This window comes from Falco rusticolus, chromosome 2 (assembly GCF_015220075.1).
Source record: "Falco rusticolus isolate bFalRus1 chromosome 2, bFalRus1.pri, whole genome shotgun sequence".
NCBI classification, from domain to species: Eukaryota; Metazoa; Chordata; class Aves; order Falconiformes; family Falconidae; genus Falco; species Falco rusticolus.
The window spans coordinates 46088783-46160871 of NC_051188.1; the positions used below are offsets into that span (position 1 = coordinate 46088783).

General features: G+C 40.3%; 1 protein-coding gene across 1 annotated transcript; it reads right to left on the minus strand.

Annotated features, from left to right (window-relative positions):
- Positions 1 to 22702: 22702 nt before the first annotated feature.
- EDNRB (endothelin receptor type B) lies at positions 22703 to 39869 on the minus strand. Its single transcript, XM_037376490.1, has 8 exons — positions 39645 to 39869; positions 38867 to 39394; positions 30330 to 30442; positions 29957 to 30161; positions 29462 to 29611; positions 28369 to 28502; positions 27701 to 27809; positions 22703 to 26166 (listed from the first exon to the last, which is right to left on the minus strand). The coding sequence occupies exons 2-8, from the start codon at positions 39338 to 39340 to the stop codon at positions 26035 to 26037; spliced, it is 1317 nt and encodes a 438-aa protein (XP_037232387.1). The 5' UTR covers positions 39341 to 39394; positions 39645 to 39869; the 3' UTR covers positions 22703 to 26034.
- Between the last annotated feature and the right edge of the window lie 32220 nt (positions 39870 to 72089).

Below are 72089 nucleotides of genomic sequence, written 5' to 3' on the forward strand. Positions count from 1 at the left end.
AGTATGTTTAATAGTAAGAATTATTAATCACAGCAATAATCTAACAGGCGGTGCAATGCTATTTCTGTAATTCAAAATATGTATATAAGAACAGCTGTTTTTACCTAAAAATATGTATTCCAGTTAAAAAAAAAAATTCCTTCCCATGCAAGCCAAGCCAGCATGTTATGCTCCTTGCATCTAGACTTAGAAATGGAGTTGAACATCAGCACAGCGGAGGTGAACTACCTAATTTCCGGGCATAAAGAGTACCTCCTACAGTTTTCAAATATTCCAGTAAGGGCTGAAATATACCTGTCTTAATTATAGATGGCAAAAAATTGGTTATCTGAGTTATCCAGTCAAGCTTCAGTATGATCAATGGCAAGAAATAAGCATCAGAAGAAGGCTGTTCGTCTCAACTGAATATATACATTTAAGACAGACCAGATGAATTGCCTTCTGGAGGTGACTCTTACTATGAAGGGAACCTGAAGGATTTGCTTCCAATTTTGAGGTGAGTTGAAGATTGCAGATGAATCCCTTAAGAGGTGTACGTTTGGCAGAGTGAAAAGCTTCAATATTTTACATCTTAAATACTTACTTTGCTTCAGCTTTTCTTAAAGGATATGAGATCTTATGATCTCATCAATAAGGAAGACATACAAAGATAGATTTTTTCATAGTGACTTGCACTGATTGCTACCATTCAGCTCCCATTACAGCAGCATCTACATCACAAACCCACATTCATAATTTTCTCTCTCAGTGACACAGACATGGAGGATTAAAGGCTTGATTTAAATCCCATTAAAATGGGAGAGACTTGCATTGACTTTAATGGGATTTAGATTGAGTGCAGAGGAGGCCGAATACTAAACTCCTGTCAGGTTTGAAGTACAGGGGGTATTAAAGGGCAAACTAATAAAGCTTCTGTTAAATGTTAAGTACCGGTTCTTCAGAGAGACTTGCCAAACTGGTCATTCAGTCTTATTCAGGATGACTGCAGTAACTTAGTAAGCAATATAAACAAAATTATTAATGTAATTGCTAGTTGTCTTCATGTCTTCTAATCTTTGTTATATTCCAGTAAAGTAAGACAGTGTTTAAGACATGATGTGTTTACTAGGTACTATTAACTATTTATTTTATAAGGTCCTTTTTGCTGTCTGATGCTGTCAAGGAATGTCTGTCTTCTATTGATGCATTCTTTGACCAACGAAAACATGTAGGGCTATATAAAGCATGTCAGTTGTGGTACCTAAGTGACTCCTGTAGACTGTAGTAAGCACCAATATATATGGAAAGTTCTTAAATATCCGCACAAAATGAAGAGAAACACGGTTGGAGTTGATAGGTGGTGCTCCACTGAGCATATATACAACATAGGGTTCAGTTCAATATGTGGCTGGAGGCAGAACATGAAATAGTTGGGAAGTGGAAGCTTGGGTTTTCAAGTCCTTTTTTTTATAAAAAGCTTTGAATCCATAGTTGCTATTTGATATAATCACTGCTGAAGTAAAGATGCAGGTACAGTCTTCATTTGCTGTTAAAGCTGAATCACTGCGCAGGGATGAGGGTAAGGGGCAATGGCACAGACTGAAACATCAGGAAACACTTTTTTACTGTGAGGGTGGCTGAACACCGGAACAGGTTGCCCAACAGGCTGTTGGGTCTCCCTTATCAGAAATATTTAAAAGCTGTCTGGACATGGTCCTGGGCTACCAGCTGTAGGTGGCCTTGCTTAAGCAGGGGAATTGGACCAGATGACCTTCAAAGTCCCTTCCAACAATACCCATTCTGTGATTCTCTGATTCTGTGATGAAAGACAAAGTCTCTGAGGTAGTGGGATGTCTAACAGGTCCCTGATTCTGAATCCTCATGAGAAGAGAAATTTGTGGAAGGAGGGCATCCTGACTTCAGCTGTTCTGGTGTGACTACTCAACCGCTTTTTATTAATAAGCTATTCAATTACACCAGTGCTTGATACATGGACAACACCACAAAGTCCCCTGGGCAGCCCTTGTGTCCCTGATCTACTGAACAAGGTGTTTTCTTTCCTGTATATCTCTGGCTGCATTAATCTTGGCGTACTTTCTGCACAGTGGTCCAGCTTCAACATGGAGAACAGAAGGCATGATCTTCTCTAGCTGTGTTATGGTCTCTTGGGAAGTGGAGGATCAGTCATCTTGCCTCTGTTCTCTCAGGCTAAGATACTTCACATTCTCTTCCTGTGTTATACTGCATGTGAAAAGTATCTCACTGACTTTACCAGGATTGATTTTTGGTGTGCCATCTGATATTATCAGTACGCCCATCATACCTATAGGATGCTGATGTCCCTGATAAATTAAGGTTATACCTTCGTTAGTTAAATTGGACCATGGGCTATTTCCTAGTTCTCTAGTGGCAGAGATGGTCCAGCATCCAAATTGCTGAGGGTTAACTCATCTTTAGAGATTTGTCTTGAAGAGAGCTAGTATGAGCAACCCAAAACATGTCCAGTAAAGTTAAGAAATAGGCAGTAATAAAAGGTTGTCATGAAGGGGTCTAGTGTTTGACTCCACTCTGTTTCTTCTCTCTACTTAATAGTATAGATGTACCCATAGGCTACATTTAGGCACATCAACTAAATGTGCTTGTAAGCATCTGCTAGAATAGGGTGGCCTACATCCATAGAGCTGAATTCCCTTAGGCCTCAACTAGTGTGGCTGCACTATGTCTGCATGGAGTAGTCCCTGCTCCATGCTAAAATATAGTATGTGTTTGGAAGAATCTTGATTTGCGTGGGCCAAAACTTTAACATCATATCATATAATGTAATGTAATGTAATGTAATATAATGTAATGTAATGTAATGTAATATAATATAATATAATATAATATAATATAATATAATATAAATGTTATTTGTATAATATATAATGTATATAATGTTATTCATATATTAACATTAATGAATATAATAATTTACATATTTGCACCTATTAAATGTTATATGGGTTTTAGTCCTGTGCTTAGAGAAAACAATTAACACTTCCTATTCTTTTTGTGCTATTCCATTAATGTGAAAGTAAACATGGAATGTGCTGGGTACAGAACACATTCTCAATGAACCTCCTGTGCAGTTGATCCCTAGTCATGCTGCAATCAAATCCAGTTTGTGTAGACAGAAGAGCAGGATAGAATTCAGGATTTCCACACTGAATCTTGTATAAATATTCAAAATTCTCTTAAATCTCCCATAATTAAGTTTCCAGGCAGAAAATGAAGCCATGTGGAAGCAACATGGCCAGTGACAACTGTGCGTTCTCAGGAATTCTGAGGAACAGTAAAAATCTAGCACACTTCTCTGTTGGCTGTATGGGCCAGGAAAAAGCTGTGTGTAATGTATAACCTGGGAAGCAATGGTCCCCTGCCTTGGAGAGGAATGCTGACTTCTGGCCTCTGGACAGCCCTGTGACCTTATTGAGAGACCAAATGCCAGCATAGAGAGGTATCACTGGCTTTACCAATGTGCTGATAAGAGTGTAGTTTCCCTTGGTTGTAGGGCTAGGTTTTCCCAGAGGTTTCACATGGTGTTCTGGAAAGATGTGCATACAATATATGTATTGAATGCATTTGGGATTTGGGACTGAAAATACCCATTATATCATACTGTCTAATTAAGTTAATTGTTCTATTTAGGAGAACCCGAAGAACCTGTATACCAAGAAGGCATAATGCTCTCCACAGTTCTTGTTAAAGTTTAAAATGTTAAATAGGTTTACTTAAAGAAAAAGAACACACGTGCAATTCTAGGTTTGAAATTTAAGGCATGCTTTTTATTTTTTTTTTTTGGTTTGGAGTTGGAAAAAGAGAATATATGGTACTGGAAGTTAAACTGAATTTAAATATTTTTGTAGAGACCTAAGGTATTAAAACCCTCAGAAAAATTTTAGAAAATCTTCAAAGTGCAGAAGAACAAATAGACATGAGTACAATGACAGAAGTCCCAGAGTTGCAAGGCAATCTTTCATATGACATTCAGGTGGACTCAGTCTTATTTACACTTTGTCTAAAGAAAATCAAAAGACTTTGTCCATCAACTATCTTAGAGCATCTGTGCCGATGTTGACACTGATGTGTCTTTGCTATCTACACCACACTAAAAATCTGAATTTAGAACTAATTCCTAGCCTGCCTTACAAGTTGCAGTTCAGTGGATTTCTGCTCTTTTTCACATACAAGGAATACAAATAGCAATCAAAAATAATTTGATTTCTGAATTACATATTTTTAACGACTGACTTGCAGTGACCTTACCCCTCCTCATTCTAAATAGACTTGAATAGATACTATTTAGTCACAGAAAGCGAACCCAGCTTTTTTGTGATGACTTTTGAAATGTGTTGATGAGGCATTCTCTTTCTGGTGAAGAAAGATTTCATTTCTGTTTTGTTTTGTTTTTTCTTTACATTCAGGGCTTTGCATAATTAGCAAGAAAAGGAAATCATGAATGTACTTGGTGCTCATGCTAACTGGTGCCTGCTTCATCTCAAATGCAGACTTCGGAGCAGGAACGAGAATCCCACATTTGTCAGTGAGTGTCCTAATTGCTAGAAGAGAGTAATCAGTTTTCTGCTTGTTCTCCAGGATAATCGATCTTGGCTGCGCTTTTTATTTTTGGTACAGATGAACAGCAGGGACGGATAATCTTTGCTGCTTGACACCAGTAGCCTGCAGCCTGATTTCTGGTACACTGTTTAGAGGTGAGAAAAGGCAAAATGACATTTGAAAACAGCTCCCCCTCTCCCCACTCCCCTCTTTTTAGAGGGTGCTATGTCAATTGAGTTACTCTATAAAAGGCTGGGAGGGAATAAGATGGTGAATAACCTCTTTTGAATAGTAAATACCCTTTTTTGCATAGCAAATATCCTGATTTTGAATTTTAGAAGGAAGGTGGCCATGACTGCTGTATTCTTTATGGTGTTTATGCCTTAGAACTGTGTCATGTGTGCACAGTCTGCCTGCCGGACTGGGTTTCTTGGAAAACAGGCATAATTTAAGATCCTGCTTATGTATAAACATGAGCTATATGCTGAGCTGCTCAGCTGTGCCAAAATGGTTACCATAATGTGTGTGTGCTTAGAAGCAGACTGTCACAGGAGATTCACTGGCACAGATGTGGGACTGTATCCAAAATGTCACTATGAATGTAGTCATTAAGTCAATAAGTGGCGGGGGGGAGATCTATGGGAGATGACCCAGAGCCCTCAGAGAGGTTTTTCACCACCTATCACACTGAGCACACCAAGTATGGCACACAAAAAGAGACACTGGGGAGAGCGAGCAGAGTGTAGGACATCTCAAATTATTCTAGTCACCTGTGTTTACATAACTGAAAACCATCACCTGGGCTTTAGCGTGGCTGATACCTGATTAAAGTACCCATTAATGTATCTATTTTGTTCCTTGTTTCTAGCATAGCTTAAAGTACCAAATTATGCTATGTATACAAAACCATGGATCGAGAATTGGCACTTAGTCATTGGTCCTGTAAGGTATTTTCACAGCTTCTTAAGATAAATGGTTTAAAAACCCCTGATTTTAATCCAATCATTCCCATGTCTAAAATGATTCATGTTCTCAAGGCTTCCTACAACAAAACATAGGCCTAGTCTGACTTGTTCTTCCTCTTTCAATTTTTCTTTTAAGTATCCTAGATGATGGTTGACACTAGAACCAGGAATCCAGACACATTGACATCAAAAGCAATTGTAGTATGTATGTGGCAACAAGGGTGGGGGGCAGAGTGGAAGGAAGAGGAGCACTTTGAAGATATCATGATAACTCGGACATGTTTAGATTCAGTAAGTAGGTGTGCCTTTTTCTATATCCTGCTCATCTGCAGACTAGGATGTTTGAAGAGAAAGAAAAATGTAATGTTATTTCCAGTAAAGGGGAGGAGACTTAACAATAGCAAAATCATTATGAAAAAATAAACAATGGAGAGAGCATTAGAATTTTTAGCCAGGGAATAACTGACAAAAAGTGTACATATGTGAAATACAGAGGACAATTGCTGCATTTAACTGTTTTCCAAAGTACTGATGTTTATAATTTATTTGTGGCTGAATTTTATAAAAGCTGTTACAATAAATATAAGGCTGGAACTGAATAATATTTTCCCCTATCGGTTTGGTTATTTGCCAGAAATGTGATTGAAATTAACTGTAAATTTAAATTATATTTGCAAATACAAAATTTGGTTGGATGTTTTTTAGTTGATAACAAATAAATCAGGACCCTGGCTACCTCATGAAAGGTTTCTCACAGCGCCCATGTGCTGGGGTGGCCCCTGGTGTATCACAGAACCAAACCCAGCAGGACCAGTGAGTAAGTCTCCCCCACCCTTTGCCTACCATGACAGCCCTCATAGTCCTAATAAACTGAGACCCAGAGTACTCATGGAGAAGGTGCACCAACAAGGTGTTGATAAAGACACCACACCGTGTCTGGTAAGGGTATAGGAGAAGCCATTTCCCAAGTAGATCTCAACCACAAAACTGGCAGTGATGGTCAGTAGGGCACACCACTTAGTAACACATTTTTAGTGATAGGCAATGGCACGTTAAAGGCCAGGAACTCTGATATTGCATAATGACAAGGCCCACTTGTAACTGCAGAGAGTTTCTTCCAGCTTTACTATTCTCCAAGCCTTCCAGGCCCACTGGCAGGGTGAGCTTAACCAAAAGTCGCCACAATCACTACTGGAGCAGTTGTGCACTTTGCTACAGAACTATGGATATCCAGTAGGACCATGCGGAGAGGACACAATTAGTTCAAGAGTAGTTAGTAACTATAAAAGTAATTTTTAGTTTGCAGATATTTTCAGGGCTTTATCCACACAAAAAGTAAGGTAAAAGCAGCTCTGCTTTTTTTTTTTTTTTTTCTGAAAGTTGAGGGCTTATTCCATAATCGAGATCATGAAGCTGTAACTTCAGTGTATTACCTTTGTCTGAGATGATCTCAACTCCTGCCACTCATCTGGCCTAAAATCTATGTTTGGAATTATTCTTATAATCCTTTGCTCTCCCAGGTGAATTAATATTGAAGTATATAATAGAAAATGAGACAGTGTCAAGAAGAGACATTGAGAGAAAGTATCAGAATACCCCAGGTATCTAGAGGTACATAAGGTATTTTAAATATCAAAATGGATGTAAAAGTATTTGTTCAACTATTGCACATATTTGTATGTATATAAATTTGTGCATTGGGGGTGATGGTTCTGAGACAGAACTTGAAAAACGTTCACTTTGTTCAGTGCTAGATCAACCTTTACTGATTTTGCTCTAAGTATTGCCAAATTGAGCTTGGGCTAAAGACATACATTCACTGAATTTCAGTGGTCTGTTTCCCTCCAGCTGTTTGTTACCACTTTTATGCCATTTACTGCCCTATATCCAACCAGTCAAGTGATTTGTGAGTACTCCCTAACCCATTTCAGGAAAAATTACTTAGACTGAGTTCTTTGCTTTAAGCAGTTTACCTGGTTTTACTTTGTCTGAAGTGGATTAAGAAACACTAATATAAACTGTTCTTCTAACGGAATTGTAGAAATGCTAAAACCTTCAGCAGTGCTTTCCAGAGCAAGCCATCATTCAAAGGCAGAGAGCAGGGCAGTGATCTCCAGGGACAACTCCTTAAAGCACAAGAGGGCCATCTGGATGTGCAGAAAACAGCAAATGTGACAGGCGGCCAGCTTCGCTGAACAGGGAGCTTCTGACTGAGCTCAAGCACAAAACAGAAATACACAGAAAGTGGAAGTGAGGATAGTCTAAGGAAGAGTATGGAAAGCATTGCTTGAGCTAGAAGAGATGAAGTTAGACAAGCCAAAGCCTGGTTGTGGTTTAAACTGATGAGTGATTGGAAAGGCAACATTAAGGACTTCTATAAGTACATTGGGAGCAAAAGGAAATGCAAAAATGCAGATCTGCTACCAAGTAGGGTAGATGACTTGGTGATGAAGGATGTAGAAAAGACAGATTGACACAGTGTCTGTTTTGCCTTGGTTCTTACTGACCAGGTCTGATTTTAGGCTTCCCAAATCTCTGTGGCAGAGTCTGGAGAAGAGAAATGTTACCCATGGTAGAGGGTGTTGGAATTAGAGATGACTTAAGCAAATTGGACATATACAAGATCATGGGACCGGACAGAATGCATTAAGATTGCTGAGGGAGCTGGTTCATGTCATTGTGATGGTCCTCAGCATGACATTTGAAAGGTGGTAGAGAGTGAAGGAGGTTCCTGAAGATGTGAAAAAGACAAATGCCATGTACATCCTCAGAAAGTGCAAGAAAGAGGATCTGGGAGACTACACACCAGTCAGTCTCACCTTAGTCTGTGGGAAAGTTATGGAGCAAATCCTCCTGGAGACTATTTCCTGGCACATGGAAGACAAGAATGGGCTTTACCAAGGGTAAATCACAGACCAAATCTAATATTGCCTTCTGTGATAAAATGACTTGCTGCGGAGAGCAGTGGCTGTCCATGAATCCTGAAGAAAGAGGAAGGGATCTCTGGAGGTACTGCCATGTAAGCAAGAGGCATATAAAAAGGCAAAAAAAATCCCTTCTCTAAAACCTATTGACACTTTTTTTAAATACACGAAATTATTTTATCGACAGATTTCATGTATTAGAAAAGATGAGGGGATTTAGTTTGCTAAATTGTATTATTTTTATAATAGTAAGTGCTTATGTTTCAGATTATTCTCCATTTTTCTTGTCACCTGATTGTCAAATTATCCTAGTAGTTAGCAACAGTTATCATTATAGGTATTCTATTAAGGATCTCAGAGTTTCTGTAAATACACATTCTTTTTTTCAAAGCATTCCAGGTTATACTAAAGCTGTGATTTTAGGACTTTAACTGCTGAAGCTGCAAATTCAAGGCATACCTCACTATAGCTGGAACTATTTCCACCTGGTGCATCTGGCCTCTGTCACCACACCCATCACCACGAGGCCAGTGCTGAGAAAACAAGTCAGCATGAAAGGCTAACTGCAAGATGCTAGTGTCACAGTACTGGGTTTGTGTGGCAAGGTCTTAGTGGGGTAGCAGGTGGTTACAGGGGTGGCTTCCATGAGAACCTGTTAGAAGCTTCTCCTGTATCTGATCAATGTCAGCTGGCTCCAAGAGGGACACATTATTGTCCAAGACCAACCCCATCAGTGATTGTGGTAGCACCTCTGGAATAACATATTTAAGAAAGGGGCAAAACAAATCTGTGCAAAAAATTGCAGCTGGGGAGAGGAGTGAGACTATGTGAGAGGCACAGCCCTGCAGACACCAGGGTCAGTGAAGGAGGGGCAGAAGACGCTCCAGGTCCTGGAGCAGAGATTCCCCTGCAGCCCGTGGTGAAGCCCGCGGTGAGCCAGGCTGTGCCCTGCAGCCCATGGAGGTCAGTGGCGGAGCAGATCCCCACCTGCAGCCCATGGAGGTCAGTGGCGGAGCAGATCCCCACCTGCAGCCCATGGAGGTCAGTGGTGGAGCAGACCCCCACCTGCAGCCCATGGAGGTCAGTGGTGGAGCAGATCCCCACCTGCAGCCCATGGAGGTCAGTGGTGGAGCAGATCCCCACCTGCAGCCCATGGAGGTCAGTGGTGGAGCAGACCCCCACCTGCAGCCCATGGAGGTCAGTGGTGGAGCAGACCCCCACCTGCAGCCCATGGAGGTCAGTGGTGGAGCAGATCCCCACCTGCAGCCCATGGAGGTCAGTGGCGGAGCAGACCCCCACCTGCAGCCCATGGAGGACCCCACACCACAGCAGGTGGATGCGCCCAAAGGGGGCTGTGACCAGTGGGCAGCCCGTGCTGGAGCAGGCTCCTGGCAGGACCCGTGGCTCCCTGGAGAGAGGAGCCCAGGCTGGAGCAGGTTTGCTGGCCGGGCTTGTGACCCCGCGGGGGACCCACGCTGGAGCAGCCTGTGCCTGAAGGGCTGCACCCCGGGGAAGGGACCCACGCTGGGGCAGGGTGGGAAGGACTGCAGCCCGTGGGAAGGGCTCGTGTGGGAGAAGTTCATGGAGGGCTGTCTGCCGGGGGGGACCCCAGGCTGGAGCGGCAGAGAAAACGCAGGATGAACTGACCAGAACCCTCATTCCCTGTCCCCTTGCTTCGCTGGAGGGAGGAGGCAGAGAATTCAGGAATGAAGTTGAGCCCAGGAGGAAGGGAGGGATAGGGGGAATGCCTTTTTAAGTATTTATTTTAGTTCTCATTATCCTACTCAGATTTGAATGGTAATAAATTAATTTCCCCAAGTTGAGTCTGTTTTGCCCGTGATGGTAACTGCTGAGTGATCTCTCTGTCTTTATCTCAACCCGTGAGCTTTTTGTTGTATTTTCTCTTCCCTGTCCAGTTGAGGAGGGGAGTGGTGGAGCAGTGTTGATGGGCACCTGGCATCCAGCCAGGGTCAACCCACCACAGTCACACATCAAAAGGACAACTGGGATCTGTAACCCTTGAAAATACATTTGCAGAGGTGCTACAGGAAACGTACATCCTGGCAGCCTAGACATGTGGAGCCAAGAAAAAGAACAGAATGATACAGAGCCTTTTCCTGGGATCAGGCAGCAAGGTAAGTTGTAGCCTTCAGGTACGTGTCCAAACATGCACACTAGAAGCATCTTCTTACCACAACCAGAACAAACCCAAAACCAATACTGTATGAGAATTTTTACTTTCTTTTTTATTGCTTCCTCCATTACCTCAAAGCAGGCAATAAATTTAAATAACAAAGTTGCCATTTTTTTCTTGCAGAGCTGAAAACATGTTTTAAGCATGCACAAATAGTATATTTTATTTAAAAGACTGCTAGGGACTGCAACTACCTTTTAATAGAAATAAAAATTGTTTTCATGTCTGGCACTGGTCTTGTGTGTGCTGTTGTGAAGATGTAGCTGTTGAATGGATTTGTGAGTTTAATTCCTCAGTCTTGGCACAACATTCCCATATGTCTTTGCTTACACAGTGGTGGCAGTACTGTGTGGTGATGGGGATGCTTTCCCTGCTTCCTGTACAAAGCAATGGTAAGTAGATCTTTTTGAGTTTATTTGATCCCATTAAACCTGTGCTGGTCCATTGCCAGATGTCTGAAGTGGCAGGATGCCTGATTTGAGAGTGACAGCCTTCGCCATTCAGTCCGCATCTCTTAGTTGTATGCACAGCACTGTATCTTATCATTCAATATGATATGCATATACAGTTAGAAGAAATAATATTAAAAAAATATGAAATGTAAGAGCTGCTTAGAAATATTTTACTAGATGTTGAAAAAGCTACAGCTCCTCAATGAAGACGGAGGGTTGTATCTAAGAAAAGAAGCAGTCTGGATGTAAGAGAAATCAGGACAGAACAAATAATAAAAAAGAAGACATATTTATGAGTGATATCAGTGAACAGCATAGAAGCCAGCACATAAAGAAAATTAATGATAGAAGATTAAGGAATGGAAGAGGAAGCCTGTAACCATCTGGGATAAAGATAAATTATTTTCTGAGCAGAACCAAACAAAACCAATGCTAATAATAATAAAGGCTAGATGACCCTAACAGAATTGCAATGGATGACACAGAAAAGGCAGAAGCATTCCATAAGTGTTTCAGTTCTGTATCATGGGCTGGGGATAAAAATGAACGATGTCTTCCTGTTGAGTGATGATGATTTAATATCCTCCAGTGGTACTAAGGATTGCTAGCAGGTGCAAGATGTTGCATGTTGTAAGTCAGCAGTTCCAATAATCTTGCAACTAAACCCTTGTCAAGATTAGTGTTGAGATTAGTATAGAGCCTCTGGTGTTTGATTTTCAAGAAGCCTTGTAATTTCCAGAGGACTGTAGAGAAGTTAACACTGTGATGTTGTTTTAAAACAGAAAATGGATAAAAACCCAGACCTGGAGAATACAAGCCTGGCAGCCAGACCACAGTATTAGGCCAAATAATGGATGAGTTTGCATACACTGGTTAATATTAAGAAAGGTTGATATCATTAATTTCAATCAATGAAATAAATAGAAATAAATCTTTGCAAAGTTACTGAGTATCTTCAATGAAGATCCAACTTTGGTTGGAGAACTGAGAAACTTCTGGTAGAGGTTTGACTTGGCATTGCATGACATCTTGATTAACACTACAGAAAAACAGGTCAATGTAGCACACCTTACATTGCTGAAAAACTGTTTATCTCCATACATAATTGTAAACAACAGTGTATCTGTCTTGTTTGATTAACTATGTTTTCCATGAGATGCCAGAGGGACTGTTTTGGGCTCTATGTCATTGGGCATTTTTACCAATGACTGGCGAAAGGGACGCTACATTTTGTCTGACAAAATTTGGTGATGACACACAGATAACAGGAATGAAAAATTAAGAGATGGATCAGTGATAAAGAGTGTCCAGGGACACTGGGAAAGCAAGAACAGACAAACAAATGACATTTCTGTACAGCCAAACAGAGGGTCTAACATACAGGAACAAAAATGTAAGCCATAAAACCAGGAGATAGGACTGCTCTGTGAAGTAATGATTCTGAAGAGGGCATGTTATAACCCTTTATTGAGATCACATGGACAAAAAAAAGGCAAATGCTATCCTTAGATTTGTCCACTGGACAGGAGTGGAAGGTTAAGTCATTGCTGCATTTGGCAGAGAAGCAATTGCTACTGGAATAGTGTGTCCAGTTCTAGTGATAGATGTGAATAATTTGGAGAAGGGTCAAAGAAAAGCCATGGGAATGTTAAAGACCTGGAAAGTCTCCAGGAGTTCAATCTACTTAGCTTATCAATGTGATGACTCAAGGATAATTGGTCACAGTACACAAAAGCAGAACAAACAGCAAAAAGCTCTTCAATTCACCAGACAGAGGTCTGACAAGCTCCTCTGTCAAAAAGGTGAAGCTAAAAATTCAAACCAACTAAAGCACTTTTTTTTTTCTTAACAATCCATGAAATTAGTGGCTAAATACATTCACTGAAGAAGTATGGCATCACTGGCAGTTTTTAAATCTAAATTGGACATTGCTCTAAAGAGAAGTTTTTGTTTTCAAAGGGATTACTTATCCTGAGGCAGAAATAACCCTGTGAAAGTCTGTGGACTCTGTCTAACTGGATCACAACATTTGAACCTTTCTGCCCTTTATCTATGACTGTATGGATGTGTCCATCCTTCACTGTGCTCTGAGAGAGCTGGTATCTGTGTCTGTACCTATACAGCAGGACACAGGAATGATACTACCTTTGATCTGATAAGCAGTTCAGCAGTGCTGTTCTGGTGACAAGCTCAGGCTAATTAGCCACGTCATGCACAAGGGCCAGTCAATCATCTGTGGTAGCGTGACTGTGCTGCTACCCTTTTTTGGAGCTGGCTCTACACAAGCCAGCGTTGTGCAGCTGTTTGATGTATGTACATTTCAATATAAACCCTAAGGAAGTACATTTTTTCGTACTAAAATAGAGTTACAATGAAGCGTTCTTCTCTTTAGTGAAGGTAAACTCATTACTGTAAGTTGCACTGTGGCATTTTAAACTGTTTTATGTATCTGGACACCAGTGATAGCTGAGACATTATAGCATGTCCAGTTCCCTTAACATACTAGCCACACTCTGACACACTATTCCTAGTTTTCTTAGCTGTCTTTTGGCTCTGATGTGTATGATGTTCCTACTTGTATAATTTAAAGATGATTTAAAGAGAAACATTGAACAGAGGATTTGTTGTGATGTTATTTATACTGAGAAGAGGAAACAGATGACAAGAAAATGGATAACTCTTCTGCAAAAATCTGCGAAATAACAAAAACCTAATGGAGACTTTTCTGCAGTTGTTTGTAATTGTTTATCATCTCAGTCAGTAGGTAAGCCATTGCACCAGAACCTCTCACCCTTTATTTACTGCAAATAAATATTTGCAACATGCAAGTAATTCTTTTTATTACTGGATCTCATCCCTGGAATTTTCCAGACACATTATCTGATTCTATGATTCCTGTGTGGGCTAGGGGTGTGTATTATATATTCTTCATTAAACAAGGTTTTCCTAGATACTATAGTCACTTGGAACTTTACAACATCTTTCTAAAAAGCTTTCCCCAAATAAACAATCCCAATACATAAATATGAAATGAAACTCAGAATTAAAATTTCAGTTCTCATGCTAAATGCAAATGTAGAAACACTTCAATAATCTGAAAAAGAAAAAGGAATTACATAAAAACAGAAGAGAAGGCTGAGGATGGCTATAAAAACAGTGAAAGTGTATGTGGGATAAATCAAGGTAGTCTAAGGGAGTAATCTGTATCTAAATTTTATGTGCCTCATGAATCGGTCTTGCTAAAGTAAGTGCTTCTGTCTCTGTCTACAGCAGTTTAGTTCAGAGCAGTAGGGTGAGTTTGAAGTAAACCCCTTGATTTTCTCCATTTGCTGGGATTTGCTTTGGTTCTTAGAGCAATTTCAGTGGTTTCAAAGTAGATTAGTTTTGGAAGAAGCTAAATCCATCTCCATTTGAAGTATCCTCCAATGTCTGATAGGGATATTAGTGTGTGAACCTATGCAGTTCACCACATCTCGGGGTGCCCAGTGCATATCTAACAGACATGTGGCAGTAGAATGCCACTGAAAAATCCCGCGGCACCCTAAAGTGGTTTTTGTGCTACATTAAGGGCCATGTGCCATGACTACAAAGGCTGCTATGCCTTTTAAAACCTGAGGATCATGGGCTACAGGATATAATCTACATAGCAACTAGCTGTATCAGAAACTGTTCCCTCTGTCTTTTTTGTTCAAGAAAGTCTTTCTGTTGTAGTTTCAGCAACTGAGCAAGCTGCCCACGTGGCAGCCCTGAGAACAGATTTCCAAGGTCCCTTCACTGGACACAGTTCCTTTGTATGCTACTCAGCTCAGTATTGTGGATCCTTTCCCTCACACACGGACAAGAAGATATTTCTTCGGGCCCAGAACCTTCAGTCGACTGTGCCCAAAGTGGTAGCCATGACCAGGACACCAATTCTGTCTGCCTTCAGATCCAGAGAGAGGGAGATCCTAGAAGACAGCTCTTTAGAAGAGGTGTCTTGCTGTGATAGCCACCGTAGCTATATAGGATTAAGTTTCCATTCCTCCCCTAGCATGTCTCACAATCCGTGTCATCCAAACTCAGCATGGGAAGGCAGTTATGGCAGAAGGCACCATGGTATCACTTGGAGACGGCATGAACAGGAACAGAAAGAAAGGTCTGTGCAGGAGACCTTGTATATGCAATGGTGGCTGGGGCATTGGTGTGTTTGATTTACATAAGACAGAAATAAAGACTGACTACCTTAGAGGTTAAACTTCAACTTTTCCAAGACTTTTGACCCTGTCTCACATGATCTCCTCATGAACACCATGAAGAAGATTTATCTAAAAAGTAATCACTACAAGGTTGTTCTAAACTCACCTAGCTTAAAAACCATCCTTACATAGGAGCTGCCTCTGTAAAGTTGGTAGGTCATTTCAAGTAAGACCTTGCAAGAATAATTTGTGGATGTGGTTCCATTCAGTACTTTTACAACTGACTTGGACTGATTATACATAGTGTACACTTAATAAATTGCATATGAAACAGAATATGGAAGCACATTGGAAGATCCAAATTTGGATTAGAATCCAAAACTGTCTTGATGAGTAAGAGACCAGTAAGGTGGTCTGCAGTCAACAGTGGGAAACTTTGTAAAGGCTACAAGCAGGAAAGATCAGGAGGTGGTAATGGATCAATATGTAAAAGATTATTTAATGTTTTTACCATTGTAAAAGGAGAGAAATCTCATTCTGGGACATACTGAGAGTCATATGTACAACAAATATTTTGTAGAGTTCCAGTGTGAGATAACTTTAGTATCTTTCAAAAATTGTGTAGTAGTTTGTCAGTGCCTATTGTGTGCCTGTTACAGCAAAATAAGTTTCAATCTTAAGTGCTTACATTGCAGTTGAAGCCCAAGTCTATAATTCTGTATTACACAGAAGCCTGGTGTTGTTTTTAATGTTGTTTATATTTTAAGGAATAATTTAAAAAGCATATTGGTATATATGAGGTGAAGGAACTGACATGCTTTGTCAGGTAGGGATCCTTGGAGAGAAAATTCTTAATCGAAGTGGACAATGTGCTCCCTCCTCTTGTTCAATTACTATTAAGGAATGCATCTACTTGTCTTCATTAACTGTACTTGATATCTTTATATATATGATGTGTGTTTCACAGCTTCCTTCCGTCTTTTCAAGAAGCCCAGCAAAATCAAAGGTTTCTGAACAACAGAATTACTACTTCAAGGTCACTCTACATGCATACATACAGTTGTTAATGGGACAAAATGGAAGAAAGTGAACATTATCAATGGCTTCATAGTTACTATACAGTGAGTAAATTCAGTGAGAGACACAATTATAACTTAATCCCTGCTGAAGGATATGAAAGGATAGACAAACCCCAGATACGCTAGAGTCTACAGAAATAAGACATGCAGGCTTTGAATATTTATTTTAAACTAAGAAGTAAAGATACCTACCTAGTATTATTAGCACTATACCTGACATACATCTGCCATAATAAAATAAAATAAAATACATTACTCAGTGGAATTCAACTTGTTCATGTCTCATAAAACCAACATGTCAACTAAAGCATAGCTCTCCCATGGTACCCTTAAAAAAAATCACAGCCCTAAAGGGCCTTTTCTAAAAGTGTCCTGTCAGTTGTCTTAAACATCAACACGTTTTTGCCTGGAAAACTTCCACCGACTTCAGCTGTCCAGCAATGCCACAGGGAAGTCAGTTTTGGTGCACTGTAAGACAAGCTTTCCAAATCGTCCATTGAATCCTGTTGGTTTAAGTAGATCTATTCTTACTCAGTGCTACACATCAAAACATCAGTTCTTCATCTATAATCGACCAGTATCTTTTTAGTAAAAAAAAAAAAAAAAAAAGTGATTAATGAAAAGACTTGACCAGCAGTGAAATAGGAACAGGTAAGGGCAAAAATGGGATCTTCACTTTTTTTCTAATGTAGTAACCTGTCTGTCTGATTATATGCCCATCCTCCAACAGTGGCAGCTTTTCTAGGTTCAGATAGGAATTACGTACTTGACAAAATGCATTACATTGGAATCCCATGATTGTTGAAGTTGGCAGAGACCTTTGGAGATCATGGACTCCCAACATCCCACTCCAAGCAAGGTCAGAGAAAGGTCTTGGGGCTGCGCCCTGTCAGGTTTTAGATATTTCCAAGGATGGAGACTCCACAACCTCCCTGGTCAACCTGTTCCAGTTTTTCACTAAGGTATATTTTTCTTATAAATTGTATTTCCCGTGCTTCAGTTTGCGCCCGCTGCCACTCGTCTGTTCACTGGGCGCCACTGAGAGGTGTCTGGCTCTGTTTGCTCTACTCCTTCCCAGTAGATTTTTATACACATTGATGAAATCCTCCCTGGGCCTTCTCTTCCTCAAGCTAAGCAATCCCAGCTCTCAACCTCTCTTTACCTGTCCGATGCTCCAAAAGTGCATTTAAGTAATGAAATACCCTAAACCAGTATTGCCAGTTCTTTGCTGATTTTTCCAAACAAATACAAGTAAATCCAGTTCATTTCCAAGCCATCTTTTACTCCACAAACATCACTGGTTGGAAAAGACTTTTTTCCATTGGGAATTTTGAAATTTTTGAACACAAGCAAACAACAAGGCTTTTTTTTTTTTTTTTTTTTTTTTTGAAATAAAGCCAACGGTGATGATCTTGTATACTTCTACAGTCTAATGGTGCAAGCACTTAGTCTTGCCTTACTAAGTAGTTACACATCATTTAGGATCCACCTGCATGGATGGAATCAGACTGACACTAGCTCACTCCACCCAAGATTAGAATTGTGTAGAAGTTAGCCTGGTCTGCTCTGGGTGCAATGCATCTACCTTGGACTGAGCTTGGTGCACACCAAGCTCTGCAGCTCCTGGCTTTCTACACTCAACCTGGTAGACATGTCTAATGCCTATTCAAAATACTCAAGTACTATTTAATGGATTCCAGATCCTAATAAATCTTTCTAACTATACAAATAAAAGATACACAAAGATTTAAAAGCCTTTTAAAACGTATGTTTATAGAACTCCTTAAAAAAAAGTCAGTAAAAGGAGTGATTTAGATCCACTTAAAATGGACATATAGTGAAAGAAACTCTGAGTGTTAAGATACTAATTTTAGATTTTAATTCTGGCTTTTCATTCTGAAACACCCCCAAAATACGCTACCAGTTTAATTCTGAAACACCCCCCAAATACCCTGTTTACCCTTGTCAGCACAAAGGATTTGTAAGGCTCCCATTTTCTAGCACTGAAATGCAGTCACCTCCAGCGTGAGACAGAACAGATGTCTCCACACAAAGTGCAAACCTGCAGAACAGGGCAGTATGCTCTTCTCACCACGCTGCAGTTGATGGGAAGAGAGAGGAACAGAGGAAGCAGATTGTAATTATTTAAATTGGAATTTGGCCAAGAGCCCACAGTTGGCAATGCTGCTCTTTTGTAGGAGTGCCATGAAACACGATTGTACTCCAGGTTTCCCAACTCATTGGAAAGACTGGAGTCCTCAAGGTCAGACCTTGAATAATTGGAAAACTTGGTTATTTTTGTGAAAGCTGTAAGCTCTTGAGTAGGCAAAAGCACAGTCGAAGTCTCAGCAAATCATATACACTAGAAATTTCTGGTATTTTTACTCCAGACTATACCTTCTCTAGTTTTTTCTGTTCTTTTGCTGTGACCAACACTTTGGCTTATGTAATATATGTATATTTGTGTATCTATGTACACATGCAGGTAAAAACACATACATGCATAGATATGTTTATAGAGTACTTTAAATGCATTTGGTATTTATTAATATTACAATATAAATTTATTCTTTTTCAGTCAACTAAAAAACAATTTGTTGGATTCTCTTGCATAAATTATATACATATGTAAACAAATATCAAATGACCTGACCTATTCATATAACACATTGTTTTTCCTATGAAGCCATTTGTAATTGAAATTTCTCAGCTTATGTATGAATACTCTTATAAAAAGATCAAATGCTTCCAAAATACTAAATAATGAATTGCAAATATTAGGGAGTTTGCCATATTCTTTCCCTTTGTTCTCTAGCATGAAATTTGGCTAAACAAATATAACAGGAGAATTTTAGTAATTAGCCCTACGGAAGTATCTTCATAATCTATGGAGGAGACTGACATGGGCTGTCAATTTCATAGTTCATTTCACATTTCACAGTCGGTTACCATCTCCTACCAGAATATAAAGTTCCAACATTTTTTGGGGGAAAAAAAAGGTGCTTTCCTGTCATCATAAAATGGTCATAAAAGTTATCAAATTCAAATTTATGAAATATTTAATTACCAATTATTAAAGTAAAAAAATACTAAATTATTTCATAAACATTTCTCTTTGGAACTTCAAGGTTATGAATACCAGTTAATAAATGCTTATACATATTTTTATTACATTTCATAATTGTGTCATTCAGTGTGAGTAGCACATGATTTGTCAGTATTTCAAACATTTATTATTATGACCTGATATCCCAGTCAGAAAACAACAAAAATATTTGTAAGTCCTCAGTGACTTTGATTATTAATGCTTATGAACACAAACTTTAAAAATGTTACAGACTAGTCCAATAGTTAGGCAGGCATTCATAATTTATATGTGTGATGTACATAGTTTACATTACTCATATTATGGCAAGTACTAATGTAAAATTGTTTCAGAATATATTAAAAACCCCTAAAATTCAAAATACAAGATCAAAGTGATGGAACGCATTACAAGTGGGGGTTTTTAAAAGAAGACAGAGGGCTAGCTTTTGTTCAGATTGATATGGTTTTGTAAAAATGCTTGATTTTACTGAAACAACTTTTTCACACCAAACTAATGAAAAATATTGTGTAGCATACAATTTATATTACATAATATTTAATATATGTTATTTATATAGAGAGAGGTATAAATACATAAATATATATGTATACATATCTATATATGCATCAGAAGTGTATGTGCCTCGTTATGGCAGGTTTCAAGTATGCAAACACAGCAGAATTGAGCCTTTCACACAACATTAGGATTAATGGGTCCAGACCTGTAGCTTGTACTGCCTGCTGTGGGTGCATTTCAGGGAAGATTCCTATACCTTTGGCAAGCTCCAGTTGGCCCTGTGAACACCCATTAGCAATTATGATGCTTTTTTCAGTTTAGTCTCATTTAAAAAAACAACAAACATCATCCCAGTTTGCATGAATTCTGCTACCTCACTTGCAGCTCCAAATCCACCAATTTTTTTATTAGCTTGGCATGTTTCTCTCCTGATGCTGCAAAGGCTGGGCATGTATGTGTTGAACCCATCCTTCTTGTCAGATAGGAGCATCTTTGGGGATTTCTCATTATTCTTTTTACTGGTACCTTCAAATGCAAGCCATTGTCTGACTCACCACTGATCTGTTTCTTCAGGGTAACCAGACTTGTAAGCCACTAATGCAAACTTTGGGAAATGAAGGTCACAAGAAGGTAAAAGGGCAACAAATCCTTCCCCCCATCCCGCTCCCCCAAGAGCAAAACGAGTAGAAGCAAGTTTTGGAGAATGTGGTTTGTGAAGAAGGTATGGTTACCCTAATGCCTTACCAGTGTTGCCTTTCAGGTTTTACTGGGTCTCAGGTTTTGACTCCCACTTTTTTCCAGGGCACTCTTCTAGGATGGCTATAGACAATGGGAAGTTTCACGGCAACACAGAAGTTACAATTTAGATAACCACTGATGGGTATCATCCAGATATTAAAGTGGTATTTTCCATGTTACTGTTCTGAAAATTTTGATGCAGCCTCACATCCCATAACATCCACAGCCCCCTGTTGAGCTGTATGATCTAACCAGTTACCGTGTCACGACAGTAAAATTCCTTCCAGATAACACCTCCCACAATCAGGACATCTTTGGCTTGTCAGGAAGATTTCATGGAGGTTCTACTTTTAATTATAGTAGAGTTCTCTTTCCAAGTGACAGTTTTCTTTTTCAAGAGAAGGAAAGAGGACTGAAGATGGTCACTTCTCACTGGTGAGGGTGAGGCTTTGGGACTTCTTCACAGCTAAAGGAGTTCTTGGAAAGACTGACAAGACCAAATAGAGGCCAGGGTTTTATTTAATGCTGGCACTTTTAAGTTAGCAATTGCAAGCTAATAAATTATGTGACTACTGTTGCTATGTAATACAGTAATCTTACCACTGCTGACAAGAGAAGAAAGGTGACCAGTAGAACACAGAAGACTAATTTTGAGTCCTTTTGTCTCCCTTGACCTGGATGTGGACACTCATTCAGCAGCTTGGATTCGAAATTTGAACAGAAGTGCACAACATCTATATGGAGAACTCACGGGCTTCTTGAGCAGACTACAAGAACACAGTGGCCCAACCAGCAGGCTGCAGGAAAGCACACCTTCCTCTATGAGTGGACCCCATAGAGTGAACCACCCTATGGACCAGACCTGGCCACAGGTTGCCTGTTGGACCATCCTGCTCCACCAATACCAGAATGCCAAGTCTACCCTTCTCAAGAGTGATTAGAGTGAGTCAGTCTTTGACGAACATAAGCTACATGTATATCCACGTCGCTATGGATGTTCAAGTGTATTTAGAAAACTGACAACAAGCTGCAGTTAATCCCCTCAAAGGAAGAGCCAAGACTGCAGTAGATAAAACTGTGGATGGAACCAGTAGTTAGCGAAGCGAACCGTGGCAAGGACGTCAGTTAGCCGGGCTGTGAAGACTATGGCCTACCTGTAGAAAGCTGCAGAATCATATTAGAAATATGCAAAAAATGCTTCTTCATAATGAGTGGTTGGTGAAGACTTTGGACTGTAGCATAAGATGAAGGGAAAGAAAGCGAAGAGGCCATGAGAGATACTAAACAGAACATGTACTTGCAAGGGATGTCATCTCTACAGGTGCTTCTGTTCCAGGCACAGGAAGCTTGAAACTATGTACTAAAGGTCCTGGGACCATAAAAAAGTGACAAAGATGCAGCAGGACACCAATTTTTAATAGAAGGAAACCTAACTATTTGGAATAAAACAGCAGTAGCTGCAAACACATTTTGGGATGCACAGATACTGCAAGCATATAAAGTCATATATTTGACCAGCTACAGCATATTTAGTCTGATACTGTTTTTCACTGCTTTTAAGAACAGTAAATTGAAATATGCACAAAATTACACTGTCAGCATACAAAGAGATGATCGTTTTCATGAGGCATATTCCAGCATCGAGTGCATGCACTTCTGAATTAATGCACCAAAAGTTTCATGCCTTTTATTTGTGATGTCCCTAACACAGGAGGATTTGTGACTATATATGGATGTGTAGAGAAGAGACTGCAACTGACATTTTGAGCAAAAACAAACAGAGCAAAGATAGGCATTACTGATTGCTCCAACAAACATCAGACAATTTTGCAATGCGTATAGCAAGGCTGAACTCTCTCCCGTTTTCAACTAGCTGTAGAAAAGCATCCCACTCTAAAGCTTTCATCTTAATTCTGAATTGGTTACTTCTTTTTTACATCACTGTCACTGTTTAACAATTACATGGGACCCCCCAGAAGAAAAAAGGTCAGACGTGTTTTTGTAATGCATCAAAATTACAAATGTTTTATTGGTAATTTAGTATGTTTACACTGTCCGAACCACAGAAGTTGCTATTTTAAGTGACCACAGAAAATGAAACATAGAACTATATTACACAGCTATACAGTTTTTAAAAATCCTTTTAACATTACCTCAGTACATACAACATTCTCTTGCTAAGCCAACCGTGTGTTGGCAAGAGCTGTTCAGACACTGAAATGCCACAGCTCATAGCAGATGTTCCATAACCATCAGATTTTGAGTTTGATTCTCTGAGGTGTAGTACCAGTGTATAGTTCAGTCCGCCCAGTCTGAAATAGCCTTTCCTAACTCCGAGAGCTGTGTGCCAGCAGAATTCAGAGCAGCTGGGGAAGCAAAATCTAACTACTATCTGAAGGCCAAAACACAGGGATACGATGTAGTTTCTTACAAGTTTATTTTTTTCATCTTGAGGCAGCACGTGTCAACTTTTCAGACCATTAAGACAGATAATTCTTATTTTGTCACACCACTCTGGGCAAGCATGTCAAAATTGAACTCCTATAAAGATGCATGTGCCTCTCTGCAGTTGTTCTGCTACCTGTGATCCCGTTTGAGACTTACAGAGCTTTAGACTAGCTGGTTTACCCCATGAGCTGGGTGGATTTTATCCACTTTTCTTAACTTTTCTAAACAACTCCTTTGTCAAAAAAAAAAAAAAAAAAAAAAGTACTTAGCTTTTTTTTATTCAGATAGCAAATGCCAGCTAGGTTTTTTTTAAGAGCTATGGCTGTGCCCTAATTCTGCTCCAACTGAACTGAATGGTTAAATATTCATCGATTTCAGTAAATGGAGGAACAGACCCTGTACTGAGTACTTTAGAAAATGTCTGTGTTGAGTATTAAGATATTTAATGTTAGCCAGAACTGTATAAGAGCAGAAGTTTTGAAAAATTTTATCACAGGAAATGAAAGCTTCAGTAAAAACACTGCTATGAAAAATACCGCAAAGAAGACAAAAAATGTGCTAATACATATATATTAACTCCCCAAAAGTGGGCAGTATATACGGTCTTTATTTGAAAAACCTAAATGTCTGACCTAGCAGGACTTGTCTTAACAAAGAGTTAGTCCAGGAAAAAACAAAAAATATGTTACACAATTGCCAATACAAAGCTATATTTTAAATAAAAATAACAGTAATATACATGTACAATATTGTAATGATATAACTTGATGAAAATAACACTGATCAGTATCAGACATAGGATTTAGCTGATTATCCACCCTGAAGAGATAAAATGCGTTTCACAGAAATAGACGCAGGTAGGGTGAAGTGAAGCGATATTCATGGCTTACCATGTGAAAGTTACGGTAAAAATGTAAAGAACAAAACTTTACATAGATTTATATTTAAAACAGTTCAAGCATTGTAGCAGTTGGGTGCACGTGCTACAGAAAGATGGTAACAGCAACCTAACAGTAGACACCACACACACTTGCACACATATTCCCACACACAAACACACATGTGCCCATGCTCAAATGCATGTGCATAGGTCCTCAGCTTGATTATACAAGCATATACTTACTAGCTTTTGATGGGGGCAACACCAGGAATGGGGTTCACCTCTCCTGTTTTTAGCTGTCTGCAAGGTAGCTGTAGCTACCTAAAGTCAGATGAGATGAAACCCATCTAAGGTAACATCAGCTGAGTATTTTAAGGAAAGCTGGTTTCATCCTAAGCATATTTAAGGCACTTTATTAAAAACTCTGAAGTTAATCAAGGCTGGGAAAAAAAGGTAAAAATCCTTACATGTGAAATTTGGAAATTTAAAAAGAAAAATTCCTGAGTTTTGATAAATATTTTCATTATAATAAAATACCATGCCTATAGAAAACGTCTTTTATAAAAGCATGTTACATGACATTTTTTCTTGAATGTCTCATGCCTTAGTGCATGAAATATGTTAATAAGTCTTTGGGGACATTGTAACAAATTAATAGGAAATGAAAAGCCAAAAAATGACCTGCCATGTATGTACAAAACATGTATTGCTCCTGGCAACACACATCATGTTTACTACAGGCGTCTTTATCTTTCTGTTTTCTTACAGGGTCCTGCCCATATTTTAATATTTTATAATTAATTACGCTTCTCTGACTATTTACAGAAGCAGAAACTAATCACACATCTTAAGCCCATAAATATGGAACTACAAAAGTAGAACATATTTTAAAACAGTATGAAGATGAGTATGCTACATAGTACTGTTCTCTAGAAGTACAGTTCATGAATTATTTTCTTTATGAATGTTTAAACGTAAATGAAAATAGAAGTTCAAATTTTCCCTCTGTTTTCCTTGGTTACATTTTTTTCCACCTGCTATTTCTAAAGGATCTTGCCCCAAGACAGTATTTGGATTGCAAAAAGAGTTGTAAATTGTTTCAAAACTATCTTGAGTAAAGAACCGTCAGACTTTTGAATGCCCACTGGTTACACTGGGTATAATCAATTCAGGTTCAGTTAAAAATATCTCATTTCCAGTACTAGCCACCATTTGCATGGTTATAATAGTATAGTGTTTGCTTTTGGTGTGTTTTTGCTGCCATTAAATGCAAATAACCTGGAAACGGTGAAATGGACCATACCCTAAGTGCAGCCAAATGCACTGAACGTGAACAGTGGTCACAGAACGGCATTTAGAGAGGCCTTGGGAGGTTCCTTCTAACAATAATAGGTTAAAAAAAAAAAACATTAGAGTGAAATATACTTTTGACTTGACTGCATCCTTTAATATTTTTATTAGCTACCTCTTATAACACACCTGATAAAAATTCTACTTTTTTACATTTAAACCTCTATTACAAAGTACTTAATGTTTTATTTTTAAAAAACCACAATAGTGATGGTGGTTAATCTGCTTTATAAAAGATAATACATTGAGTTATATATAATAATGGCTTTGATCCAATTAACATTATATTATACTGCTTGGTAATTACTGTGACTTCAGTTCCTACAACTGTTATAGCAAATACAAATGATAGTTTAATGTACAGGAAGTGGGGATAATTTAGAAGTGCTGATTCAGAAGTATTCAAGTGCTAACAATGACTTGTTCTTTCTACACTTTTCTTCATGTTCCATAAATGACACTTTTATAAATGGCTGTGATTTTCAACATGACAGAGTTTTGGGGCAATTATTTTTTTTTAATGTTCTTTTTTTTTGTGCAAACACAAACCTAGATTTTTCTAAACATTACCATCTCATTAAAAGTAATTGCCACTGTTACGTAAAAAGGCACCAGCATTAATGTAAGAGAATATACCTTTTATGCTTGTTTTATGAAGAGCTGTACTTGTTACTGGAACGGAAATTATCATATCCGTGATCATTAGCTTTGAACTTTAAACAGGACTGCCTTTCCTCCAGCGACAACAGATCTTTGGATTGGCACCAGCAACACAAGCATGACTGTTAAAATAAAAGGAATAAACATTTTACATCATTTTGTTTTGCATATGTGGCAAAATGCACTGAAAAGCTGCCCTTCCTCAGTGGTACAGTAGGAAATGGCAAATGTGCAAGCTGCCATTTTGGGATTACAGAGTAAGCAAAGAAACAAGGTTAAGTTCTTCATTGCTCGGGTGGCCACTAACTACTGGGATGCCCCACTAGTAGCCCAAGTGCTGGAGGGCAGGAAGAGTTATATTGAGTTATAAATAATAATGGCCACACACATACCGCTTCCGAGTCTGGTCTGCAATTCTAAATGCATCTGAAAATAAAATTATGACTCCTTCCTCTGATAATCTTTCTTAGAAAAAACGTACGCACCGTAATCTGTACTTTCTAAGCTAGATGCTGCTATTGATGTTTTTTGAGGGCGAGAAATGAGAACTGAAGTAGGAGAATGGTGAAAACCTATATACAGTTCATAAATTTACTAGATGTACTGCAGACCTTTTGCTGATGCTACTGACTGGCCTTTGGGTGATGGACGTCCATCTGGGATCCCGCACACCCACTTGTTTCCATGCTCAGGATGCTAGAGAACTATTCTGTGCTCTCAGCTCCAGTGACTCCTTCAGGGGGCCAGCAATGTCGACAGGGAAGAGGAGACAAGACACTAAGGCCTCTACAACATGTGCTCTTCTCATGATTATGTGGGAAATCCCCCAGCGCTATGAGATGGAGAGCTGACTGGCTTCTGATGAGAAAATATTGCCAGTAAGGAATTTATACAGCCGGGCACTAGGCTTAGCAGTGGCCGATGGTTAAATGCTTGGCAAGAAAAGAAAAATCTAAGAATTTGTGGTAGACAATGTAAGAACCCTGATACAGTGTCTGAAGGCAGTAAGGGGGCACAAAACACCCAGATTTGGACATTTTCCCAGAAGACATGAGGGCTGACGGACTGATGGGCTGCAATCCACATGCAATCCAGAGCCTCAAATCCTGCATGGAGAATTAGTGCCCAGGACTATTCATTCAAACCAAGGCAAAACTATGATCAGGTCTAGGTCTTTCTCACAAAATGCTGGCATTCGAAAGGGATGAGTGGATACTTCTGCTCTCTCATTGTATGAACGCCTACCGATTTAAGCGCTCAGTCAGGACAGGGGACACAGGGTCAGCACTGTCCTGCTGGGTGGCAGAGGGTAAGGCTACGGGAATCTCTGCAGGGCAGTCCGAGTCTGCTCCGTCAGTGCTCTTGAAGTGGCTGGGTGCCAGCTCCGGTCAGGAAGTGATGCAGCACTGATTTTAGCATGCTGCCAAGAGGGTTTATCGTACGCCACTCTCTTTTGCTTTCTCTTTTTGTCCCTATGAATCCTTAATTCCTTTCTATGGAGCTTCAGCAGGAGAGGGAGAGAATGTCTACCACAACCCAGCTAAAATTTAAAGTAAAATATAACGACCATTTAAAACACTTTGTGAGTATTAAGGGATGAATTTTACTGCTTACATGATCTTTTAACTAGAGGAGCAGCTCCCAGCAGCCTCTTACCTTAAAGCAGTTTTGGAATCTTTTGCTCACCAAATACAGAGCTATTGGATTGATGCAGGAATTCAGCGAAGCCATGTTAATACCAATGTAGTCCATCACAAGAAAAAAGCTGTGTGGAAATTAAAGGGAGACAGTTGTCATTTTCTCTGAAAAGGCTTAGTAGAGGTTCACAGCAATGAAAATTGGACTCAGCTTCATTCAACCAAGACTAACTGTTGAATGTCACAGTAAAGGGGCTTGTATCAACGGGATTAACTCATGGAGGTATCAGTCGTGCTCAAAAGTAACATTTGAATCAGTAGACCACTCTCATGAAAGTAATTTCAGAAGATGCAATCATCTTAAATTGTGGAACTAAACATTCACAAGATTTTCTTCACATATTTAATCCTAGCTGTTCTGTTGAGAGGGAAAACAAGGACAGAAATTCCCCCTCCAGCCTCGTAACCTCACAAGAGAGTAGGACAGTCCCAAAAGGGATCAGGAGGAAGACAGGGCAAATGGAGATTCCATTTTCTGACTCTGCTAGTGGAGTGAACCCAGAGTGTCCTGGATGGAGAAGCAGGGAGAATGGTCAGACACACTGAGTAAGCTAGCTCATTAGAAAATCCAAATATGCTTATGGAGATTGTCAGCAGCACACAGGCATTTTATTTTTGCAGTCTTACCTTAAAAGTTCACATCTGTTGGGGTCCTTCTGATCATAAATAGTGAGTTTCAATATTCTGCTTAGGTGAAGTGGGAGCCAACACAAAGCAAAAACAAGTACCAGACAGAACACGGTTTTGGCCACCTCACGTCTCTAAAGAAGAAAATTGGACAGAACAGTGTTATAGTTTCTGTCTCTCTCCCTCTCTCGGTTGTTGTCTTCTACTACCCAAATGTTTAACCAACAAAATAAACACCCTGCCAAAATAGGGAGTTACAAGAACACCAAATACCTTATTTTCTTGGGAAATCTTTTCTACTGTTTTAGATTGTGTTGCACTGATTCTTTGTATCTCTAATTTTAAAAAGTATGAGTAATAGTATGAAAAACCAAGGACACGAAAAGAGTCATTTACATTAAAATGAAGAACATATTAATCTCCCCCTTCACTTTCCAATACCAGCTTGTTTTCAATTGCATTTTCTTGTGCTTCAATCTCAGGTCTTATTTTAAATGTCCCAAGAGATTTCAATTACAAAGATGTAAGAGGAAAGGGGCAAAAATATACGTTATAGTACAAATTTAGTTTAATTCTAGTGACATATGATGTTTGCATCTGGTGCACTACTAACTTGGAATGTATTCTGGAATGCGTTTTGTTCTGTTAACATATACTGCTAACCTCACTACAGTTCAGCATGAAATTGCTTCAAATTTTATAGCGCCAACTTCTAGATAACAAAATATTACAAAAATTCCAGCGCTCATTATTGTAAAGAAATAAAAACCATAAAACCTGAAGGATTAACACCAAACAAGAAAAACAGTTTTGTGCCTGTCAGTTAAAGTCTTTGGTTTCTGAAGGCTCTGATACATACATATATGCACACACACACACACACACACACACCACACACACACACCACACACACACACCCCCCACCCCCCCCACACACACACAAGTTCAGCAGCACCACTGCTAGGAAACTTCTTCTTACTCGTGATCTTGAAGTCATCATACAAGAACAGAATAATGATGTGGCAGTACATCAGTAAAGGTATTACTCTCATCTTCTCTACAGTCAGTGGAGTTACCAGGGATAAATTTTTACCTGCTTTAAGTGGTCATTTAAAGCAATCTGCATCCCGCTTTTCTTCCGTAACATCTCACAGGTCATAAGAGTATAGAAGAATGCTGTGATAGCCAGTGGCAAACAGAAGTAAAAGCTAAACAGCCACCAGTCTTTAGCTTGCTTGTAAAACTAGAAGGAAAACAAAAGCAAAAACATTTTTAAGAGTTGAATGCTGAGAATTTTGGAAAGTATGCTGTAACTAGTTGGTCAGTCTGCCCTGAAAAGCACCTCGATAAGGTGTACATTACAGGTGAGAAAACAGGACAAGACAGTAATATGCCCAAGGCCCACAAAAAAACAAAAGTTCCTGAAAACTCTTCTTTTTTAACGTATATACTTCAGAAATTTTTCAGTATTTCATCTGAAGAGTATATTCACCTTCATTCCATATACACTTGTGCACACTACAATCGACACAACACTGAGAAGATCCAAGGAACTCTTCCGGAGATTTTATAAATGTCAGTGTCTTACCATCATAAAGGATGTTTTCTGCATGGGGTGAAGCAGGCAGATTCTAAGATCCTTTCCTCTGTACTCCATCGTAATCATGTCAAATGCGATAGCTTCTGGAACAGCCAGTATCACTGATATAACCCAGATCAGTACAATTTCAACAGCAGTCCACTTCGGCACGCCAATTCCTTTAATGCGACTCCAAGAAGCAACTGCTCGGTACCTGAAGCAACAGCACATATTTGCAAATTAAAAATATGAGAAAACCCACCTGATTTAACTGGCTTAAACTCAGCTTATTTGTACTGTTTCAGCTGAGTGGCAAGGTGAATTTGAATCAATGCCTGTACTGAAAAGAAATTATAGAGTTTGATAAAAAAATGGTTCTCACCTATCTATACTGAGGGCACACAAACTCAACACTGTGATGCCCACTGATGCCTTCTGAATGAAGGGTACTAACTTGCACATTTCAACACCAAAGGGCCAGTCCTCTGCAAGCAGCTGTGAAAAGAAAACAACAATTAGAAATGGCCCATGTTTAAAAAATAATTCCCAAAGCTAAAACATGGACTTTTGTCTTGATTGTTTTTCTTTTCCACTGTGCAAAACTTAGGAAGAACCTTTTCACAAGGGAGTCTTCAAGGCATGTGTCCTAAAAACTAGGCAGCAGATTTACAGCCAGTCCCTAGTTGGGCAAGAACATGCATAAAGGCTCAGTCCCAGCTTAAGCCCTGCGAACTCCACTTGTTTTGCCTCTAACTTCACCACCTCCGTGGTTCTGGTAAAAAATGACTGAGCAGGTGAGGATTTCCTTTGTCACTGCTTTACCTGCCTTGAGGTTTCACTGTTTTTCTTACATGTTCCAAGTAACTCTCAATTTACTAGAAATACAGAAGATTACTTAAGGTTTATCAGAACAGGGGCAAAGTCAGTAAGTGCACATCTGCGGTGGGGTTAATCTGAAGTTCGGGTGTCCAGGATCCTCAGATGAGAAGTCAGACAACCCCAGCGAGAAATTTATCCCGTAGTTTTTAGCTCACCATCCAATAAAAAAGCAGGGACCCACCAGACACTCAGGGAGCCATAACAGCTGAATGTTTTGCAGCAGATAAGGACAGATCAGATTAATCCCTCACTGAAGATCTTTAATGACCAGTTTTCCTATGATTCTATATTACAATACCGAAAGGTCTATCTGCACGATCAGTATACCTATACATGCTATGGAATAAAGAAAACGGCACAATGAACTTCAGATTGGTTCAGCTGTGCTTTAGGTCATACACTTTACTGGAAATCTTCTGTCAAATCCCCAGTGGTACATTTCAGCAGATTTAGGGGACAAGACTCACTGGACACAGAAAGCACCTTCTTCACAGCTGACACTATGAACTGTAGCTTCAGTTCAGAAACATTTAATCTTTGTGTGCTGTTAAGAGCTGCTCTAATGGCTCAAATACACGACAGCAGCAGCCAAATCTTCCAGTTCATCATAAAAACAAGACTCTCCAGAACAGAGGTTATGCCAAGAAATAGTCACAATTGTTATATACAAAAGTAAACTTTCTGAGTTTCTGTAATTAGTTACATTATCTAAGCCCATCTCTGTTTTTCATAACTTTCTTCAAATGAGGCCTTTGGATCTGTCGCAGACATAGGGCTACAAAATATAAAAGGAGTGGAAAGCAGAACGATAACTACCCAAAAGAGTTTGCAATATCTCTCCCATGACTCGGGTCTCCTCAGACATCTCATTTAACAGGGATGTGAGAAAAGAAGTAGATCATCATACTGTATAGATTCTGCTGGGGACCAAAATGATTGAAGACGGCCACAGAGTTGCCTGCTCACGTTGGTTTGGCTCAGCAAAGTCCTTAAGCACACATACATGTGCTTCCAAGTATAAACAGCTATATGATTCACAACAGTTGTTGAAAAGCCCTGACACAATTTAAGTATCACTTTATTTTAACACAAAGGAAGTTAAGTACATTTTGCGACTATGTGCTTTTGGAAATCCCCATGAAGTGCCCACCAGTAGTTTCAGACACCAGAACACCTTCAAAAATCTGCTTTAGTCCTGTGGTGAAATGGGGTCTTTAAAAAAACAGCAGTAACTGGAACATGGTCCAGCTTTGATCTATTTCTTCAGTGATCTACTTAAGTAAGACAAAGAGTATAATGCTTCTGCAGAAATGAAGCAGAAAGATAAATTGTAAGGAATTATGTTTCTTGAGAATTTTATGGAAAGTAATAAAACAGAGGAAGTAGGGATGAGGTTGTAATAACCATACGGTATCTTTTGCTTATGCGATGTGGGAAAATAACTCAGTCTGTAATTAAAGTATTTTCAGTAAAGCCTCTCCCCAAGACTTCTCTTGAATTGCTGTAAGGGGGTGATAGTAACAAACTACTATTAAAATTGCACTGTGAATAATTACAGGTGTTGTAAATGTACACTCCTCAGTATCAACTGACACCTGGACTAATTTAATTTGTATCAGTCAGCCAGTGAACCTCCAGCCTACCACACCTAGTTGCTATAGAAATCAAGGACTGGGTAGCAAGTACATTGCATACTTGTTTATAGTTATCTATTGTGTACTGTACACGCGTATATATGAAACCAGAGATGACTCATTAAAAAAGCACCTCAAAATTCAAGGGTGATTTTTTTTTTCTTCATTTAAATAAAATTCAGAACTTTGGTCAGATTTCTCTTGGCAGTTTCTGTTGAAGACTTTTAGCTGCAACAAGCTGGTGTACGTGCATGACTTCCCTAAAATCACAATGGTTCAGCCACACACTGGAGATTTCCATGAACTAATACTTATCTCTCAGGTGCAGACAGTCACACCTGTGCCCCAAGCTGACTGGATTTGAGCCAGCTCCAGCTTGGGAGCCATATGGCTGGATTATAATGGGACTGCACATGAGTGAATGCGGCCTACTGAGAGAAACTGTGCACGATCTTGAGTTTAGCATAAAATCAAAATACTACTTGCATCCAGCCAGCTTAAATCAGGGGCAGAATGGACACACAGCTGCCTGCAATGGATTGGAAAAACATGGCCTTTATCTCTTGCAGCTGATGTATTGTGAAATTTGAGCATTTTAATGCATGAGTCACAAGATTCTCTATCACAGTACTGCAAGTGGTTAATGATATGCTTTGCAGCAAAAGCTTGAAAACATTAAGAAAGTAAAAGGAAAAAAGCAGAACGTTTCAACTGCTGAAATATGCTTCTTTGTTTTTCCTCAGTACTGCCATCTCCTCAAAACACTGCCTTAAAGTCCAGTGAAAATCCACTGTATTCAGAGCATCATATTTGCAGACAAGAGCAATGATTATTCTCAGCAAAGTATAGATGTAGTCTAATGCAATTTTGTATGGATAAAACGATTTTCTTATGATTCACAATAAGGTATCTGCACAAAGGCATCTGCCATTTTACAAATGACAAATGACTTAGAGCCATGAGATACTGCCAAGTGGCAGCAAAGAGAAAAATAATGTTGCGTTTTCATCAGCGCAATGCCAAGATAAGTCTACCATTGGCTGTATTCCGAGTGACCTTTTCCAATGTTTTACAGTCACTTACTTTACTTAGGCAAAGTTTTAACTGCTAAGCCACAGAACTGTGATGAAGATGAAATAGAACGAAAAGAAAGGCAACATATTACAGAATGAAGTGAAATCATACTTAAAAGAACCGGTACATCTGATCCACTCCTAGCCAACACTTTTCTCAGAACCAGACACAGATCTGAGCTGAAATTGATATGAACGCTGCACAGCTATGAAAGTAGTCCCATCCCAAGAGATGCTGTGACTCAGAGACACACCTGTGAAACACAATTCCTGCCCTGCTTCCTCTTGGTTGTGCAAGGACAGAAAGATGTTCATCATCTGCTGCTGGAATATACCAGCACACGAGCACGATCTGCTGCTTTCAGTGGCTCAGCGGCTGTGGCCACCAGCCAGAAGGTTAATGCCGCAGCTCCAACCCACTGCTGTTGACTTTCTGCAGTCAGGCATGAAGAAGTAGCAAAGCGCGCACTTGATTTACGTCAGCATCCCAGTCCCGAGCAAGGAATGCACAGGGAGCGCAGAGCAGGAACCTGTACTCCCTCCTAGCTGTGCGCTCACAGCAAGCCCCATCCACAGGAACGACAGGACTCAATTTTCATCATTATGAAATGCAGAGTTACGTGGGAAAACAGACACGCAACTGTACATCTAATTCAATGTATCTGTGAAATGACTGGCAGATTTTCACCCGATACTTTTAAGACAGGGAAGTCATGAAAGTATTTTTCAGTATTCCATAGGACCAAGTATTGTTCAAAACAGGAAATTTGCCCAGGAAATTAAGCTTATGGTCAGGGATAAGTCAGACAACATTACAAAACTTACTAATATTTAACAGCAATTACGATGTCAGGGTAGGCATCTTCCCTCTAGACAAGAAAATATATCCCGCTTCCTAGTTAGGCTAAGAATGTTTTACTAATCTATCCAATAAACATTGTAAATTTTAATATAAGGCATGAAATTAGTTTCTTTTCCTGTGTCTTTTAATAGTAATTCCTGCTTAGAAACCTCATTTTTTTAAAAACAACAACTTACTTAAGATCAAATAATATCATACAGACATCTTGAAAATGACAGAAACCTTATAATGTGTTGTCAAAGTAAAAGATTTCTGCAATTTCACAATCCCAGTGAAAAGACTGCGTGAAAAGTAATCATAAAGAAAGACGTGCTACTGTCAGATTCGGAAGCAAAAAAAACCAAACAAGACTCAAACTTGTTTTGACATTTGTCACATGCATCTTTTAAGTGAATGTATACATAACAAATGTATATGCAATGAAAAACTATTCTAAATTTACAAATCTATACTGACATCATGATGGAGATCCATCTTGAAAACTATGTGTGTACTTTTAACAACATAAAGACATTTCCAGTACCCCATGTATTTATTAGGCTTCAGGGTAGACTTGTTCCCACCTAACTACAGAACAAAGTTACCCACCATTGCCTGTAGAGTCTAGCCAGGTTCCTCCACTGGCTACTCAGATCTTTCCTAAGTGCCTATGAGCTGCATTAGTTGACCATAAAGGGTTCCTAAGCAAAACAGACTTCTATAGCTTAATATGGTCAGAAACAAATCAACTCTGTGTAAACAATTCTGAGATTAACTTTGTAAAACCTCCAGTAAGTGGTTCAGATGTTGAAAGAAAGGAAATAATGGAATTCTCCCAATAAAATGGCTGTTATCTTTAACATCAGACAGAGCAGTGTAATATGGAATAACAAACACCTTGACTTCTTTTGAAAGTTAGGAAAAGATTGGCTTTATGATGCATGATGCATGCCCTGAAGGTGCTTGCATTACAAGAGTCAGTAAGGCCATCACAGACATTTCCATGGAAATAACTGCCTTTTTTAGAGCACAGCCGGATTAACAAAGGGGCCAGTTTGTGTCTGCACTGGATGCACGGTCCTGAATCTGGTCTTTCTTATATTATATAATGTTAACTATATTTTTTATGTAATCCCCAAAACATAATACTGAAAAAAATCACTGCCTACAAAGCTGACTTTGGCGTTCAGTCATCTGCTTGGATAAAGTCCAGTTTTTATTCCTCCCCTGGATTTTTTTTTCTCTGCTCTTCCATTGTGTTCTGAGATGAAGGAACCTGTGGCAGTATTTCCCAGATACATATTCTTCCTCAGTCATTTGTGTCATAGCAAGTTGATAGAGTCCAGAAAACCACACAAGAGTGTACAGAGGATAGGCTGTTCCTCCTGTTACAAATCCATTAGAACATGACAATAAATTGGATTTAACATTAAGAGAACACTAAAAAACAAGAGAGAGGGGTGTTGTCTATATATCATTAGAGAAAGCATGTTTTATATTATTTGATTATGGTTTTTTTTAAGTCTATGTTTCTAATTCATTACACATACAATCATGAGAAGTAAAGCTAACATAATTTTAGAATTGCTAATCCTGATGTTGTTTTGGTGTCTTACACGTGGGAGTTACCAACTGAAACTAAGCGTAAGCCTTCCAGAACTGCAGACCTGTATTGTCAGGAGTACAAGCTGCCACTGTCCTGCCTTCCAAAGATTAAGTGCAGAGAAGGACATAAAAAGCTCACTACTGAGCTGTCTACCTACTCTATCCTTCTGCTCCTCATGGCCACACCTTTAATTGCTGCTTGCATCCTCAAATTAACAAAGACATGCTTGCTTACAGCTATTTAGTGAAGCAGCTGACCAGGCATAGGACCACCCTCACGTCCAATCAGTAGCAATTCTGCAAACTATACACCCTGCCACAACCATTTTGTACTGCTGAATTGTCTCTAATTCCCACTCCGCAGTATGGGGGTATGGCCAAAGCCAGATTGTTTACCAGGACCCTGAACACCAGGAAGGTCTTCCAGCTTCTGTATGCTGGAACTGAACACCCCTCAAGCCCTCATTTCATACCGTTTCCTGACTGTGTGACAGATTCCAATACTTTCCATTTTCTACCGAATGTATTGATTCATACTCAAATTTATCAAGTGCAATGGACTAATTAGCATCTTATACATTGGACTGCATTTGCCTCACAATCTAGGTAACACCTGCTTTTCTTTAGATACCCTGGATTTTTTTCATTTGTGCATTTTTTCAGCTACTTACATATTCACATAACATAAATAGATGCACAGGCTATCTTTTGCAGTTATCACTTTTAATGCCTAATAAAATGCTGCTCCTAGTGTGAATTCTGAGTTCTCCCTTATGGGTCTGTCTGGAAAGCATTCACGGACACTTTCACACTTTCTACCACAAGTGTTGTTGAGTAAACTGCTGGCATTTTTTTAAGATTACAAATTCTTTCACACTTTTTCATGCAGCTGCCTAACTGAGGATCTGGTAGCAATTCTGAAGATCTGTTTCATCCAGTTTTAAATTGTTTCAAATTGCCAGTTACAACTGTAAAGTATACTTGATTTACAAACCAAGCCTTTGCTAGCCTTTGTCCTCCCGTACTGCTGGGTGATTATAGCCAGCTTTTGCCTGCATTACTGCATTCTCCCTCTGCGGGTGGAATTAAATGGGATGCAGAGTTCACAAAAAGTTATCATCAACGCAAACTGCACTCAAACTTTTAATTTTGATGAAATAAACACCATATCTAATATTTGTTTTGCTGGTTTTTTTAACTTACATTTACTTAAAAGCCCTGTTTTAAAACAGCAAGTAAGTATTTCACTCACTATTTTAAGGGATGATATAAATTTAATATGGGCTCTTCAGAAAGATGAGTAGCTGTGTGAGAGACATAGCACCTGAGAGCTATTGCTTAGCTCCTAGATTATCAATAGTAGAATAAAAATCCTGGATTTGCAGGTGGTATAATATTTATCAGTTTGCAATCTGACCTTTTATTCCTCCCACTCCAACCTACTCATAATGATACAATTGATGTTATTCAATCAGGGTAAGGGCTGTACTATATTATTGTATCTTATCATTAATTTACTTTTGAAATAGTTTCATTGGATTGCAAAGTCTTGTACTGAGCAGCTGTTATTGGATTAATCTTTTTGATTTTTATGAGAACAGATAAAAAAAGCCCAATACCTTCTTTTACAAAAATACCGTTTTTTCAAGCATTTAAAGTATCTCTTTTTCAGATGAGTACATATCTCTCACAAGAGCTACCATAAACGTATTGTATGGAGAATACTGAAACTCCAAATCAAAGAACTCTCGTGCAAGTCAAATTATCCAGCTCATCAATTTAACACAGTCATGATGCTTCCTGCTTCCTAACACTTTAACACTTCAAACAAGAAAGATACAGGATTCTCTCATTTCTGCAGCTTCTGGGCGTAATCACTTACGGATACGGAAGACTAAATTCAAAACCCATCTCTTTAGCGTGGTCTTCCAAAGCTAAAGCAATAAACCCCCGCGTTTAAAAACATGCCTGTGAAGCAAGGAGAAGATGATAGATGAAGGCTCTGGTGTTCACTTTATGCACTAACTGATGGGTGCTCAGGGACCCTGACTGTCACCTTCCAAGGCAGCAGGCGCCTTGTTACTTTCAGCACCCTGCCCAAGAGTGCCGATCGGAACTAGAGGCTGGATCCAACTGCCCAGCGAATTCTTGAAGGGCAAAGGGACCGCACCAGCTGGGCAGACACGAGGCCGTAACCCCTTCCGTGGAAGCCTCACCACGCCGACGGGCAGCGCAAAGCCTGTGCCGACGCTGCAGGCGCGGCTCGCCCCCGCCGGCACGGGGAGCGGGTGCGCAACTCGGCGTCCCGCCGCACGACCGCGCAGCCTGCGAGGGCTGATGCCGCTCGCTCAGTTCAACGGTCTTGGCTCCTCCTGAACAGCGACCACACGGGCCCGTGTCACGTTTTATGGCCGCTCCGGCCCCGCTGCGGCGGAGGACCCGCGCGGTACCCACGGGCGGGGGTCCGCTGTGCCTCCCCTCCATCCCTCTGGGAAAAGGTGGGAAGCGGCAAATCCACCGCGTGTTTCTCTATCGCCCGTATTGCCGTTATCCCTGGGACAGCACCTGTTTCCAGGTGCCTTACGGGGGCTGGCCACCTCCACCTCTGCTCCATTCCCAGCCCGGAGCGCGGAGAGGGCTGGGACCGGGGCGCCAAGAGCGTGCCGCTGGGGACAACGGGGACAACAAGGACAAGGCCTGAGCGGAATGTCGCCTGCCGGCGGGTTTGCTGCCATGGGGTGAAGCCCCCGGTGTCTGCCGGGCAGGGACGGGGCGCGTTTCCCCGCAGCACCCGCGGCGGAGCCGGCTGTCGGCCGGGAGCCGGCGGGCAGCACCGGAAAGAGCCCGCCGACCACCCGCGCCCGCCCCCGGCCCCGGCCCCCCTCACCTTGTAGACGTTGATGGGGATGTCGATGATGATGTGGAGCAGGTCGCCCAGGGCCAGGCTGGCGATCAGGATGTTGGGACCGTTCCTCATGCACTTGTTCTTGTAGATGATCCGCAGCAGCGTGGAGTTGCCGATGATGCCCAGGACGAAGACGAGGCAGGACACCACCGTGTTGATGTACTTGAAAGTCTCCTTGATCTCCGTCTGCCCCGTGCACATGGGCGGCGAGGCCGAGCGCGGCCGCCCGCCGGCCGCCCCCCCGCCCTTGGGCAGCGCGGCCGGACGGGAGGCGTTGGGCTCGGCGCCCCGTAGCGCGGGGGTCCCGGCCGTGGCGGGGGCGGCGTCGGCCGCTGCCGGCGGGCCCTGCTGGCCCGGGCCCGGCGGGCGCAGGGAGCCGTGGCCCTCGGCGGCGGCGCGGCAGCTGAGGAGCAGGAGCAGGAAGGCGGGCAGCCGCCGCGGCCGGGCGGCGGGCATGGCGCTGCGACACGGCCGATCCCCCGCCGGGCGCCCGCCGCCGTCAGCGCCGACCTGCGCGGAGAGAGGGGTCAGCGCGTCAGCTGTGGGGACACCGCGCCCTGCCGGCCGCCGCCGCTCCCGCCGCCCGGCGACGGAGCCGGGGCGCTGCCTGCCGCCGGACGGGGACGGGCGGCGGGGCGGCCGGCGGAGCAGCGCCGGGACGAAAACCTGCGCGGCGGCCGGGGCGGGAGGTCCCCTCAGACCGGACCTGCGAGGCGTCGCCCCCGCTGCCCGCCGCGCAGAGCGCGCCTCTCGCCCTCACCTCGCCCAGCGAAGCCGAGCCGGTGCTCCCCGCCCGCCGCCTGCGGGGCTCTGCCTGCCGAGCGAGGGAAACGCGCTCCGCCGGTCGCCGCGCTCCGCGCCCCGGCTGGCTGCCCCCTCCCGGGGCCGGCTGCCGCCGCTGGCCGGCGATGGGCGCCCCGGGCCGCGGAGGCGGGAGGAACGGGCGCCTGCGGCGGGACCCGGCGGCCGTCAGCCGCGCACCAAACCCCGTGGCTAAAGCCGCGCCAGCGGCGCCGGGCCCCCCCCTTTTCTAAAACATTCAACCGCATCTGGCCCATCAGTCACGGCCAGACCCCACCCGCGCCCTCCTCCCCCCGCCCCGCCGCCCAGCCCGGCCCAGCCCCTCCGCCCGCCGCAGTCCGCCGGTGCCCCCCGCCGCGGCGCTGCGAGCCCGGCCCCCGCCCGGCCATCTGCCCCGCCACCTGCCCGCTGCGGGTTGGCTGCGGCAGCCTCGGGAAGTCATTCGGCGGGGTGTGAAACAGTTTTCTCGGACCAGAAGGGCTGTTAGCAAGAGGGTTTGGCGCTGTTAGAGGTCGCCTGCCGGGAGGAAGAGGGCTTTCCCAGCTCTCCTCTCCGAGAGGCGCTCCCCGCCGGTGGGCACGGGGCTATCCCCGCAGCCAGCCCCTGCCCGCCCCCCGCACACGTGCTGGAGAAGCTGCTTGCGCAGCACCGACGAGATCAGTTGCACGTTTTAAAGCGCTTCGCAAACCGGGGTGCTTTGGGCACTCTTTTTGCTGTCAGAAAGTGTATTCTGCCTGTTGCGGCGTTGCAGCGCTCCGGCTCGGTGACCTGGGTGCCACCTTGGGCAGCCTTGGCCATGCATCTGATCTCAGCCAGCTCCTTCCAGCCCTTGCGCCCTTCGGTGAAGGTTAAAGGGAGGAGCAAGGAGATTTGCACAGGATTCTGTGGAGACCAGGAACAGCCTTTGAGGGTCGGAAACAATTGCACGTCTAACTGAAAAGAGTTGAATTTAAAGCTGTTTTACAGCATCTCTACGGACATCTCCCTGATCTTTATTTTAAACCATGCTGGAAGCTAAATCATATGCAGAACAGGAATGTATAAATGTTTCGTTACAGAACTGACCCGCTCACCTATGTTATTGAAATACCCGTAGGGGCAGACACTGAAAACCAAACCATTCTTTCAAAAATTGGTCGTCTGATCCATCTCATCTTTCCAGCATCTCCTGCTAATGTCTTGAGCTACTGTAGCAGACAGCCTTTTCTCGTCCTCATTTAGCTTCCTCTTCACATCTCCATCTTTGTTTAAAAGTCTGCTGTATCAAGCACCTTTCCCATTTAATCATTCTTGATCCATTTCCTAATGTAGCCGGCACACTCGGTTTTCTTCCCCATTTTATATTGCAGTGTTTGTGAAAGGCACCACAGTCACTTCTGTGTGAAGGTAGCTGGAGGTTCATTGCACTCCAGTCGGACAACTGAATTTTTCAGGTTCAGGCTTTTCCAGATCATGTTTTGCAGCAGGAGTCCTTTGGCAGCACCAGGACCAATCCCTCTCCCAATGACAATAGTGTTAACATTGAATTAACCCTATAGTATTCTGAGCCCTGGGGACTTAAATGAAGTTTTTTCAGTTTTCACTTCTGCATTTTCTCAGTTTCCAATTCAGCAATCTGGAAGTGAACAGTGTTGTGCTAAAAGCAGTACTGATTTTTTATTAGAAACTCTTGCAAATTAACACAGCATTAACTTTTAGCTTGAAATGCTTTTTACTTACAAGGTTCTTGCTAAATCTCAAAGGCTTCTATGCTGATCCTGACCATCAAGAAACAGATTACGACTACACTGAGATATATTTGCTAACATTTTTGTTAGGGCAGTTCCACAAGATATGTTTGCTACTGTTGGGTAGCAAGACCATTGCTGCCACTTACTTCACCTTCAGAAGTTTTAGTAATAGAAATTTGGTTTCAGAAATTTTTAGCAACAGCACTAGTATATACAGAAGTCCAGGCAGCTGCTGCTACCTGAAGCACATTACTTTGTAGTATTGCACAAAATGGGTCTGCGTGTCAAAGCATCTAAGCTGTTTCTGGCTGCAACTAGCTAAATTTACCACCCTTTTTGTCCCTACTCTTCTTTTTCAGAGATTAGAGAAGTTAAAAAGAGCATACGCTGCAGTACAAGTCTGCTCTAATTAATGAAAAAGAAAAGGAAAACACAGTTTCAAAGAAATTTATGTGAGGGATAAGATAACACTGTATTAAAACACTGAGAACATAGTGGATAGCCTGGCAAATTAGCTGTAGCTTAAATGAAGAAGCAACTAATAAGGTTAATCTAGACTGCAACAAAGACAACAACCATCTGTAAATATAGTAGGCTGGTGCCCCTCTGCTAATTAAGCTATGAAATACATTCCTTACTGAACTGTATGGAATGCACAATATAAGATTACACAAATTGCTGCTAGTGTATCCAGATATATATTTTTCCTAGAAAGCAGAGGTATTTGTCCTGTGGAAAGTTCACTTTTGTACAAAACAGGGAAAGATGGAGCACCATCTAAAAGATCCTCCAGATTGTCTGACACTCATTTTATTATATTCTCCACTTCCACTGCATTCCATCTTATTGGCTATTAACAATTGTATGAATTATAGCCAGTCACTATTTTAATTACATCAGATGCAACATCTCCATCAATGACTGATGATGCTCTATGCTCTGAGGTTTTTTTTATTTTTTTATTTTATTTTTTAATTATTATTATTTGGAGCGTCACACAGAAAGTAAATAGGATAATTTGTAATCACCACCAGAATGATTTTTAACAACAGAAAGGCTTTAAAGTTTATTCTTTTATATGTAGTATAAATCATGAGAAGCGGTCACAATTATGTCATCAGAAAACCCTTTCATTAACAAGCTCATGAGACACACTGCAGGACTGTATATTTTAATTCATGTTATACTCATCAATGGGAATTTTGTCATGAACTTACAAGTGCTTTTGCACATCTCATTAATTTTCTGTTTGTGTTGTTCAGTAACTAAGTAGCCTCGGAAATCTGCCCCATCAGGCCTGCTTTTCTGTTTATTTGCCTACTAACTGGGGCAAGTCTGTGATGAATAGAAAGAATAGCCATTTCAGTGTGAGCCACGCATTAGATGCATGAGGTGAATTAAAGTCAGATAATAGTTTTCTGTGTTTCAGAAGTTACCACAGAAACGTTGCTACTGGCAATTTTAAAGGAATAAATAAATGTACTTGCAGAAACTGACAAATTAGGATACTGCAGTTTTGTAATTGCACATGTTTACGTATTGGGCAGATGATACAGAAGAATGGCATTATCTGTCACATTTTTTTCCCCTTAGTCTAAATTTATGCAAAAGTATGAAATTCTTTTTAGTGTGATATCTAGCTATGCTTTGTCTTTTCTTCTATAAGGCTAAGAAACGTCTATAAATTATAGTGTTTGCTATCAACTGCAGTATATTGATGTTACACCTAATTCTTGAAACAGTAGAAAAATATTTATAATAAACCAATAACAGTACATATCACAAATGAAACATTAAGTCTTCCTGCAGACCTCTGCTTTAATGTAGATTACATTGTGAATGATTCCGTATTTTATCTTAGAACAGCAAGATACAAAACAATGAAAGACAATAAAATTTGTACTAAGGTGACAATATTTATCTGTCTTACAGTCCTTATTTACATGAGTTCGAGGATTTTTATATGGAATAAACTTCAAACCTTTAAGTCAGACTGGTTACTAACTGAAATTTTGCTTTCCTATCTAACTTTAAGATTAAGAATAATATGCCACTTAGAAAACCTTATTCCCCTCATCCTTCCTATTCAGCATCAGCAAAGGAAATCACAAGGGAAATTAAAGTTGTGAAGTTAATATAGCAGCATGTAGTTAACTTGAGGTATAAAACACTGAATCACTGTCTATTAAGGGAAAATGTACCAAAATAGGCTTGGGAATGTAGCTGCAGGCTTGAAAGAGCAGCATTTCTGAATTTTACGGAAATTATTATAGACACTTTTTCTATGATACTTCAATAGAATAAAGGCAACCAAGTTTACTGTTAAATACTAGTTGTAGTAGGAGTTTGGGTCAGAATCTCCCAGGAAGTCTAGATAAGATCAGTTGTTTTTTTAAAAGAAGTACATTTTTCAGCTGCTGGGAAATGTATGCATTTGTACAAAGGAGGTGATAACTGACCATACGCTGTTTATGTTGTTGCACAGAAATTACTCCAGGCGAGCCTTTCAAGTCTGGATTAAATTCATTTCCAGACAAAATGTCTGACCTCAACAAGAGCTGCAGTGAATCACTCATCCGTGCTTTTCTACAAGTGTGGCCATATAATACAAACACAGCATTCATCTGGGTATAATGAACCCACCACCAAGTACCGACTTGAAATTGTACTGATAAGCTGTACACCAATAACACTATTCAGTTAAAAATCACAGGAATAAAGAAATCCATGCTGTGAAATTATAAAAGAGGGCCAGGGAAAGATCTCACAGGGAAAGACAGCTGGCTGTCCACAGGCTTCTTGTTCGCTGCATGCTTGGCTTTCTTCAGGATGGTTCCAATCTATTACTGTGGGGTCAGCCCTAAGTAGTGGTGATGAAAGTTGGTTCTTGCCACGAAGCACTGGAGCTCCTTCTGCCCAGTAACATGGCTGTGCTACCTAACAACTAACATAATCCCTGGGATCCTCTGCGCAGACTGGAAAGGGACACACTTCCATTTCTAAAGTAAGAGTTGTTCTCTTGAGGGACTTGATGATCTGAAGGGGTTTTTCCGACCTAAATGATTCTGTGATTCTATGGCTTCACCAAGCTGCCCTGACAGAATGCAGTAATTATCCAGGGAACTATGCAGGAGATAGTGCTTAGATGCCATATACCCCAAGAGGTAGCAGCACTGTTTATGTGGATGACTGAAAGCTATTCAAATGCTCATAGGGACCTAAAAAAGGCTTTCTACAGATTTACATCATGTCCTTGGGCTCTAAGTTTTTCTTTTATAAGACATTAAGGTCTTACAGGTGCAAATAGGTCCTCACTGATCAGACCTTTGAAGAAGCTCTTGAGTTTTGTTTCAAACAAATGTTGGATTGTGGCTGAAAAAGAGTGTTTGGCCATTTTCTCAGTCTTGGACATTGGCCATGGAAATAGCTGGGTAGCTCATCAGCTCTTGGTGCAGAGGAGGTCAGAGCACTCTGTTCTGCAGGTCAGTAAAGACTGAAGCTGGTTCATACCTTTCCGGAGGCTCCTAACACTAATGGACTGAAATCATGTTTTTTCAAATCAGTGCAACTGCTTGCTGAGAGGTCTTTACCTACTTAGACTACATTTTTCAAAGTACCTGCTGAAGGATTTCTATTCTACATAGACATTCTATATTTACTATAGATGCATGTCTTCTCAGGACCTCATCAAGTAGTCAATATATTGAAAACAGGTGTGTTGTGGTACATTTTGCAGCAAAATCTAGCCTCTATCAATTAGAAAAAAAAAAGTCGTCACAGTCTAACATGACTTCTCCCTTTATATGGCAAAGGCTCAAACTGTGAATGTGAGTTTTATATACATCTGTATTTAGTGCTAGAGGATCATATACTTTCAGGCAAGGGAAAACATTAATTCTGCCTTCAGATGCAGTTTTGTTTATAGACAGTGGCCTCTGGAAGAAGCCTCAAAATCTGACTTTGTTATTGACATTACCAAGACTAATCTGGCTTCAAAATCTTTCCTTCCATTCCAGACATGTTTTACATTAATACACTGGAGAATCTGGGCTTAAAGGCCAAAGTAGGTTCTTTTGCTCAGGTGCATGGCCACTATTAAAATAATCCTTTAACATAAACCATACAGGTATTGACTTGCAACCTCCAAGTCCACCATAAAAGACAGACCACTCTGCTGCTGCACAATGGACTAGTTTGCTGTCCTTTCTTTTCCCAAGTACATTGCAGTTGGTTTGTTTTGTTTTTCTGGAATTCATTTTGGTTTCTAAATGCTGTGATTTTGTGTGGCATCATCTCCTGCTCTCTCTGGTCCTTCAGTTGAGTAGGTTTGGTAGCCTAAGATACTGTCATCACTACTCTCTACAGAATCACATAATGGTTGAGGTTGGAAGGAACTTCTGGAGGTCATCTGTTCCACCCTGCCCTGCACAAGCAAGGCTACCTACAGCTGGTTGCCCAGAATTGTGTCCAGACAGGTTTTTAATGTCTCCAAGGATGGAGACTCTACAACCTCCCTGGGCAACCTGTGCCAGTAAAAAATATTTCCTGGTGTTCAGACAGCACCTTCTGAGTTTCAGTTTGTGCCCATTGCCTCTTGCTCTGTCACCGGACACCACTGAAAATGTCTGTCTCCACTTCCTTTGCACCCTCCCTTCAGGTATTTATATACATTAATAAGATCCCCCCCTTCTCTTTGTTAGGATAAACAGTCCCAGCTCTCTTGGCCTGTCCTCATAGGAGAGGTGCTCCACTCCCTTAATCATCTTTGTGGCCCTTTGCTGGAATCTCTCCAGTAGCTCCATATCGCTTTTGTACTGGGTAGCCGAGAACTCTTGTACCCAGCTTGCACAGACCTGTGCTCCATGACATTCACTCCACTTGCAGCCATTAACAGAACATCACCTTGCTTATTTCTGAGCCTACAGATCTCCAGTAAGCCTCTGTAGGTGCTCTAGTAGCCTGGTCACATACTTGTTCTCAGATCAAGCCATCATTCTCTGAAGTGGACCTCTTTGCTCCTAAGAGCAATCTATTTTTTATTTCCAGGAAATGGAGCATTCTTATTTCAAGAGGAACTCTCCAAACCCACTTCCTGCTCAAAAATAAATTTTGATTTCTCCAGGGAAAAGTTCTCCCTAACTTGTTTTTAGCTCTCTCCCCATCCTTGACCTTTAGGTATCTTTTTTCCGTGACCTCCCCTTCATGACCCTTCTTTCCTTCTCTGTTTTGCTGGAGAAGGGTACCTATATCTCTTTCTCGTAAGCTTCCAGGCCAGCAAAATCATATGCTCCCCAACATCAGTCAATGAACTCCTTACAACTCCTCCCAACACTTTTTTTAATCTGGAGACTTTCTGCTAGTGGCATTCGTCTTTTCTAAGTAAGCTTCCCTCTTATGGGTCTATCTCCTTGCAGACTTCATTTTTTGCTAGTTTGCATGAGGTACAAATGTAGTTTTTAAGTTCTGCTCTATCTCCTTTCCTTTGTTAACTGTTCTCTAAATCTACTTTCTTCACTTTTCCCTGATCCTTTTGGCTTTTTCATCCAGGCATTGAAATCCCGCTTCTGGCATATCTCTTCCTGTAATATCTCATGTACTTCCTGTAGCCTTGACCTCATCTATTGAAATCTTCCCATAGGAGATCCTGAACTTTACTGGAAGCCACAGTCACAGAATACTGTTTCTTCTCAGAGCAGCCCTCTGGTTTCTTCTCCAACTCCCCTGCTTCAAAGTTTCTGAATATGACTTGAATGTATTACAGGGCCCAGAGTGACCTCCATATTCACAGTTTCACAATCTACCAGCATGACCCAGCTATCTGTTCTGACAAAACTGATACTAAAATGTTTCTGCTACCCTCTTGCCTACCCTTCGTACATTAAATTTGCTGACCTTTCTTCTGCTGTTTTATTTTTTATCTCTGGAAATCTCAGTCTTGCCCCTTTTCTGTTTGCAGAGGCTTATACCACCTCTGAGTCCTTTATAACACCAGTATTTTCCTATGGACATATTTGTAGTCTTTTCCCCATAATTGAGTAAAGGCTGTGATTCTGTAGTAAGTGGGCAGAATACAGTGTCTTTAATTCTGTGCTGAAATTTCAGCTTTGGGTTCCAGAAAGACTATACAAACAGCTGAGAAAGTCTTAGAAAGCTTGTTCCAAATTTAGCTACAGTCCGCATGTGTCTATCTTGCTAAAGGCTCTTTTTAAGCAGGGAATACAATCTCCAGGGTTTGTCACTTGCAGATACTGAGAATGTCCTTAAAATTCATAAATATTCAGAAAATTCATAAATATTCAGCATCTTGAAAAATTACAAGCAGATGTTGTGGTTTCCAAGATTCTTCTGCCTTGCACAATTCTCACCATTCCTGGAGACCATTCCTGGTCTCATTCTCCACTGTGCCCATCTCCTGGTGGCCTACAAACCTCACTCTAGCACCCTGTGTTCATTAATCAGCACAGCAGATCAAATCATTCATGAATTTACTACTGTGCCTCTTGCCCCTCTTCGGTGGTGTATTGGACATTCATATGCAATTGTCTTTTAGAATGGGACCATGTAAAATGCGCAGCGTAACTGAGCAGAAGTACACAACACTGTATTGCCTCAGGTTGGCTGGAGTGTGCGTTTGGTCCGGGTTAGCAAATGCAGCTCTGGGTACTTTTGGGAAGCAGCTTTAACCCACTGGAAACTCAGACTATGTCCCTTTCTACATTTTTTTGTTTCTGGTCAGGACTGAAACTGTGCAATAACTATCTTTCACTTGGTTCCTCATCACTTATGTTTCTGGTTAGCATTAGAGGAAGAAAATTAAATGACAATGAAGAAAAGCAAGTGCAAATATTGCAGCTTCCAAAAGGGTCATTCTAATTTGGGTGAAAGGACAAAGGGTGTTTCATTATATCTGAGCCATTTCCTCTGTTTCTGTTCATTGTCAGCAGAATGAACTTGCTCCTGTTATGTTAAAAATAAACCAAAGTTCTCTTTTTCACTTAAATATAGCATGATAACCCATTTGTCCATGTCCTCACTGCAGATTCCTTGCCTGACTACTCTAATGATGTGAATGAGGATCACTCCTTCCTCTATTTTAGACACAGAATGCCCTTGCAAACAAGACACTTTATTTTAGTAGGAATTTCCTGATTAAATACAAGTTACATCCCTCAGAGATGATTCCTGTGTGTTTAGATTGATGCAACCCTTCCTTCCAATAACCTGAACGAAACGCACATTTCTTTCACAGTTGTGTTATGCTAGAAGTCCAGATGTAAAGAGCAAAAAGCAATGAGGATTAAGGCAAAGAAGATGCCATAACATTTAATAATGCATTTGTAATTTTCTCTGCTATATGATAATTTTTGTAGTAACATACAATTTGCCAAAAGTATCTTGTCAGTACAAATGTAACAATGTTAAAAATAACTCCTACTAAATTTAAACCCCTTTTATGGACTGATGAGTGTAGAGGGGCAGAATTACTGCTGCTTATTAATGGTATAAGCCAGCTGGGGTCAGTTAACACTGTTATACTTCAGACCAGCAATGAGCCTGTTAGCGTATCTCTGCGCTTGCCCTCACTGTCAAAAAAAAGATGCAGTGCCCTCCCTGTCTCATCATTCCTTTTGCAGTTGCTATTTTAAGCAACCTCTTTGTCCCTTTAAACATTTTAAACCCCAACAGACTCAATAGGTGAAACGTGAGACTGTATCTCTTGCATCTGGAATAAAAAGGAAGAGAACAGCCAGAGAAATTGGTTCCTTCCCTTTTTCATGTTAGCTGCGAGTGTGTAATCAGTTGTTCTTACCCTGTATCAGCAGCTGAGTGATAAATATGTTCTTAAGCATGTAAATCAACCATCATTTCTGAGGGTTTCATGTTCCACTTGCTGTCTCCCCCAAACTGAAGCAAAAGTTTATTTGCTTCAAGAGCGTGCCACTCTGTTAAGCACGATGAACTGTTATTGATCTAAACATTACTGCGCAAAAGAAAGATCTGGCAAACAGATTCCTATATTTCTTATTAACTGATGAATGGGTTAAATCAACATTCCTCAGAGAACCCTCACACATCCCTGTGGTTATGTCTGTGCCAGCTAGTGTTGGGCTAGATAATGCCTGGGTCTGTTGTTGGGATGATGCATGACAGAAGCTGTTCCAGTAAGAATTCCGGACACGGTCACCTTATTTTGGTGTGGGTGGGTGGAGGGAGGAAGATGTTTTAGATGTGTGCAAGTAAGTTGTGCCATGCCACTGATCCTCAGGTCCCTACCTAATCCTATGTACTGATACAGACATATCCTGCAAGTTCCAGGGAAGCCTTTAAGACAGGGTTAAGGCAACCTTAGCCTTCTGCACAGGGACGAATCACATGCAGTTAGTGAGCCACTCACCTCAAATGGAAGCAGACAGAGCTCTCATGGAGTCCCAGCTGGATCAGCTGAGAAGATGAGCAGCTGGTGGAAAAGGGTCATCTGACAAAACAATGGAGCATTCAACCTGAAGTGTAAGGGAATCTGCAGCTGTGAAACAGGGAAGAAAAAACCTCAGCCCTTTTTAAAGGTAGGTGGAGACCTATCTGAACAGTTTAATGAGTCCCTGCAGGTTGGCTATAGGATGTCTGTGGAGCGCTGTGTTGTGAGACCTTCAGCAGGGACCAGGCAATAGTGGAGGGATCTGGTTAAAGGGAGCTGTTTTTCCTTATCTCCTGGTTTACACACAAAAGGTGTGCTAGAGGCTATACTCTGCATGAGAGTAATTTCTGAGCTAGGTACCTGCACCATAGATGGTAAAACTGAAGTAGCTTTTATAAGCTTTGCATGAATGCAATCCGTTGCCTCTTAAGGTGATTAATTGCATCTGGACATAAGGGCATAAGATTGCTCAGAGGATTTGCCTTCTGGGTGATCTACTATCCTCTCTTCTCTGAGTCTGGTGAGATGGTGAGAGTATAGTGACTAGCTCAGACATAATTTTCAAGCTTCTAGATGTTTAAAACTAGATAAAATGAAGCCAAGTGCCTAAGTTTTAGCTGGAAGAAGGTTTAGGATAGGATGAGTAAGTTAAAAAGAGAAGCATTTTCCTACATCTGTTTGTTGCATTTCTTGAGATTCCTCATATTTCTCTGTGTCTTGTCACACAAATTTCACATCCACTCAAGGGCAGATGATGTCATATGGCCTCTGTTGTAACTTTTCTTAACATCTGTTTCCTAACCAGATAATTCTGCATGTGTAACTTTAGTCACCATTTAAGCCACTAGTAAGTTTGGATCACTTTTTCTGGACAATGGCTCATTGCATGTTCCATACAGTTTGTTTCTAAAATCACAGTCAGAGTAACATACACTTTGATTCAAACGGGTTAATATTTGTGATCAAAAGGAAACGTTTCCTTTATCTCTATTTTTGGCGTAAGTAACTAGCCAAAAGCTCAGACCAAAGCAAACTTTTTCTTGGCATTGACTGAGATAATTTGAACTCAGTCCTACTCTTCTGGAAATCAATAATAGCACTTCCATTGGGCATCTGGAGGGACAAGACAGGGTCCTCCATAATAAATATCTTTGGTGAATTCAGTTATCTTAAAGTTAAAAACAGTGATACCAAAAGAAATAAATTAGTGCTGGTGGTATATTTTTCTGGGCAAAATCCAGGTTTAATAAGTAAGTAATGAGTAAAGGACACTTTAGGGTACTCTACATTATTGAAAAGTCTGTCAGTGTAACGTTTTTTGTACTTAACTATAAAAAGCAATGTTCTCTGATAAATATTTTTGTATATGGAATATCAAAATGGTTTAAACTATTCAGACTATCTGAAAATCTAAAAATTATTACTGTACAAAAAGTAAGCTGAATGCACTTGATGGCCTAAGCTGTCTTTGCTGGGTGTGCAGAAATAACACTGGAGACAGGTTTTGACCTGAGAACTTTCAGTTGTTGTGCAAGTAGTTTGATAAATATGAGTGGCAAGATTTGGACTAGTTTAGTTCCAACTAATGTGTAAACTTAACTGAGTCATTTGTATTTAGACTTTAGTTTTCCCAGTACCCCTACATTTAATGGGAAAAGATCAGCATATGCAGAGTGAGATTTGAGCCATATGAAATCTGAAGGTCCTCTCTCTCCTATTGGTAAGAAAGGAAACTTAGATCAATAACGCTCTTAATTTAGATGCCTCTTTCATCATATTTTATTAGAAGACTAAGCAGTATGAAAGCATGAGCTTATACATTATTCTGCAGCTGTCAGTATTTTTAGGTTGAAAGAGTGGTCCCTGACATGGTTTGACTAGCAATACCTGCCTACATGATGTCAAAGCATTTGAGAGTACACGAGCGTCTGTTCCCAGGAGGTGCTATGAATGATGCCATCACTCTTTGGAAGGTGAAAGCATTTATCTATAGAGACTCTAACTAGGCCAGTTGACCTCAGAGCTGAAGAGCAGGGCCAAGCCTTTCTATTAGGACATGCAGAACCCACCAGTGAAGTTAAATGGGCACAATTTGTCTGAGGCAAATGATTATCTCCTCCCTTCCCCTCTCCTCTCCTCTCCTCTCCTTTCCCAGATACACGTGAAAATATTTCAGATAGGATTACTTAGGACTGAGTTCTCCAAATTCAGTAGGGCACTATTTGCTAGGAGTTTGCAATGTTTATTGTTTCAGGTTTTGTCCTCTGTGCCTCACATCAACTTAGGTACCCAGTTTGGAAAACAGACAGTTGACAACAACAGAGTCAGTGCTTGAAGTGCTTGTTCTTAAAATGGGTTCAGCCTGTAGAAAATTGGCTGGAAACCTGGACCTGGTTCCATGTGAAATATGCTGTTTACTTGGACTTAGTGTCCACTGGAGCTTTGTCAATGTAATAAATTCACATTATGATTTGTCTGCATTTGACACAACAGGCAATGGGTTTGGAAGTACAACGTAAAACAACAGGGCATCAAAGGCATTGAAAAAGCTTTTCTTATAATGATGAAAACACAGTCAAAGGTTTGGTTTGGGTAACCTCTCAGCCTCTCCTGAGTTCACAATGGATGCTGCAAGTTTCAGGAGATGAAATTATGTCGCAGGATTTCCAAAATGTCCCCATTTTGGATGGGCTGGAAAATACAGGGCCACAATAGGGCTTCACAATGCGTAGTACACGATAGCATGTTTGGCCCGAGGTTTGGCTTGCTTCATAAACCAGCTGTATTCTGATGTCTTCATAAACCTTACTTCTCATTCTAAAAGATTCCTACTCTTGCTGCTCTACCCAATGGTTTTATTATCTCTTTGAAAGAGGATAACCTTATTCACTCTCACTCATCTGTAGCCATAGATGTGCCCTTTTCATAGTCACTGACTCCAATATTTTTTCCAGAATCAATCCATAGTTCTGGACTTACCAATGTGCTCTGATCACTTGCACACAGGCATGCAAATGCAGTCCTTGACTTGCATCTAAGTCTGAAATGTCTAAGAAAGATGGGGAGCTGACTACATCTGAGAAGTGATGGCCCACAGCCATAACAAGAGCCTCTTTTCTGGGTCACGCATAAAGACACAAACAGAAGTCTATTCTCCAGCTGGGGAAAGGAAAATATTGAAAACCCAAATAGATACTCCTTACAAAGTTGAAAAGTGACACCTAGAGAAATTACAAAGTGGGATTTGTTCACATACATAGCCCACAGGTGCAACTCCTTGTGTCCTGTAGGTTGCTCAGCACCTTCCTCTAGCAGCTCCTCAGACAGACTAAGGAAAACTGAAGAAACAGAAGGCTTACACATCCTTCTCGGTCCTAGACCAAGGGAGACCAGGGGAAACATGCCCAACTGTTCCATTCTGAGGATAGTTCTGTGAAAACAGGGTTACCTCTAAAACATGTTCTTGCTATATCAGTATGGAGAAAAGAAAAAGAAGCTGATTGGAAACTACTCTTTTTCTGCAGTGCAGGAGGGAGGAAGAATAGAAGAAAGGAAAGTAGAAAACCAGTCTTTTTTGTTTCTATGTTCTCACTGCAGAGACTGTTTCAGATGTGGCAGAAAGTTAGCACTTCTTACCATCCCAAGAATGTCTGGCTATGCCTGTATAAGTAAACTAGACATTTCCAGAGAACATCCCAGGCATGGGAATTTGGAGGTCCATGCTGTTAAAGTATGCTATGGTCCATGGCAAGCTCCAGCGGCGGCTAGCTATCACCCTCCCAAGCAATACCTGGGCATGCTTCCTGGGTTAGCAGGGGCAAGAACTATTCCCAACAAGCAGTTGCATAACCAAGAGTATAGTCATATTATCTTGAAAACCAAGAGTTTAGCTGTATGGATATTGGCTGTCTCGTGCTGTTCAGTCTCAGTGCCAGGGAATAGCCTGAGCCTACTTACTTCACTGTTATAGGGGTGGCCTCAGTCCAGGGACTAAAATTGAAAAAAACCTTCCTTGACTTGTCTTAACTATACAGATTAAGTAATATTGCAACAAGAAACTGCTGCTGCCATTCCACTATCTGACACTGGCATTTGGCCATTCCCCTTTAAGTAAACAGCTATATTTTTTTTGACCAAATGGAAATATCAAAGAATTGGATGTCAAGACATGTAACATCTAAACCTGAAATAAATGACTGCTGCTGCTGTGCTGCCTTATTTCTCATAAGGACTTCAGAGTTTCTTGAATAGGCTATATATAACAGAATCATAGAATATATATAAAATAGAATATATATGTAAGTATATATATATTAAAATATCTAGAATGAAATAGACTATATATAATATCCATGACCACAGAGAATCCTGAGACCATTGCCCTTGTGTCCTTCTGTCCCTGTGTGCCTGCTTCTTCATTTATGGTTCCAAGAACTTCTTTTGAATAACAGTGTTAAGGAGGAAGCAGACTGTGTTTGAGATGGCATTGGGACTGCAGGACCTTAGAGACCTGGCTGACTTTTTGTGACATTATTTTGTCAAACTGATTGATCCGTCCCTCCCTTACCCATACCATGCTTGGCTCCACCAGGGCTCTGTCACTGATTTGCGTGAGCAGCAGGATTCTACACCAACCAAAGAAGGGTCTATATGTGTATAATGCGATTTAAAATATAATGACATTAATGCGGTCCTTTCTAAACAAAAATAGATGTTTTCAAAGGGAAAGGAATGCTATAGCTTGATAGAAGAAATTTAACAGCAGCTTTTTCTGACCCAGGGTTGATTTTTAGCGAATGCTGAGGTAATTACTGGCTGGTATTAGCCAGAATAGGGGATAAGCATTTTGTGTAAGGTTTTGCTGTCATCAGTTCACTTCAATTGTGTGGCAGCAGGAGGGACAGAAAGATACCAGGAAGGAAATGATGAATTGGTGTTTTTGCAGAGTTTGACATATCACTGCTTTGGACTGGTGGAAAACTTTAAAAAAATACTCTGATTATCACAGTACAGTGTGGTTATTTTTTAATAATAATTAAAAAAAAAAAAGTTGTGAGACATTTTTCCTTTTTCCACTACAATTTCTGCCATCACATAGTTTGTTGTTTGTTTTATTACAGGTTCCTGAACTTTCCTCAAAAAAAAAACAACCCACAAAAAAAAAAAATCACATATGCATCAGTGCTTGTGAATGACCTCAAATATGATAACTTTAGGCATATGTTGTAGGTTTTCATGTCAAGGAACTGATTCCCAAAGTACAATGACAGGAATTCAAGTTAGTAAGTAACAGGGCCTTTATTTCCCCAGAGATACAAGTGTGGAAGTCAAGGGAAATACAATGACGTTGCTCATGTTGTATTTATAACTGTTAGTAGTCCCACCCTTGGCTTCATTGTCTGAAGTGCTACTGTTATTTTCATAAAAAGCACAGCAGGCAATTTCTATTTTATACAAATGATTTATTTCTACACATGTGAGGAAAAAACATTTTTATTGGCTGTTTGTGATCTATTAAAAGAATCATGTCATGATGTTTTATGCTGTAAAACCCTTTGACTAGGTAAGCTAGTTAATAATTATGCAGCGTTTTGAAGGTGTAAGATTCTGGGTGTTAATTTTCTTCTCACAAAAGATAACCTGACTTTAACCGTTACTTCTATGCTGACATATATTCTTCATAAAAATGGAAAAATCAACGCAAAGGTGTTAGTGACTTCAACAAAGCCATCATAGGAGTTTGCTTGCTTTAGCGTAACTGATTGCCAATTGATCATGATAATGTCTGATACTTGTACAAAATAACTTACTTTGTATAAAAGAAGTAAGATTATAGGAAACAGTTAGAGCCATCATTCAGAATGCCAACTGAATTGAGCTAAAAGCCTTTCCAAAATCAAACCAATCAAATTTCGTTAATTCTGTTTTAAAATAGTTACAGTACATTATTTTGCTGCTGGATTAGATACGTGTCTGTCAGGATATTTTAAGAAATTACTTTTTTCATGTATTTTTGGCACAGTCAAAGCTAGGAAGTGTTTGATAGAAACTCATGCCATGAGGTTGTCACAAAACACAACCTGATTAAGTTCAAATGACCTTTAAATAATCATTTGGACATCTGTTGGTTTATCCAAGCTTTCCAAAGTTTGCCCATGATTTTCTTATGAAAACACCTCATTAAGTACTTAGCTGGTTCCCAAGTCTGAAATGAATGTGACCTGACAGAAACATCACAAATCTTTGTAGCATATGGTTTTGAATATCCAACCAAAGTAACATTAAGTGAATTCATAGCAAATTGTGTGATTCAGCCGCTAATCAACTAAGCTGTTTCTTAGGAAAGTAACAGAACAGGGGTTTGCTTTTAAGGTGTTTTGCAGATCAAGCAAGATATTTCCTTTACAAGGCTGCTGAAAATAATCTTCTGGTTCCATCTCAAAGGATTCCTGTGAACTCCAGTGAGATGAACTCATGCCAATATTATGAAATACAGCTGACCCTTGAACTGATGTTTGAATGAAGGCTTGGAAGATTCCTTTGAGTGGTGTCAGAAGATAATGAGTACTTAAGAAATAACTAGGAAGTTGAAAAAAAAGTGTCTAAGGTATTTTAGATTATGCAGATAGAGACTTCATACATCCCCACAGACATCCAGGGCTGAATGCAGGAAGATTCTGTCTGAAAGGCAGTTGAAGAAATAAATGCCTTACTAAAAGAGCTTCTTGAGAGCTGTGGACCAAAAAGGATTATATGCTATAGGGTGAAGAATTCATCGGATTTTTTTTCACCCAAAGTACTAGTCAACCCAGAAGGAAGGAGAATTTGGCTTAACCAGAGAATGCAGTGGTTATGGAGAAGAGGGACTCTGAAACAGCTGCTGCGTCTGACATCAATAGGTAAATCTCACTGCTACAGAGACCTGGAGTGGCCACTTTTCAGATATCTTTGTGTGGATGCTCCTAGTGGCTTTCCTAAGGTTTCCAGGCTCTTTAATAGGGACCAAATCATAAAGATAGAAGTGTAACATAGATGTAGCAAGTATTTTGTATCTGATATGAGTTTTGTTCTGGATTATCATGCAGGAGTCCAAGTGATCTGTGTTCTGCTGTGCCTTCCCTCATTCTCAGTTATCAGAAATAGCAGAAGCAAATGACTGAATTTTAGCAGGCTTATGTAGCAAAATGCATGGTGAATAGGATAAGCTGAACAGCTACAGTAAGATGTAGCCTGAGATATCGTTTCATGCTAAATACCTGAATCTGTGCAAATTCACTTTTCTGTCCCAGCTGTTTTTTTTTTATACTTACCCTGTTTCTTATCAGCCTTCCTTTAAAAGTCTTACCTCATAAGGCTTCATTTTTTTGACATTGGAGATCACACAATCTCAGAATCACAGAAAGGCTGAAGTTAGAAGGGACATCTGGAGGTCATCTGGTCCACCCCCCTGCTAAGCAGGGCCATCTTCAGCCAGTTGTCCAGGACCATGTCCAAACAGCTTTTGAATATCTCCAAGGATGGAGACTCCACAACCTTCCTGAGCAACCTGTGCCAGTGCTCAGTCACCCTCACAGTAAAGTGTTTCCTGATGTCCAGGCAGAACAGATAGAGATGCAGGGAATAGCTTGCAGTGTTTGGAGGCAGTTAAGGAGAAGCCTAAATGAGATGATGCAATCTCATTAAATATTCTCCTGTGCCCTGAGAATAAGACTTCAATAAAAGACTTCTACCCTAGAGACAGGCTAGAAAATGAAAGGGTATTTTGGGTGATTCAGCAGTATAAAATTACTATCTGAACTAGAATTAGGATTAGTCTCTTAAAATATGCAGGTGTGTGGGCAGAGTAGAAAAGGTGGGAATTATACTGATCCTGATAAAACATGTTTATGCCTTCACTGCAGAGATAAGACCTTAATAGGTACTTACTTTTTGACACATGATGCAGGGTCTGTGCAGCAATGATCAATTTGCTGTCAGAGGAAAAGTCACACAGGGACAAGATTTAAGTTTGGAAGACTCGATAGGTCTTTTCTGTGCCCACTGAGATCACACTGCTTTTTACCTAATACATTCATGGAAATCTTTTCTTCCACCAGCAATAATGCCAGCATTCCCTTACCCTTTTACTGTTAAAATCATGCTAGGAGTAAACAATAACTGCCTAATTCTAGGGGACTTGATCGTCCTCTGCATTACTGACAATCTTTTAAGTATCCAATATTGTAAGTTTATTATGCAAGACACCATGTCTCAGTATGTTTCCTTCTGTTTCCACTTCTGAACTTCTAACATACTTGATTCGAATGTACTTTCTCTTTGTACTAAGCTTTTTTTGCCTTGGCTGTGGCTGAAATGCAGAAAACAGCAAAAGAATTACAAGCTCAAAATAATTAGATATTGGTAATTTCTGAGGCAAGAAGGGGATGTTAGAACGTGTTTTAAGTAAAATGCCAGTGATGCCATGTGGTCCATTCTTTATCCTTCAAAAGTGACTTGTGTTCTTAGTGAGACACACAGGGTCTCAGACAATTCTTCTTTCCCCATGATTAACCTTAAAAATTTGTTCTGTCTTTCCAGTAACACAGGAAAGTACTGCCTTTATCTTCCCATAGCAAATCCTGAATGCTTGTTCATTCCAAGAGTGTAATGTACACAATAACTTTAGAGCTTTCATATATGGGTTTTTTCTCTCATCACAGTATCATACAGGTGGACACAATCTGCCCATATGATGATCACTCTTTTCCTGACCCAGTAAAACAGATAAACAAATACTCCAGTGGATTTTTATATGAACTCCCCTTGACTAAGAACAGTGTGCAAGGCTAAGTAGAAGTTATACTGATGAGCCCATTTCAAGGCATATAAACAAGAGATGCTGTCTTAGTCAAAGGAGACAAGCAAAAGAATGAATGAACAGCTCGTAATCTGATCCAGAATGTCCCTCATCAGTGTAAAATACTGTGCCCTAGTGTTCTTAATTGTGTAACACACTGTTTTACTGTTTTGAATAAACAAGCCCCAAAAGATAGCAATAATCTAAAAGCAGACCACAGAAGCATTTGGAACAATTTTTGTGACAAGCCGTAATTTGTTCTGGTAGAGACGATATAATAATAACTCATTCTTAATTTGAGTTGTTTTCTTTTGTTTCTCTTCATATAATTCCTTTTAAGATGCTGAAGTATAATGCTCTCTTTTTTTAATGGCCATGTTAGTATCACTTCCAAGGGACCACTAAAAGAGGAGTAGACTTCTGTAAGGGATTAATTGTCTGATGAGAATCAAGACCATGTAATGACTGGAGAACAAAACAATGATGTTTTTATCCAGCTTTCTTTCAAGGCTTTAAAGAATAATTAATCAGAATTTGCTAGGACAATCCTGAGGCAAACTGCATGAGGTTTTTATGCTTTAGCCTGTCATGCACATAGCTTTTATTATTGCACTGAAGGAGCAAAGTTTACCAGCTATTGACCTCTCATAAAACAGTACAACACAGACAAATCTGGGGCTTGATGAAACTAGTTTTGAATGGCTCTTATGTCTTCTGTTTTTCCCGAGAAGGTATAGCCAAGTGGTATGTTATGATCTAACTCTGAAGGGACTCATGCCCTGCTTGTGGGTAGAAGCAGTTAGACATTTCTCAGGAAAGCAACTTTTATTAGAAAACCGTAGTTGAAACCAAAATCCTTAGGAGAAATGTGCTGCATTAGATTAAGATTTCATAAGAAAAGATTTTGCAAGCCCAAGATAGAACCGTTTTTAGCATGCAGCATGAGTGATTCTGTTTTGTCCAAGATATTTAAACAAGGTCAGTTCATCTGCAGTTATCTTGCTCCTTTGAAATTACTGCCTCGAAAAGAACTCCTGACTTTGGGAGGCCCATTCAGATAGAAGCTGTTTTTGTAGTGCTGTATGATCAGTTGTATCTTTATTTTGTAGGTATCTGCCATAAAGAGAAACAAAGCAAGGAAAAAGAGGGAAAATGCTGGTGTAGTTACAATAAGAACTAGATCACATCTCAGCAATTATGTAGGTAGTGGAGAGTTTAAGCTGAAATTATATGCATACAAGTAAGACTACAGTCAGGTATCACAAAGCTTGAATACTCAGATGCCATGGAAGATTTGCTCTGTTACTTCCATGTTTCCAAGTACACCCAGGTTTACTCTGTTTTTAACAGAGCTGAGTATCTGAGCCTAAATGAGTTGCAATCTGGAAAAGGAATATTCCTTTGCCTATGCTTCCTGGTAGGCCCGGTACAACTAATGTATTCTGGGCACATATAATACACACTGACAGGTTTTGCTGCCAGTTTCTTTAAAAAGACAGCCCATGGCTTTATGATGATGCTCTTTGCACAACAACTCAATGGACTTTGGCAGCAGCTACCAGGACTTTTGCCATGTTTAATTTTACCCAGGCACTGAGGAAACTGGGAACAGGAATGGGAAATTTAACCTCTTCTGACACTGTTCCTGACCATTTAGCTGGGCCATCATTCTCACTGGGATGCTTTTCCTTGCTGCACATAGTAGATGTGGCTGTACATAGTAGAAGTAATTTTTTTTTGTATGCCACTTTCCTTGTAGGACTCCAGATAGCAGAAGAAAAAATTTCAGCTCTGAGAAGCAGCATTCTGAATGCACAGAGACTTAGTGGCATCTAAATGCCTTGATTCATTCTCTGTTTTGTTGACTAGCTTAGAGCTCATTTTAATAATGACCAAAATACAAAATTGGCATACCAATCCCAGAATGTATCTTCCCTGTCTAAAGCTGAATTGTAACTCCCTGTCCAAAGCAGAGGGCAACCAGCTGCTAAATAGTATACACTTTGTAATAACGCTGAGCTTCTTAAACAGTACTTTCATAAGAAACATAATATTTATGGTTTTAATAGTTTTTTTAAAAAAATATCTGATTGAGGTAATTATTATTTTAAAATGTTAACTAACTGCAGGGACAGCAATTTGAAAATAGTCATGGAAAATAGATGTTTTGTACCTGTCAGAAATTGCTATGATTGTTTTGTTTGGGTTTTTTCTGTTTTGTTTTGTACTTTTCAAGTTGTCTCACAGATTGACAGGTCTTGCTTCAAGATACATTACAGCTGTTATTACTGTTATTATTCTTCCAAACAAGTCTATATCCACCAGAGAAAACAAAGTCCGACCTAAGTGGCTTTTCCTTTTGGGTGTACTGCAACTTTACAGCCTTGTAAGTTTGAATGTGCTGTCACCAAAAGTATTAAAAAGAAGGTATTTGGATTAAAAAGAAGGCATTTGGATTTTTTTTTTCCATATAAAGGAAGGTGGGGTGTGGAAAGAAGGAAGGAATAAGAAAGAGAGACAGAGGAAGAGAGAGATGAAAATCCCAAGGGAGTGAGGAAATACAATACAGAGTCCCATCGGAGACACATTCATTTGTGATGTGCAAATCTAAGGAGAAACATCTGAAAGCTCTGCAGTGTGATGTCAGGTTTAAGTAAGAACTTTTGTAGATATTGGATCATAGAACTGTATTTCAAATACATACTGAATTAAATTACTTTAAAAAGGAGTTTTCCTACCAAATTCTGTTCTCAGCCACGTATACAGAAGATGGGATTGTACAGATCTTTGGAATGGTCCAGTGGAGGGCCACCAGGATGCTCAGGGAGGCTGAGGGGTGTGGACTTGTTCATCAGAGGATGTCACTTTGAGGGGACCTAACAGAAGCCCCCTGGTACAGGACAGTCACCAGGGGACAGAGCCAGGCTGTTTAAGGAGGTGCATGGCAGCAGAACAGGAGACAGCAGTGGTGCATTGGAACAGAAAAGCTACCAAGTGGTACAAAGAAGAAAAGAAAAAAAAGACAAAAAAACCCAACAACCAAACCAAAAAACCCCACTATCTTGAGGACAGTCAAGCTGTGAAGCAGGTTGCACAGAGAGGTTATGCTATCTCTGTCAGGTTTTCAAACCCCACTGTACACAGCCCTGAGCAATATGATCTGATCTCAGAGCTACCTCTTGGCTGAGCAGCAGCTTGAACTCAAGACCTGCCAAAATCTCTTCCCACCTGAACTATCCTGTGATCTTGTTATCCTATGTTTACTTTCCAAATGCCAACATCGTGGCTGCAGGTGAATTATGGTAAGGTACATATTTCAAGAAGTTTTCTTAACTATTGAGCTAAATGGAAACTGAGATACTGGGTCACCATTGATTTCTAGGAATCAACCCCCTTTTCTCAGTAGGTGTTTTACTTTTCAAGTTGCAAACAGACTCATCCAGTGGCTGGATTTTACACATCACAGATTACACTTTCTTCTACAATAAGCTTTCAGAAGAGCACAGACAAAGAAATTTACTGTGCCACTTGACCTGGACACCATTCCTTGCTATTTTATGATCTACTATCGATATGGCCTCTGGGCACAAGCATTCACTGCATGGTAGCACGCTCAGGGCAAGGGCACACATAAGTGGACTCTTGACCCATGTCATAACCATAAGAACATAGGGTATTCTGAAAGTAATGCACATTTCCATAATCTTTTAAGATGTTTGTATCAAAGACAGATAGCCATGGCATCATAGGTTTGCTCATAAGCTGAAATGTAGTGGAACGAAGCTGGGTTAATTATCATTGATAACATACAGCTGTGGGCTGGCTTCAGGGGAGGAGGGTTGGCCGATGTAGATAAGGTGCAGCTGTGGCTGGTTCTGTTAAGTGGTTGAGAGGCAGAAGCAGAGGGAGGAAGAAGCAAGAGGAGAGAGAACACATACCCTGGATGAGGTGAGACATGGAGAAGGCAGCAGAGGGACTGTATGAAGAGTGTGCTGGTATGAGGTAGTGAAAGACCTTGTTGCAGCTTGATAGTCTGGAGAGTGCTGTGACACTAAAATACTTGGCAGCACTTGATTACCTTAGTAAAAATCAGGCAAAAATGCAAGCTTATAGGGAAAAAGATGACCACATCCTTGGACCTTTGTGAGATCAGGCCATTAAATTATACCAACTTCTACATCACTAATTTACTATCTTTCTTTCAGACTGCCCTAGGAAAGCATATACCACTAAGAGCACTGTGAAATACCTATGAAATACATTTCTTGTGAAAGCAGAGCAGAAGAATATACACAAAAGAAATCTGTAGTTCTTGAAATTGTTGACAAGCAGGGCCCCTTTATGGCCTCATTTGTCTCTGTGTAACCTTTGGTTGCCTAACTAGCTTTAATTGCTGGCTACATTCGAAGCCCCCACTGGGCTGGAGAGTTGGATGAGAAATGTGGTCACTGGCTCCCACTACAAATAATCTCCCTCCTGCTCTAGATTACTTTTACTTGAGTTGCAGCTGATGATAGGTTGGCATATTGTGTTTGTATTGGTTTTTCTGAGAATTTTCTTCTTTACATATATAGCTAATTTGATCCACTTTACTTTTTTCAAGCAGCTAAACCTGTTATTCGTGGTTTGAGAAGAAGAGAATTAGGTTGTTGTTCTTTCCTCTCACATTAAGCAAAACAATGTAAGTCCCATAGTTTTAAAAGCCATGTGTTTATAAGTTATTCCCTGGTTTACAGGAGTGCTCATATCATCATGAAGTCTCATGATTCATTGGTGTACTCATGATTTTCTTTGGAACAAAATGATACACAAAAGAAACAAGAATTTTTAAATGACAGCAGCATCCTTTTCAAAAGTAATGGATGAGCATTTGCCATTTTATTTAGTCTGACTATGGAACTGGGCATAGTCACTCAGGAATGCGGTGTTAAAGAGACTTTTATGTGCTTCCATGTCTTGCTACAGAAAGACATTCTGTCTCTCTAGGTTTGCCAGCCACTGTCTTTGCATCTTCTATGGTTTTTTTTTTCCTTTTTTTTTTTACCCTGCTGCAGATCTGGCTTTTAACTTTGGATTAATGGTGCAGCTTTATCTTCCTGATCATTGCTTATGTACTTCTGGTTTTCCTCTTAATAAAACAACGGTAAAATGTAGATGTAGCATATTTCAAAATAAAAGGAAAACAAGAAAGGGAAGAAATTTATTCTTCCCTTATTATTAAATAGAAAATTTTTGAGGAACTTCTCATCCACTACAATTTCAATTTAATTAATTCCCCAGAATATACTTATGAAACAAAAAAGAAATTCAATTATCGAATTTTGGTGCAGTACTTTCAGGAATAGTATACTTGTACATACTACTCTAGTAAACTCTGTTTAACTAGTTAGTGGAACTGGGCTTATACCGTTTTTCCCAAACTGTGCCAAGCAGCCAGGACTTCACAGAGAATCAGGCCATCTACACACTAGAAAGTCAGTGAATGTGGCGTAACTGTCTTCCCTGGGTGTCTTGGAATGTTATTACTTGGCACAGCTTAAAAATACCACTTGAAAAAGAAAAAAAGAAGTGTGATTTAGGGCCAGATTCACTGACACATTCCAGTCGCTTTGTGCTTGTCTGGTGATAGAAAACAGCAGTAAACTAACAAGCTAAAGTGGATTTATGATTGCTTTGCATATCTGGCATGGCATGGGGCTATTAGAGCATACCAGAGGGAGTGCTCTCTTCTTTAGTGATGGGCTGGAGATAAACGGAAAGGGTGTTTGTTCTTGCTTGTAATAGAATTCCTGGTGATATGAAATAAAATCATAAATCCAGTATAATCATATATTCATCGTATTTTAGTGTTGATTAAACTGTCTTCCCCTGATAATAATTGATGGATATTAAGACAGCAGAAATATATGTCCCTTGGAGACTAAAATGACAATGAAGTGGAATAGCAGCCCCCAGATACAAGAAATGTCTGAAAGCTTTTTAAAGCAAAAACTCTGTGTTTATCACATTGTAAACTGCACTCAGTATGGGCTTCATATCCTTCCTGCTCACATAACTTTAACTGATCCAGCCTAAATGAAAGTCCTTTGCTATCAAGAAGGAATGCCACCAATGTCATGCAGAGCAGATACATTTGAGTATGTCTGTCTGATGTGACATAAAAGGTTTCACTAAGCCACAGCAGCGTGAATTGCTCAGTGGAGGGCCTTTGTCATCTCAGTTGAGGAATGCCTTAGACGTTCAATTGGCCTTGGCATCTCTGACATAATGATAAGTGTGCACAAATATTTCACCAAGCACCAATTATTTAGAAAGTGAAGTCCTTGTACTCGTATGTTTTGCCAGGCAATGAGTTTCTCATGGCTAGCTTCAGTGTGCGTGCATCAACAAATACTGTCAGAATTCCTTAAGGCATAACTGTTAATGGAGAAGCATAGATTTATGTATTAATAATGTCATATTTGGAAGTATAGCTTTAGTGTGACACTTGCATTGTCCCCTAGGAAACAGTCAAGTACTAGGACTCTGTCCAGCTATGGAGAGCTATTGTTCTGGCAGCTGGATGAAGTGAATCCTCCAGCTAGGAATGTGTTAGATTGAAATGTTTTCCAGTCTCCTCTACTTTGAGAAACAAGGACAAAGTCATTCTGCAAGGGCCAAACTGAACGTGATGTTTAGAACCCCTACATACCCAGGAAATGTGTAAGCATGAACAATAACCTCAGCCGTATGCACTTGGGTCACTCAGCTCCCTCTGTGTCTGTATGCTGGCAGACACAACGATGTGTTTCCAACACTGGTACTAGTCAGATCAGTCCTGGCTGGATGGCATGCCCAGCTCTTCCCACTGAGTATTTTGTTTGAGTAAGGGCTATGTACATGACCACATATCTCCAGATGAACCACAGAGAAGTTGTATTTCTCTGGTGGCTGTCTCCACTAGTAATTAAAATCAAGCCAGCTTTAAACTCCGAGACTCCAACTTGAGCATAGCTCTCCTTAATAAGGTCTCAGTTGTTAGATTACAGTTTTTCTGGCATCTTACAAGAAAGTGTAATTCAACGTTTAAAAAGCTAATTGTCAGATTGTCTCATGAAAGCTGATCAATCTTAAAGTTTAGTTGACATGTGCTATTTAATCAACAGTTCTTGAAGTAAAAAATAAATACCTCTTATTTCTGATGACAATAGAAACAGAAGTATCTCCAAGCCAATGAATTGTGCAATAGTTGCATGGTATGATGTACATAAACATCCACAGCATTTTTTGGCTTGTTTTTCAAGACCTTCTCTGTCTTGTCAGAATGTTGAGGGTGATATATCAGCAGTCTAAATGAGAATAAATTGCTGTTGCAGATCATAAAATGTAATTATGGTAGAACTTTAATCTGAGATAAACTTGAATGTCTCTGATGGGAAAATAAGTAACCACCAAAGTCTGACCACCCAAGACAGGGCTGATGTGGTTTCAGATACTTTGTTGAAAGCCAAATGTAATGAAATAAATTTTTGCTTCTCCTTGTGCCAGATAAGCTTGTTGTGAAAAAATATTTTCATACTCAGATATTCAGCAGATATTCTATGCATTTTTCAGATACCCTGTCTATTGTGGGCTCTTTCTTCAGCTTCCTCCTCCTTTCCTCTTGTAAACACATGCATCTTTATACAGTTTCCATCCTTTACACATCAGTCTTGCCTTCCCTGTTCACTGAATTGCCACCACACCAACTTCAGCATTTTGTCCACTTTATTTAGTGGACAACTGACTGCAAGAGCTACTTAAGTTTATATAGTCTGTAATAGAATAGTTCTGCCTGTAAGTGTAACATATGTTGACATGCATATGAGAAACATGTTCTGTTACTTGGAAATTTTGTCATTTGCATTTATGCTGCACTTTAGCAAGCTACAAACAAAACAAGTTGCAGCCCAAAGCTATGGCTATTTCAAATCTGCTCCTGATTCTGAGAAATCATGTATTGCCTTCTTCCCAATAGGCATATGATATTTCATTTGTAATCAAAAAGTAAAAGACAAATTGTCTGGATCTTTGGAGGAAAAGTAACCGAGTCATGAATATGTTTAATCTTTGGATGTGAAAAATAGGGTGGAGCAGATCTGAGATTCAAAGGAAACGTAAATACAATGTGCAGTTCTGACCCAAGTACTTCAAAGAGCCATTGCCTTAAATTAAGAAGTGTAGATGTTCAGTGGTGAATGTGGCCAAGATACACAAAAATGAGTTTTCAAGGTGAGATTCAGAATATGGAAGATGAGGGGCCAGTCATACCTATCTCATTTGAAGTGAACAATCCTGATTATTTAGCTGGGGCTGTTCATGTGTACGAGGATTACTGACAAGAATAAAGGTTCCTAGGATCATGTCCAGCTCTGGTTTCAAGGCAGCAGAGACATCGACCATGCTGTATATTTTGATTGACAAGCCAACCACTTTTTGCTGAAGCAAAATGACTTTAACATGATGCACTGGGTATTGAACATTTAAAAACTGTAAATTATGAAGTCTGACTGGAAATCACAGGAGTAAAGCAAACAAAAACGTTCTATTTATTCTAATTTTGTGTTTCATGTGTCTGCTTTATTCTGAGTTTAGATCATAACCAAAACACTACAGTTTTCTACAGTTGGTTGGTTTTTTTTGCTAGAGAAGGGCTGAACATTTACTTGAGAACATCATCACAAGGCATGCTACAGTGCCATGTATATATAAACTAGCTCATTATGAGCAAGATCAAGTTCTGGATGCATGATATACCTGTAGCATTCTGTCCAGCCTAATGTACCTTTTCTCACCCTCCTCCCAGCAATGTTTTGATATCAGAACACAGTCACTGATTTGTAGCGAATTTACTTGCGTATTGGAGGCAAGGTTTTGCAAATTGTGGCTTGGGTAAAGTGGGGGAGAAGCACAGGGGAGGCACATGTGCCTTGGAAAGAGATGGGTAGACTGAAGGACCAGGGTCTCCTCTTCCCAGCTCTCAGTGTAAGGCACAGGCGTGGGTCTGCCACTTTTTCAGTCTATATGTTCCAGGCCACAGATATAAAGCAATTTACTCAAACTGTCATTGAGTAAACCACATCATACTGGGAACCTTTTTGTTTCCCTGAACCTCCCAGTGCTCAGCCTGGGGCAAAGTAACTCACACCAGGCATAGCATAGTGCTGTGCTTAATGGTACAATGGAGAGCATAGAGAGAAAGAACAGAGGAAACCTTTCTTTTTCTACAGAACTGATACAGTACAGGCAGAGTCTGCACAATAATGCTCCATTTACTGCCCTTCTCCTGTTATTTACCTCTTGGTGACCTAGCAGAAGCAGGGGTCACTTAGTTGCATGGTAGCTCTGAGTTCTGAAGCAACTGTAGGAGACTGCCAATTATTCATTGTTTTCCCACAGTTTATCATGGCTCTGCAATATGAATCTCTGCAGTGTTCTGAGAGAGGGAGAGATTGTCTAGGGGCATTGCCATTCCCCTCCCTCATCATCACACAGACCAGCTCTTTTCAGATCTGTGGCTACATAAAATTCTGGTAACAACCGCTATGAAAGTATTCAGTGTATTTTTTGCTGTCTTGCAATGCAGTTTAGCAATGGATAACAGTGAGGCAGACCCAGCAAGCTGTAGCTGCATAACTTCATATGAACCACCAGAAAGAGAGACTTTCCTTGCACAGTCTTTCCTTTACAGTACATAGAAATACTGTATTGTTATCTAACAGCCAGACAGATTTTTATTTCTGCAAGTTTCTCATTTCATGCCAAAAAGATAATGAGAATCACCCATTCCCAATTCCTGCGGGGGTCTGCTGCAGTAAGGCATATAGGAAAGGCAGACATGATGAGAAAAAGTCTTCCAGGGCAGATTGCCACCATTCAAAATGGTTGCAGAGTTTCTTCAAAATCACCTTAAAACTGAATGATTAATGCTGATGAGAGGATTGTCATGATAACTGTGGGATGTACTGGTTCAGAACATTTATATTTCGTATTATTCTTCAAAAAGCATACCTCAGGAATTTTTAAAAAATTTATCTCTGTAAAATCTTCTGTAGGAAGTGACTAACTTCTGTGGGTTTCTTGAAGGATCAGGTGATTAAGCCAGGCTGACTAAGAAGTTATCTTCATATTTCAGTTTTCTTCCACTCTGATGTGTGTTCAGACTGAATGTTATCTGTAGATGACATATACTGTTCATTATCAGCCATCTGTATTTGTTCTGGCTGCTCCTCAAAGGGCATCTGATGAGTCAGACTAGTTTTTTTCTGGTGGGCCCTTCACCTGCTACAGACGAGATTTTTCAGTCTTTCTACTGGGGGTGAAAACCACACAGGCAAAGTAAACTCTCTACACTTTTATTTTTGTTATTGTGTATTTCATTTTATGTTTGTAATTTTCCATTTTGATTCTGGCTTCAGAACACACCTTCATGCTCTGCAGTCTGTCTTTCCCAAGAAGTAGCTCCCACAGTCTTAACCATGATGTAAGTTAACTTTACATTGCCAAGAAAGTAACTTCCCAAGCCACTCCTGGATCTTGGCCCCAAGACTGAGTATGTGCCTCTGTTTATGTAAACTAAGTAAGTGTTTCCACGTAAGACCTAGGTGCAGTTTGGGAGATATTTGGCTCTAGGGGCTGTTCCCTGTGTGGAGGTACCGTGCTTGGCTGCTTCCATACCACATGTTCTTTTTTATTCCCCAGGAATCTCCCAGCTCAGGAATCCCTGAGAGACTGCCATGCACTCCAGGGCATGTCACATGCACCCTCAGTTCCCCGTTACCCAATGGTTCTCATGGTGGGCTGCAGTCTGGGCGCTTGGAATGAAAGACTGGCAATAAGTAGCAATTGTCAGGATCTTCTGAAGGTGAACTCTGTAAAATACTGTGATTTAATTTTATTTACTGTTTTGCATAGCCACTGATTTCACACTGAGAGTTGCTGACTGTGTGCTCTGGTCCCATGCCAGTGAAATGATTAGACTGTAAGTAGTCCTGTCCATTATACTTTTATTAACCCAAGTCCTTTTCCAGATTGGCATGAAAACATCTGGTTCTCTGTGTGGCTGACCCAAGAACACCTGGTCCTCTGTGTGGCTGAGCGCTGGATTTGGCCAGAGCCTTTAACAGAACTCCACTGATTTAAACTTATATAGGACTTTAAATCACCTTGCAATAATTTTCATCAAGATCCTTTTATTTGGACTGTCATATAAATTCACATTGTCTAGTCTTGAAATCTTCACTTGGAAGGTAACTCTTTTGAGAATGCATGTTTCTTATATCTGTGTCCTGCTCATTTTAAATACGCTGATCTTGATTCACATTTCAGTGATATAAATATATCATTAATTTAAATACATTGCCTTCACTAGTCCTTTTTTGGATAGATTCTGGTACAAGTGAGTGCAAAATCTGACCTTCTGGTGATTAATTCTATGGTATTTAATTTTTCAATCTCTAGCTTGTAAAAAGGAAGAAATGATAACTAAAAAAAAAGACTTATAGTGCCAGCTGTGTTTCAGGGTAAAAATTATTCCATGTTCAAGTTATCTTGATTAAAGGCTTAAATGTTAAGCCATTTATTTTTATTTGGCAGAAAGAGGTATGATAGTCTTCCAAGGTTTAGGCTGTGTTACATGAGTATACAACAATATGAAAAACTGTGTAGACTAGTTTTTCACAATAGACCAAACATTTATTTGTCGCTCATATAAGCATTTGTCTGGTTTTCAGGGTAGAAATGTAAGATCAAATCTGTGCTCTTGCACTATAGTAAGAGAATGTAAAGTCCCTACCTAAGAAAATTAAACTTATCTATTCAGTTCCCAGTTCTTAAATTTGTTTGCTTTGAGCCTCACAGTTTAGTAAACACATTAGATCACATAAATGAGGGGTAAAAACTATTTGTGGTGGAGAAGAAATTAAAATAATTTTTATATTTGCACTTTGCAGCTTGGACTCAGTGCAACATGGGCTCAAGGCTGTTACTGTCTCTTTTGCATGTCATTTAAAGTGATTTTTTTTCAGTACCACTGTCCATAATTACAAAGCAGAGTGGGCTTCAAGTAAGTGTCATTTTACAGGGACATTAAAATATTTGGCTTATGTATGCCAGTTTAGAGGTAAGATGGATTTACAGGAGCACTAAGGATGTCCTTTAGCATCATTAGGTTACATGACATTGTAGTCATGATGACTGTCCAGTCTTCCATCAACAATTCAGATGCACTGAGATCTCTCATATTAGTTAATGAATTGGTTTAATTTTAACTCCAGATTCAGTCACTCAAATATATGTGCCTACGGTATAAAAATCTACATACAATGCAGGTTCCCACTGTAGTCAATGAAGTTTGTATAGGCACTATTGAGCTTTTCAGCTCATCTAACATACAGCTTGTTGCTTACTAATGGGTGATTAATGTAATTTTAGACCCAGAGAGGTATCCAGCTGCTGCTTCAGAAGAGCACAAGTCTCTCATATGTGCTCACATAACTTGCCTGACTTGTGAAGGTTTCTCAAATACCCAAAGGAGTTTTAAATGTTATACCCACCTTCAGCCAAATTAATATCCCCCAGGATGTCTACTCTGGGATGAACCCACTAGCTCTCCAGACTACATTTGGCATGATGCAGTTGCCTCAACATTTATATTCAGTACCATTTCAGACTGCCTACAGTCTCACACGTGGTCTCCAGCTGCTTTTGTGGAAAGGTACAGGTCTCCCATTGGTCTTGAGTAACATCCATCAGATGCCTACAGATACTTTAGCATCCTTGGAATCTCAAGTGGCACTTGATGCTTGTGTTCATGGAAGCATATTATGACTGTGTATTGACCAAGGCCTTCTTGACACAGTTGTCCAGGTTATCCTACATGTCCTTTATCTGCTGCTTAGAAGGGTCCAGGTGCCATGTAGGTCCTGTTACATAGCTGTCAGCCCTTTGTGGGACCTTACCTAGCCTTGCATGTTACAGAAGACACCATACATCTATATCTAGGGAATTGAATTGAACACCTTGTCTATAATGTGAAATTAGGTTCACAGGTGCACTGTGGTACACGCTTGAAGTGCTTGAATATGAAGCTAAATCCTACCCACAGGTGTGTTCATACCAATTGTAGGATGCTGAGAACTGCATTGACAGCAGTAAGCCTCCCAACCTGTAGCACTATTTATGCCTTCTGTGTATATATTTACTGAGATTTAGTCAATGTGTTCTGGATAAAAAATACTTAAGACTATGTTGTATATAGTCTTTGTAACAGTATTGCTAAGCACTTATCTTCTTTCTGGTATTAGCTGGTGGAGCAGAACAAGCGATTAATTATTAGAACCCTTAATGACTTGTCACCCTGCTCTTCAGTTACTCATCTCAGTATGCATGGTTTCCAGCATTTTG

Bases quoted from the DNA above. Each gene is read 5' to 3' on its own strand.
- EDNRB (XM_037376490.1), bottom strand. From the start codon at position 39,340: ATGCCCGCCGCCCGGCCGCGGCGGCTGCCCGCCTTCCTGCTCCTGCTC. The intron at 30,162-30,329 runs GTGAGAACCATT...CTGTTGCTTCAG, and splicing joins TGTGCCCTCAGTATAGATAG to GTACCGAGCAGTTGCTTCTT. The intron at 26,167-27,700 runs GTAAGAGGCTGC...TTATTTTAACAG, and splicing joins GATTCCAAAACTGCTTTAAG to TCATGCTTGTGTTGCTGGTG.